The sequence below is a fragment of the Bicyclus anynana genome, unplaced genomic scaffold, assembly GCF_947172395.1.
Source record: "Bicyclus anynana unplaced genomic scaffold, ilBicAnyn1.1 scaffold_40, whole genome shotgun sequence".
Lineage (NCBI taxonomy): Eukaryota > Metazoa > Arthropoda > Insecta > Lepidoptera > Nymphalidae > Bicyclus > Bicyclus anynana.
In genome coordinates, this window is record NW_026441289.1 from 1 (window position 1) to 53,496 (window position 53,496).

At 36.3% G+C, this 53,496-nt stretch overlaps 1 protein-coding gene across 1 annotated transcript; it reads right to left on the minus strand.

Annotated features, from left to right (window-relative positions):
• Nucleotides 1-22,626: 22,626 nt before the first annotated feature.
• On the minus strand, nucleotides 22,627-53,016 carry LOC128199845 (uncharacterized). The gene is made up of 7 exons (XM_052891024.1): nucleotides 52,871-53,016; nucleotides 50,714-50,819; nucleotides 48,667-48,858; nucleotides 25,655-25,798; nucleotides 25,005-25,193; nucleotides 24,201-24,330; nucleotides 22,627-23,211 (listed from the first exon to the last, which is right to left on the minus strand). The coding sequence occupies exons 1-7, from the start codon at nucleotides 53,014-53,016 to the stop codon at nucleotides 23,183-23,185; spliced, it is 936 nt and encodes a 311-aa protein (XP_052746984.1). The 3' UTR covers nucleotides 22,627-23,182.
• Nucleotides 53,017-53,496: the final 480 nt, after the last annotated feature.

The following is a 53,496-nucleotide window of genomic DNA, read 5'->3' on the forward strand; positions in this document are numbered from 1 at the left end:
GTCGGTTAGTGAATGCACTCTATAATCTGTTTATAACGAGATGCAACGTGAAGCGAGCTCGTCTTTGTGATAATAAACAACTCTATTATCTGAATGGTTACTCCTTCTCACTTTGTTTGTTAATGAAGTCGCTTTTGTCGTACAAATATACTTAATAGTCGGTTTAATATTGTATTCAGGGTTCTTTACTTAAGAAGATGGGTGTACTCTTCTTTATAGAAGATCCCTAAGACAGTTATGGACCTGCCAATGCATAAGTTTAAGCAACTTGTTAAAAAACATTTACCTAACAGAGGTAACTACACGATTGATAAGTTCCTTAATGATAACGATGCTTGGAGGCCATTAGATCAGCTTCACACAGGAAGTAAAACTAAAAGTTTAAATGATGTTAACAATTGTAAATTATTGTTATATAGTATGATTTTTATCACTTTGATGTCAGTCAGTCTTTCAGTATCTCAGTACTGCAATTTATAAATTACTAGCGGACGAACTGATTCGTGAAGAACTGAATTCCACCATTTTCCTGGTTGAAAATACCTAGGTGTTAATCCAGAGTCAATCACTGTTCTCAGCCAAATCGCTTAAGTAGCCGCAGAGCACGAGCAACAAATATACACACACACAAACTTTCGCCTTTTAAATATTAGTGCGATTAGTAGAAAGAAAAGTTTAACATTTCCCAGCTGATGAGAGAGCCACGTCGTCATGTGAGGTTTAAGTCCCGTCAATGGAAGGCAATGTATGAGGCATTGAGTTTGTTGTGTTTGATCTACAGGAACCTAGCCTAATTAATTCATTTGACTTTTTGTTTATTCCAGTGAAATAAAATCCCCCGCGATGACAACAATAGACCTCAAGTGGCTGACTTAAATTGACATTACTCCCCAAAGATCTACATATTATTTGCAATATATTTATGAAACTTTACAGTCCCATGTCACCAGTTGTTGAGAACTATTGAAACTTAAAGTGCAGTGTTGTGTATCTCGGGCGGACCATTTTGTTTGTCGTTTGAGTCCGCGGAGACTTGGTTCTGTGAAACTTTTGTTCAGTTTTACGAGAGATTAAATTATTATATACCTACGAGTAGGTAGGTACTTATCCATGAAGTATGATGGTAACTGCCTCTTTAGTAGACCGGCGCAGTGAAAGATAACCCGGCCTTCTGCATCCAACGCCGTGGGTTCTGTTCTCACAACTGTAATAAAATATAGCCTGTGTTTCTCGCTGATACTGTTGCTTTCCATTGGTGTGTAAATTATACAAATCATTCCTGTAGTTTGGAAACCTTTTAGCATCAAATAAACAAAACAAATTTCAACCATTTATAATATTAGCTTAGAAGTATGGTTAAGTTCAGGGTTCACGGCCGTCGAACTTTGTCATAATATAAAAATTTAACAATCTGTCATTTTATCGCGTCATCATATTCGAAAGCAACGTTTTTCTTCAGATTTGCTCGGATTTTACGACGAAACGTACGGACCGTAGATCATTCACCCTTACACTTAAGGGCTCGCCTAAGTTTTTTTTTATACTTATCATCATTATCATCCCATATTCGGCTCACTGCTGAGCTCGAGTCTCCTCTCAGAATGAGAGGTGTTAGGCCAATAGTCCACCACGGTGGCCCAATGCGGATTGGCAGACAGACACGCAGATAATTAAGAAAATTTTTTGGTATGCAGGTTTCCTCACGATGTTTTGGCTTTACCGTTTGAGACAAGTGATATTTAATTTCTTAAAATGCACTTAAGTGAAAAGTTGGAGGTGCATGCCCCGGACTTGAACCCACACCCTCCGGAATCGAAGGCAGAGGTCATATCCACTGGGCTATCAATTTGACAGCGTTTCTAGTATTTATAAAATTAGTTATCACGATCAATTTAATACATAATCTATACTAATATTATAAAGAGGTAAAGTTTGTAAGTTTGTAAGTTTGTCACATTTTTTAAATGGGGTAATCTTCGGAACTACTGGTCCGATTTTAAAAATTCTTTCACCAGTAGAATGCTACATTATCGGGGAGTGCTATAGGCTATATTTTATATTGGTATCATATATATTAGCCGAGTTATCACGGTTTTTGTCATACAGGTCGGACCGAAAATCCTCTTAGGCAGACTTATTCGCATGCGCTGCCTTAACCATTGTGTAAAATTGAAATTAATGTATGGAGGCTTTATGTATCTTTAAAAGTTCTACAAAAAAGTCCGCGACACCATATACCTATCTTCTATACATTAGCAGAAATAGTACCTTTTGTGTTTTAAAAATTATTAATTTTATATACTTAGGTTTGCGTCATTATTTATGCTACTTAACTTAAATCCTTATCAAAATAAATTATTTAATAATCACAAGGATGTTATGGAGATAAGATTTGCCCTTTATAGTATGTTAATTAGTTAAATAGTTTCGGAGATAATACAAAATTTCTAAAAGGCGGAATGCCGCTTATGTTTAAGCGCCAACCGCCAAATTAAGTTGAACCTTCCTCTATAGGTTTCTACGTATTTTATAGGGATCAGCATTTTTGGTTACTAAACTCTATGTAGGCGTTTTATCCATTTACCAATAGATGGCGTTGAGCAAAAATACCATATTTTTGTACGGCGCTAGGGAGATTTATGCCGACTACATGATGATCGAAATTGATTGTTCATACATTGGTGTTGGTAGTGAAAAATTTACTAAGATTTTGGCAAGTCGATGTTGATTGATAATGATTATGTTCTACTTCTAGGCCCGTCGTACCACGTAGGTAGTTAAAGTTAGCTAGGTACTGTTTGTCTGACTGACTCTGTCATCTGTCTATTTACGTATTTGCTTTTTAGATTTAGATTTAGAAATAGAGATTAGAGACATACTTTTTAACACGTTCAGTGCCACCGACTCGCCCGGAGAGTCCACGTAAATTTTATTCCAGCGCCGTAGACTCGCCTCGCGAGTTCAATGTTTTTGCAATTTTTTTTCAAAATGCATGTGTATTTTCTGCTTAAAATAATACTGAAGACTAAATATACACTAATCTAATGAATAACGTGGTGGGCCGGGTGTGCAGACCCAGTTTATAATCGAAAGAAAATAAACTATTCTGCAATGCCTTGAACTCGCTAGGCGAGTTCACTAACATAGATTCTCAAACTTTTATAAATGAAATATATAAAAGGTAGATACTTTTATTTTCATTTTACCAAAAGTCACATTCACTCGTAAAACAACGGCGGATTGTGTTACACAAATATTATAAATATAAAATATATATTATATAACAAATATACTAATATATATACCTACTTACCATGTTGTAACATGTTATGATTTATTACTTATGTCATCTTTGTTTATTTAAGTAGTAGTCCTTGACAGAGTTTTTAAAAATCCTCAGTGATGAGTGACTTACTCTGCCGTATATACAGAGGAAGCGCGTTTAGTAATGTTGTGGAACGAAATTATTTCACGAATAATTATATTTATTTATTTATTAAATTATAAAAATTGAATCCCATCAAAATAGGTTTAGCCAAATAAAAGATAATCTCGGAAAAACATACATACGTACTAGTTAAACTGAGAACCTCCTTATTTTTCAAATTTGGTTAAATTAATAAGTTACCTTCTACGCATTGTCGCTTTCTTGGTATCTCCTCCTCCATCTGAGTTAAATCATCGTCGTAAGCCTCCGTTTCTGGCACATGTAGCACTAAAAATATACCAGACACTATTTAATAAATTTCGAAAGTAATTAAAATGTAACTTTACTCAAAACATCTATACATATAATAAGAAAATCTGTTTATAAAAACAATATAAGATATCAACAATAATCAGTATTTGTAAGATTGAGAGCCACTGCATAAATTACGAAACAAACTTACCTTTTCGTTTATTTATAGTGTTTCTTGCCATTTTCTTTTTGTTAAATTACACCATATACTAGTTAATTGCTTTAAACACGTAACGTACACTGTCACGGCCACAAAAATAACAGAACATAGTTTTTACCCTAACGCAATGCCACTGAACTCGCGTGGCGAGTCGAATGATTCGTATCGCAGCGCCGGCGACTCACCTAGCGAGTCCAACGTAAAATGTAGGCGGCTCCCGAGAAAACATCGTGAAAATCGTAGCGGTAATGAAAGTGTTAATGTATAGTTTAGATACGTCGTACTTTCTTTGTTTAGGTTCAGGTAATCAGGTTTAAACTTTAAATTCAAATAAATAATTTGTAATTTTATTTTATTCGTTTCGTTTCGACTTTCGACTTTCGTCATACGTATTTGATATTTCGTGTAATTAGTTATTATTTCGTTTTATGGTATTATTTCGATTGTTGTGTATATAAATTAATTAAAACTTAGTAAGTGTAATTATAGTGTTTTGTGTTAACTTAATTTTGTAAAAGATATACATACGTAGTCTATACTAATATTATAAAGAGGTAAAGTTTGTAAGTTTGTCACATTTTTTAAATGGGGTAATCTTCGGAACTGCTGGTCCGATCGTAAAAATTCTTTCACCAGTAGAATGCTACATTATCGGGGAGTGCTATAGATTATATTTTATATTGGTATCATATATATTAGCCGAGTTATCACAGTTTTTGTCATACAGGTCGGACTGAAAATCCTCTTATACAGACTTATTCGCATGCGCTGCCTTAACTATTGTGTAAAATTGAAATTAATATATGGAGACTTTATGTATCTTTAAAAGTTCTACAAAAAAGTCCGCGACACCATATATCTATCTTCTATATATTAGCTGATATATAGAAGAAAAAAGGCCTTTTGTGTTTTAAAAATTATTAATTTTATATACTTAGGTTTACGTCATTATTTATACAACTAAACTTTAATCCTTATTAAAATAAATTATTTAATAATCACAAGGGTATTATGGAGATAAGATTTGCCCTTTACAGTATGTTAATTAGGTACTTAAATAGTTTCGGAGATAATACAAAATTTCTAAAAGACGCAGAAATTCCACTATATGACGCCCGGCGCTTTCATTTACGTAGTTCCCGTTCCCGTGTGAATATGGAGATCAAACATAGCCTTGGACACTAGCAAATAACGTAGCTTTCTATTGGTAAAACAATTTTCCAAATCGGTCCAGTAGATCCAGAGATTACCTCCTACAACCACACGAACTTTACCTCTTTATATTATTAGCATAGAAGTCTCTATTTCTCTTGGTCATACCACCACTCTCGAAGGACTGGACCGATTTTGCTAAGGGTAGGAGTAAGATAGAGAAGTTACAGGGTAGGTTAGGGTACGGGTAGGGAAGCGTAGGGGTAGTGTAGGGGTAGGGAAGCGTAGGGGTAGTGTAGGGGTAGGGTAGGTTTAGGGCCGGGTTTAGGGTAGTGGTAGGGTCGGGGTAGAGGTAGGGTAGTGGTAGGGTAGAGGTACGGGTAGGATAGGGAAGTGGCTGGGTAGGGGTAGGATAGGCGTGAGATAGGGGTACGGGTGGGATAGGGGTAGGAAAGGGATAGGGTACGGGGAGGGTACGGGTAGGATTGGGGTAGGGTATAGGTAAGGTAGGGGTAGGGTAGGGGTAGGGTTGGGGCAGTGGTAGGGTTGGGGTAGTGATAGGGTATGGTAGGGGTAGGGTAGGTTAGGTTAGGTTAGGGGGTAGTAGTAAAATTGACATCGAATTTTACGCAGACGAAGTCGCGGGCGTCCGCTAGTTGAAAATAACTTCAGAAGCGCCGCATGTAATAAAAATGTAAATGCGTTGTTCCAGAAATATATGACGCCTGGACCAGGTGTGGAACAGAAACAACTGGGTACGCTGGTTCAATAAAAAGAATTGACGCTTTATAAATCTAGTTGCTTCTTATATCAGTGATTCATCATCATTGTCAGCCGGTGGACGTCCACAGCTGGACATGGGCCTCTTGCATGGACTTCCAAACAAAACGGTCTCGAGCCGCCAGCATCCAGCGGCTCCCTGCAACCCGCTCGATGTCTTCGGTCCACCTAGCGGGGGTCGACCAACACTGCGCTTTCCGGTGCGGGGCCGCCATTCCAGCACCTCGGGATAAAGTATCTGTGATTAAGAACATATTAAAATGAACATCAAATCAACTGAGAAATGTCATCTACTGTATGATATCCACGAAGGGTTGTCAGTAGGCATTGTATGATATTTGTTACATAGAATCTCAATTTCGTAGGTATATTATGTAAACTAACATAGGCACGCCAATTTCAATGAATCACCCCGCTGAACTAATGATGTAGTTTTTTAATTTCCCGATAACTACATAGTGCTAATGCGAGTAGGTACCTAATTCGATATTATAATATTCATTTTGTAATTTAAGATTTATTGTTGTAATTATTATTTCTGATTACTCTTTTAGCCGATTGGAGAGATGTAATGAAAGACTTGGTTTGTATCGAATTGTATCGAATGTATTCAATGTATTCAGTCGCCGGCGCGGCATATTTATATAACGCTGATTTACTTAAGATTACGACGATTGGAGGACCACACCATCTGCACTACTGTGCGTTCCTAGTTTTGTAAGATTGATTGTGTAAATATAAGTAATACATTTTTGACTGAATACATTCAATACATTCGATACAATTCGATACAAACCAAGTCTTTCATTACATCTCTTTAATCGGCTAAACTCTAAAAACGAATTGGGAAACTGTAATGTTTCTCTGGTCATATTTCGTGTATATAAATAAATAAATAAATAAATAATGACCAGAACCAACGGTAAATGCACCCAAGGGAGTATAATACCACTTTTACAATTTTAGGCTGTGGATTAGCACTAAAAATTTCTTGGATCAAATAAAAGCTCAGTGTTTCATATACTTACGGCTAGTTTTTTTATCGCAAGTAACGTCATAAATCTAAGTCTTCTTTACTACTTACTACTTTTACTGTTACTTTAGCATTACATGAAGAAACTGGCTGTTAGACCAGAATTCGATGACACGTGTGCTAATCACTGTACAGGCGAGGTTCTTAAGTTTAGTGGTAGAGCACAATCTTTTCTATGTTAGCAAATATTTACATAATGATTTGTTTTATTTTAGTATGCAGCTTCGTTCGATATTGACTCAACGCCAACAAAAGACTGCGCTAAAGGCGACAGGGGCAGTGTCCTCATTCCTTCATTGTGATAAATGGCAATTGGCATTATTATTAAAAAGTGTCTTCATTATCTTAATGATACAAGCAATAAAAGTGTTACAAACCATTTGTTCAGTTCATACCCTAGACACCAAAGGGGAAAGTATATAAAAAAGTGGACCAACAAACCTCCTGGCAACATACAGAATCGTAATATGCATGCATTAGTCCAGGTCTGGCTGGTGAGAGGCTTCGGCTGTGGCTAGTTAACACACTACCGGCAAAGACGTACCGCCAAGCGATTTAGCGTTCCGGCACGATGTTGTGTAGAAACCGAAAGGGGTGTGGATTTTCATCCTCCTCCTACCAAGTTAGCCCGCTTCCATCTTAGATTGCATCATCACCTATCATCAGGTGGTTAGCCTATAAATATAATAATAATAATAATCATTATTCAAAACGATGATATGATGTTATAATTTTTCCAAAAGAAGAAAAAATAAATGTCTATCTATCCCATTTGTATTATTTTATTTGTAATAATTAATAATTCCTAATAAAAATGATCATAGAAATGCTTAGAGAACAGTTAAAACTAGTAGGAAAACAGTATGTATAAGCATATATACGTAAATTTAAGCTCATTTTATAGGTATGGGTGTATATTATAATCGGTGTAGATAGGACTGTGCTCAAAAGGTGGCGTTAAACGAAGATGGCATCTGAGGACTCTATACTCTGTATTCTATGTACTCTATGGCTTTAAGTAAGCCCGTTTAATCTTGGGCGAGCGGAACGCGGAAGAAACGCTAGGGCGGGCGCGTGCGCGAGACTTGGGCGGGGTTTGATTTCCGCCTTAGAAGTTCCACCAATTGAAATTGAACTGTAACCAAGTGTTTTTAGGGTCGCAATTGACACGAGGTGGTGGTTTGTGTGGGGGTGGAGGTGTGCGAACCGCCTTATGAAGTTTGATGATGAATTTGATTAAAATTGGTTAAGTAGTAGAGTCTATCGAAGACAAATAACTTCACGCGTAAGTGATATTATATTAAGATACAGCAAGCAAGATAAGAGCTTACTAGGTACCCTTCTCAAGGCAATAACTTCCTCTCCTCCTCAAATCTTTCAGTAAAGGATTTTGAGAGGATTCTAAGAGACTAAGGAAAATATTAAAATGTAAGACCATATATTTTCAGTACTCCCTCTACCTTCTGGTGCTCCCGCGCTCGCTGCACGGCATCCTGGAGAACAGCTTCACGGAGCGGATCGTGCGACTGTACCGAGACGACCCTGACCTGCAGAACTTCATCGCCTTCACACAGAAAGACGTTTATAGTTATGGTGCTTTTTAAGCTAGCTAGTTGAAATTACCTTCCTGATGATATTCTTAGAATAGGAATGCAACTATTGCTACTGCTTTAAAATTTTGATACAATAGTTATTTATTAATTTAGTTCTTTATCTTAATTACATACAATCATACAAGTAATATGATTTTCTATTTATTATAGGTACATATATATTTTATACATTAAGTAATAAATACATTTCACATTAGAAATTCATATAGAAATCACACTATATATATCTTCTCAGTTTACAAGCACTTTTAAAACGACAGTTGATTATTTGTTAAAATTCTACCACCGGTTCGGTTTATAAATCTTTAGTGGCATATTTAATCGTACAAGATCTTTGACTTGTATGACTTTCTATACAAAGAATACTACAATCCGTTTGATGCCATGTATCCGATAGGTACGGTGCGGTTCTGGGCGCCTACCATAAAAAAGAACGATATTTTCGATGGCACTATTGGTCGACAATTTGTCATATTCTATTTACAATAATAGTAGTAGTAGTAAGTAGGCCTACTAATTACGTAATCGCAGTAGTTTTTTAATCACCAACTAAGTTTTTTCAAAATTGTATACAGTACGTGCCCAGGTTTTCATGATAGGTTCACGAGCTGCGGTTGGCAAACAGCAAACAATGAATTGCATGTTTAAATTGCGAGAGTTAAAAACAAAGTCTGTTTGACGGGGAGGAAAAAGTTACTAAACAGTGGCTGTAGCCATGGGCACGTCAATTCTCTTTCTACAAACGCTAACGTTTCGAAAATTAAAAAATATAAAATTTAAAATTTTTAAACCCCCGAAAGTCATGAATTTATAAATTACACACTCGATCAAGTCTTCAATATTCTTTTTCAGTGCGGTTTTATTTAAGACCTCACTCGAGTATATTTGCAGACATTCGGTTATTCTTCCCCCCCTTTCAACCCCCAGAACTAAAAGAATGGTTCTTAGCATATCTTCTCATGGAAAACCGTTTAATTATGTGGCTTGCATCTCTAGAAGCAGTACAATTCGATAACGATGTTTTGTATAACTAGCAATTGCGACTTTCGAATTCACCTCTATCTCTCTGTCTAACACTTTATTATAGAAAGAGAAAGATAGAGGTGAATTCTAAACTCACACTACAACATCGTAACAGAATAGCCTTCTTCAGAGGGCCTAGTGGCAGTTTGATACTGTAACTATCGCGTTAACGTAAACGCGAATTTCTAAGGAAGTGAAACAGCGCCATCTAGTGGCACTACTGCACAAATGATTCAATTTCATATAAATTCGCGTTTACGTCAACGCGATAGTCATCATCATCATCATCCTCATTAATTTCCATTTATTGCTCTGATTTTCCTTGTTTCCACTATCATCGACATTTAGCTTTCGTATTTTATTTTTCTTTTGTGTTTTCATATGTCACTTTATATTATGCAATAAAGACTTCATCTATTTATCTATCTATCTACCTTGTCCGAGCCTTGTTCAAAAGCTCCTAAGTAAGAGCCACAAAGTTCAATCGTAATTATACAAAATGGCCCCTATAGTGAATTTAACTATTGTTGTAAAACACCAACAAACATAATGTTGTTTTTTTTTAAGCTTTTAAGCGCGTCGTAGCTTTTAGCCGTGAAAAGACTTTAGCGTCCAAGTTTAATTTGGAAATGCACATTTATTTAGGTAAGCGGACAAGAAAATTGTCTACAACTTTGTAGATATTATCCAAAAGCTTTTTTGTTTCATACGTACAAAACTTATTAACTACGATTTTAGAATAAGAGTACCTTTATAGTAAGAGTATTATAGTACAATAACGACTTTTTTAATGAAATGAATATTGGACAGGTATGTTTTTAAAAATTATATAAGTTTATTGCTAAACTTATATTTATTACCAGCAATTAACATATTTTTTGTTTTCATTTGAGCCGTTATTAATACTAAAAATAATCTACTAAAGGGATTTTCAATGGAATATACTTAAAAAATATATTAGATTGTACGTATGTAACTATTAATATCGTCTTACTGTGCCCTTGTTAAATTTGACATTTTTTTATTAGGTAACTTAAAGTACTTAATATATTCATTAACTTAGTACCAGTATACCTAGAATGTTAATTTCACTATATAACACGAGGAAAACACATTGCACGTCTTGTGTTTATTATAAATTCGTAAGTGTACACAAAATGTACTAATGTCTGGTGCTGTAAGTAGAAAGTTTCAAACTTAAGATGACTGGAGCACAGTAAATACCGACTGGACTGACAGACTTTCTGTATATCTACCTATAGCTTCGCATAAACGAGGTAATCTTTTTAAAGTTGAAATTTTGCGGGGGACCGTGAAAAGCCGCCACTACTTTGATGTTAGCAAATATTTTAGGAAAAGGGAAGAGTTTTAACAAACTTGGAACGATTTTATTAAAAGTGAATTCATGGGATTTTTGCGACACTGGCATTTTGGCTTTTATATTTAGCTACACTACAGCTTTGATTACAGCTTCTCAAGCAACAGCTTACAATCAAGAAGTGATGATTAAATATCATAGATAAGTAAACCTATAAAAAAATCCTAATATACTGTGTATTGAATTTTTCTTAAATAAGCGGCTAATGTTTCTGTTTGTCGCCCATAGCTTATTAGTTGCTACCGTAAATGTATAAATAGGGAAGAAATAAAAAAAAAATCTCCAACCTTATTAAACCCCAAAGGGTAGGAAGACAGGGTATGATTGATTGTTTATCCAAAAAATGTAATGTAAAACCTCGCATAACTCTATAGTGTACTCTGATTATCGATAGTTCTTTTTATATTGGCTACTATATTTACATATTTAGGCATTTTTTCTCTTACACATTTAGAAATATCGTTAGAAATAAAACATCACCTTCTTTCTAAATATTGGTATATATTTTCAAAAATATCGTATTACATGACCTGCATTATCTATTTACAAAAATAAAAACGAAGTTACATAAAAAAAAAATATATTATCATTTTTATAGTTACTACAACGTTCCAATTGATTGGGTATAAAACATTAAATTAAATAGTAAATAGAGGGATTGGCGAAGACACACTGCATACCCTTAGTATTTAATTTTATGTATTTACATGATAAAAGCATGCAAGCATACATATTTGAAATAGTCAAGCACTGAATCCCTAACGTAAGCAAAAATGAACATTACTCCCTTGTGTTAAAAGACTTTTTCGACTGCATTTCAACATCACGCAATTTTTTTTAAGTACTTGTTAACTAAAATTAGCATTAGCGTAAAATAAGCTTTCATTTGACATAATATGATGAGGGTTGTTTTATATTTAGCTATTTTTTAGTCAAAATCGAGCCTGGGGTGCTCCGCCGGTGAATCGAAATACATTAATACATAAACTACGTACACTTACCAAAAAGATGAATAGACGCGCTTCTTGCGTAGTGAAAGAAAACTTAGTTAAGGTCGTTTATCACACTATAACTTGAGTTTTATAGTCCCCGGGATCCCGTTAAAGTATTAGAATAAAGTTATGAGAAGGTTTAAATAAGTTTTTCCGTTGACCGTTCATTTCTGTTTTTTTTGCACCCACACTTTTCGTTTTCACAGATTCACACACCATTTTAAATGTCAAAACACAGAGCCTAACCAATATAAAAATTGAGAGGAATCATAAACTACATAGACAAAATAATAATGATATAGATATAAATATGTGTGTTAAAACTAAACATTCTCCCCCCCCGAGAAAGGCTAAACAGCCTTTATCTAAATTAATTGATTGGAAGTCTACAAATTTTAACCACTGGGCGCACCAATGACCCTGTGGCTGTTAGAAGCTTTACAACCCGCACAATCCCATCTTTTCCCGGTATTAATTCTTGTATCCTTCCAAGCTTCCACTTAAGTGGAGATAAGTTTTCGTCCTTGATTAAAACCAGGTGTCCTAGATTAGGCGGATCAGTAGTTGAGGTCCACTTAAGCCTCATTTGTAATGTATGTAGGTATTCCTCACTCCACCTTATCCAAAACCTCTGCGACATTGCAGTAATTAATTGGTATCGGGTCAATCTAGAATCCGGCATGTGATGCCATTCATACTCCGGAACTGCCAAAAGCGGACGACCAATAAGAAAATGGGCCGGGGTTAGAACATCTAAATTGTCCGGGTCGTTAGTTAAAGGGCATAAGGGTCTCGAATTCAACACTGCCTCTATTCTTGCAACTAACGTTGAAAACTCTTCATTAGTTAGAGTTTGCTCCCCTACTACCCGTTTAAGTAAGGTTTTGGCAGATTTAACAGCGGCTTCGAACAACCCACCAAAATGAGAAGCTGCAGGAGGATTAAATTGCCAAGAAACTCCAGAATGACCTACTTGATGAATTAAAGTATTTTGGACATCCTTCATGCGTAAAAACCGTTGAACTTCATCGAGATGACGACTACTACCTACATAATTCGTTCCGCAGTCCGAGCGGACGCAGGATGGCAAACCACGTCTAGCCGCAAAACGGGCAAAAGCCGACAAAAAACCTTCGGTCGATAAGTCCCCCACAATTTCTAAATGTATGGCTTTAGTAGCCGAACAAACAAAAACGCATAAATATGATTTTACCACCTTTGCTTTCCGTAATTTAGAAACCTTGATTGCAAAAGGACCAGCAAAATCAGTTTGTACAGTATGGAACAATCCTGTAGCATTTATCCGATCCGAAGGTAGATCTGACATAATAGGTTCTTCCACTTTAGCTTTACTCCTAAAACATTTAATGCACTTGAATAAGTGACTCCTAATAACTTGACGAGCCGACATTATCCAAAACTGTTTTTGCAATATCGCTTGCAACGCAGTTGCTCCTATATGACAATATAATTTGTGATAATGCACAATAATTAAGGAAGTTAATACATGTGATTTTGGTAACAACAAAGGATGCTTTGCTTCATAGGGCAAACTGGATCGCTCCAGTCGACCACCGACTCGTAATAATCCGGACTTGTCCATAAAAGGTTTTAATCTATTCAAACCAGTGGAACAAGTTTGGTTTTTGTTTATTAAAGCTATGTCCTTTGCAAACGCTTCCGACTGCACCAAGCGAATCAACCTTTCTAATGCATCATTACGTTCCTTAACGGTAATGGGACCCGAAAATCTTTTTAATGGATTTTGGCAATTATGCGCAAAGCGTATACAAAAGGCAACTACCATGATTAAAGTGGAAAAAGAGCTATATCGAGAAATGAATGAAATGTCGGATACAAAAGCTACATTGGAAGCAGAAGTTATATATTGTTTGCGTAAACCAGGAACCACCGATTTGTTTACAATATTAGCAGGCCATTCATCCATATTGGCTGCCAACCATTTAGGACCCCACCACAAGTGATGAGATTCTAGTTCATGCCCCTTACAACCACGGCTAGCAATATCAGCGGGGTTCATTTCAGTGGGAACGTATCTATAATTTATTATTAAACCACTATTTTGAATTTGGGACACTCGGTTGCCTTCAAAAACTTGAAGCCGATGAGGTGGAATTTTAAGCCATGAAAGAACAATGCTGCTATCACACCAACCGAAAATATCATGTATGGTCACCCTACCCTGGATACAATTTAAAACATATTTTAACAATTTAACCATCAACGCTACACCAGACAATTCCAACTTAGGTATACTGAGTTTAGTTTTAATAGGCGCCACCTTGGTTTTGGCCATCATTAACCCAATTTTGACCTGTCCGTATTTATCAACTGATCTAATATACACTGATGCTCCAAACGCCTTCTCAGAAGCATCAGCGAACCCATGTAATGAACAGTGTATAAGATTTTCTGTCAACACAAATCTTGGAATTTGAATGGCTTCCACAGAAGACAAGTTGTTGACAATCAAATTCCATTCCTTTAAAATATCTGCTGGTGGATGTTCGTCCCAAGATAATCTCTGCATCCAAATCTGTTGCATTAAAATTTTTCCTTGTAATATAACCGGGGCTATCCAACCCATGGGATCAAACATGCGAGCTAACACAGACAGTATAGCTCGTTTTGTCCATTCCTTTCCTCCGTCCACTCCACTTTTATAACTAAAACTATCCGCTACCGGATTCCATTGAACTCCTAAAATTTTTATAAACCCAGGACCATCCGCGTGAAACACATGGGGTCTCTCCTGGTGTTCCTCAGGAATGTCCTCTAACAATAATTTCTCATTTGACATCCATTTGCGCAACTCAAACCCACCTAATGAAAGAATGTGTACCAGATCATTTTTTAATTGTTGAGCAGATTGAATATCTGAGGCACCAGCCAAAATGTCATCCATATATACCGAAGTCTTAAGGACCTGAGCAGCTTCACCAAGAACTACCTTGTCTTTGGTTGAGCAGGACTCATCATCAGCCAGTTGACGTAAAGTTTTTATAGCCAAGTACGGACTACATTTCATACCATAAGTAACTGTTGTTAATGCGAAGAGTTGCAAAGGCAGTTCAGGTGTATCTCTCCAATATATAAGTTGGTACCTTTGATCTTCAGGATGAATGTTAATCATACGGTACATCATCCGGATGTCCGTAGAAAAGGCAATTTTATGAAGTCTAAACCGACAAATAATCTGCATGACGTCATGCTGCAATTTTGAACCTGCATGGAGGCAATCATTAAGAGAATATCCTGATGATGTTGCAAGGCTTGCGTCAAAAACTACCCTTATTTTATCTGAACCTGTTTTAACAATTCCATGATGTGGTATTATGTAGTGAGGACTATCCAAATTTCCAGTAAAAGGTACCATGTGACCCATTTTCTGGTATTCCTGCATAAACTCAACATATTTATCTCTTAACACATGATCTGACTGTAATCTTTTCTCCATGGAATAAAACCTTCGGAGACTCTGGTTTTGAGAACTTCCCAACTCAGGTTTATTTGATAAAAAAGGCAAACGCAACACATATCTTCCTGTTTCATCTCTTTGATGAGTTGTTTCATAAATTAAGTTGCACTCCCTATCCTTGGGATCCTCCAACATGTTTGGTATATCTTCTATTTCCCAGAACTTTTCTAATAAAGCATCTGTATTAATAAAATATGTCTGCACTCTTGATTTGCTTTCTTTAGTATCCTGGATGGGCCCTTGTAAAATGTATCCAAATATGGTGTTCATAGCCCATGGTAAACCAGCAGGTCTTATAATTTCACCTCCTAATAGAATATCTCCGAGGAGATCAGCTCCTATGAGCATTTCAATTTTATTACTTGTATTAAATTGATTATCTGCCAATTTAATACCCTTATAACAATCTAACAAGTGGCTAGGTAGTGATGAACTAGGCAAATCATCTGCTATTTTATTCAATACCAACCCCATAGTAACTAACACTGGGTTGTTGATATGACATGGGGAAATCTTCAATGTGACATAACCTTACATCCAGCCAATATATTGCCACCGACCCCTGTAATATCAATATCAGCAGATCTATGAATGCGCAAACCTAAACGAGCCATGCACCTTTCAGTAATAAAAGTACTTTGGCTACCACTGTCCAACAAGGCCCGAACCTCCTGATTTTTTCCATATTTTATCCATCACATGCACTATGGCTGTAGACAACAAAACCCTGCGCCTGGTGTAAACCGAACCTACATGTAAAGAATTAGACACCTCAGGCTTCCTTTCACTTGAACAATTAAATTTTGACCCACCCTGGACCATCTCCGGTTGAGTTGAATAACTGCAGTAGGACCGCTCCCTACTGACCCCTCGTCCAAGTGAATTAATGAATTATGTTTTTTAGAGCTACACTTTCCACAAGTTAGTTTTATTCTACAATCATTAATATTATGTTTATGGAAGCAACGGAAACATAACCTTTTTTCAATTACAAACCGTTTCCGGGCTGCTACATCCCATTTATTAAATTTTTCACATTATTTAAATAATGTGACCCATTACAACAAACACACAAAAAGGACTGTTTTTCAGTTTGACTATTAGAATATGAAATATGTACCTTAGTGGATTTGAACTTTTGTGAGATTCAGTTGTTTCCAAAATCTGAACCTCCTTTGTTAAGAAATAATAAAATTTTCAAAGGTAGGCAAGTCTTCATTACAACCAAATTTATCTTCAAACTGTCTCTTCATAGAATTATCAATTTTATTTAAATTTATGTATAGAAGCAAATAGGACCACTCTGAAACTGGAAATTTTAATTTTTCTAAACCTTTAGTGGTCTCAATTAACAAATTTAAAAATGATTTAAGTGACCCAATATTTTTACCCGGATGAGGTGCCGATAACAATGTTTGAAGCAATCTATCTGCTTGCAATCTCTTATTTCCATATCTAGCTTTTAAAATTTCTAATAATATACTGTAATTTTCCCCTACCATTGACAGGTGTTGTACCAAACTCCTGGCCTCCCCACTAAGAGCCCACTTAGATAAAATATCTTTGGGTATCTGATAACCCACCATTATTACCCACCATAGCCTCAAATAAGTCCATGAAATGGCTATACTCTTCTATTTTGCCGCTGAAAACTGGTAACTGAATTTTTGGAAGAATTATATTATTTTTTGAATTTGTTTGTGTGTCTGTTGAACAACTAGCCTTTGGCAGCTCCGAAGACTGATACACCTCTGCATACTTAGCCTTAGCCACATAATAGTAATTATTTACTTGTTTAAACTTATTCATATGTTCCTCATAATCAAAATCTGTACCCGAATCCGATGCCAATTGTACATGCAACTCCTGAAAATCTTGAAATATTGTTTCCAAATCCGAACACCTGGTCTTTAAACAAGACTTTGTTTGACTCTGACTCTAATAAATCCTGAGCAAGTGTATAAATACACTCAATATTTGAAACAGCCATCTCATAGCGCACCTTGGTCATCACTTTTTTACCCATGATAACACTTTTAATTAAATTTTAATGCCAAAGTAAAATGAGCTTTTCCGATGCTCTTAAGAAAAATGAGCTTTTCCGATGCTCTTTTACATGTGAAAGAAACTATTGTGTCCCAGTGTATAAGTTATGTAGATTTTACCAATATGTAATATAATAGACTACATCCATACATAAAAGGGGGTTTATAAACTAAATTCCATATGAGTAAACATATACCTGTAACTATAATATAATTGTGTGCAGTAATTTATGTAAATTTTTGAATTTTAACGTCCGAATGACAAAGTAATTTTTGTATGGCGAACCACGCCCGAACACGATTTGACAAGTTTGTTACCGAAATTTCGATAACAATCGCGACTCGAAGGACCAATGTTTTATATTTAGCTATTTTTTAGTCAAAATCGAGCCTGGGGTGCTCCGCCGGTGAATCGAAATACATTAATACATAAACTACGTACACTTACCAAAAAGATGAATAGACGCGCTTCTTGCGTAGTGAAAGAAAACTTAGTTAAGGTCGTTTATCACACTATAACTTGAGTTTTATAGTCCCCGGGATCCCGTTAAAGTATTAGAATAAAGTTATGAGAAGGTTTAAATAAGTTTTTCCGTTGACCGTTCATTTCTGTTTTTTTTGCACCCACACTTTTCGTTTTCACAGATTCACACACCATTTTAAATGTCAAAACACAGAGCCTAACCAATATAAAAATTGAGAGGAATCATAAACTACATAGACAAAATAATAATGATATAGATATAAATATGTGTGTTAAAACTAAACAAGGGTATATAAATAACTTTACTTAATTGTTTATATCTGGCAACCCCACAGTTGCAGTGTTAAACTGAGCAATATTTACTTTTACAATTATTTTGGGTATCTTAACTAGTGTACATTTTTTTTTTTATTGTAATTAAATAAATAAAACAAAATAATCATTTAACACTATCCTGCAGCAATTTAATTATGCAACCCATGCGCAATGTGAGAACATGAATAAAGATGACAGTGATAACAGATAAGGGTATATATTCTCATGCCGGATGTCGTAGTACTAGTCTTTCCGTCAGTTTCACCGGTCCGGCAAATCTCTCGGTCTGGTATAGTGGGAACCCGCCCTAGGAGTAATAATACCATTGTTCGATACTAAGTTTGAAGCCTTTGTACAATCCAGCGGATTACGATGGAAGTAATTTAATATAGCAGCTGTTTGGAATAGGCATTGTCTTACGTTGAAACATATTCTGTAGATTTGGGGCTCCTTTGTGTGACGATGGTAAACAAATTTTTATAATGAGATGCAATCGATGTTGATGGAACGTGACGACGTTGGAACGATCAAAGAAGTATTTCTCATATTATTTGAAATTTTGCAAAAATAGAACAAAATATTCTTTTTTGTATACATTCGTGTCTTTTGATGAAGCATTATCGCTTATTTGTCAGCATTAAGTAACAATAAATAGTAGTAATATTCAGCAGTACAATCGTAACAATATTATCTATGCAGAAAATATTTTTGAACAGAAAAGGGGGGAATAAACCGGTTTTTATCCCCTCGGTTCATTGTTTTATATATTCACCATCGACTACTAAAATGCAGACTTTTGAAAGAAAAATCCAATTACTTACCAAATAACGTACCTAACCCAAATCTGAATCTGAGACTTTTAAAAAAACATTGTTAACTAATTAATTTACATATTTTTGCTGACTGAATTACGAGTACAGTACCAGTATAATGGGTAAATGCCTAATGTGTTTAATTTTTAAAAGTCTCGCGTCTAGCGCCTGTGTTGTATGGGGATATTGAGGCTTCAAATATGGTTATAATGTTAGACCTATCTGGTTCAGTTTATTGTAACGTCGTGGATTTTAATTTTGGTGGTCAAATTGGAACCTCTAGGTTTGTTTCGAAAGGCAGCGACATCGATGAATGTCGTAGAGATTACGAGGTTCGCTGCTAGATGGCGCTTATATTAAAGTGCTCAGACAAATAAATATGGACAAGTAGTTGGAGCTTTATAATCTGTATATAGACTTAATATATGGTTAGAGGTATTCCACAAGTAACAAAAGGTATGGAATCCGAAACCGACTTTAAAAACAAATGTCACATATTATCTGTGCAATTTGTTGGTTGTATTCTGGAAGAAAGATGAATCGGTAACTTTATAGCTTTGCTATTGGTGAGGTTTTTTTTATGAAGAAGGTCCCGTTATCTTCTCGTTATATACTCGGGCACGTTCGAGTTTCTTCTTTGGCTGGCTGAAATTTGGAGACATGTAGTTGACTTTCCAAACATTAAATTTACTTAGAGTCAGTGATGTAAGATACTTGGTAAGACTCGAATTTATATTTGGTTAGCATTCGTGATTATCGAATTTTGTTGTGCTAAAGAGACAAATTCTTGCAGTTCCGGTCAACCATAAAATTTCCCGTGAGATGTTAAGATGGCTACCTACTGGGAACTAGGGCGGGATATCCTTTAAGGTACTCGGTTGAAATTGTTTTTTTTTTCTTTGTCCGGCGTAGGTCAAACTTTAGTGACATGTGCTAACCTCCGTATTTGTTACAGGATGGGAATGTAATATATTCTGAATTTAACCTAACCTATATCCGTGACCTAATGTAATCACACTTCTTCTTGGTACAACCACGTTATTATGTAGAAACGTAAATTGGTTGTAAACATTTGAAACGCCGGTTCTGAAACCTTTGGTCATTCTTGGAACATTTTTTTTGGAACCTGAATTGACTATTACATTTAATCATTTGCACGCGTCGAGTAGCATGCTGTTAGCGGCGTAAATCTTGGAGGTTCGCTGGCCGCCAGACAAAATGGCGGACGGATGAATGCAACGGCAAGGTCAGCGACCGCGTGGTGTCAGCTTCCATCATAAACGTCAGGCCTATTCTTTCTTTTGTTAAATGGAGTCATGCTAAAACTTCTATTTTTATATATTGTTTTTTTTAAATGATGCGTTACATTAATTGTTGGTGGTGATTCGGATAAACCGTTCAGATTACAATAAGATTTAGATATGATGATTGTTTATGTTGAGATAACTAGACCTCTTTCGTGAGTGTTTAAAATGCAACGTGTTTGTTGTCCCTTTAGTATAAACGTGTGTAATTGCTAAGCGAACTTAAATGGAATCATCCTCGTGGATTTGGCTGGTAGCGATGTGGATTCATAACTTCTAGTGCGTTGTTCGACGGACCCACTTTAAATACCTAGCCGTGGCAGTGGTTTGGTCAACAAAAATCCAAACGCTATATCGACACCATCAAATCCCCAAGGATTGGTATAATAAAACAAATATTTGAGATAACAAACAAAGTAACTTAACATTTAGGAATCCTGGTTTTTTTTATGTAATTTAACCCATTAATATTTTTGTCCTTTTAGGGTTTCTCAAGGGTTTAGCATTACTTTTATATTGTAAAAAAAAGGGTTCATCTAAAAATATAGAAGCCAAATACCGGTGACCGGTTACTGTAAAAGTGTTTTTTTTTGTTTACTTAACCCCGCATCCTCCTACGGGTATAGATCCGAAAGCCAGAATCTCGGTGGCAACATTTGAGATTCTGGTCTACAAGCTGTATGTTTGGCTGGTGACGCACTAGGAATTTCATCCAAATCGTTTCACAAAAACCGGTCCAAACTAAAGGCTTGCATTATAATGCCTTGGTTTTCGACAAAGACTAACATGCTTCGATCCCCAGGTCAATTGAGGATTTTAAATTATCTAAATTGCCGCAGATATGGCCCCACCGGACCGTCGGAGATGTGTGAAATATAAACTTGTGCAAGTAAGCCCGCTACCATCTCATGGTTCGAGAGCTGGTCGACTTTTTAGGTAGGTATTTTGAGCAAAGCCTCTCCTACAATACCGCAACCCGGAACTGGAGATCAGGATGAGGAGTAGTGGAAATTAAATCTGAAATTTTATTTTTATACCTTTGTGTGTGTGTTTGTTATATTTGGCGGGAATAAGATTTTAAACATACACACATTTTAATTTTTATAAATGATAGAATTTTTATCAATTTTATTAATCTCTAAGATTAATAAAATAAGATTCTCTAAGGAATCTCTAAGATTAATAAAATACTATAACGTACGCGATGAATATGAGAATAATGAATAAGTTTGCAGTTAAGATTAATTTACGGGTACGTGTACTTATTTTTCGCGGGTGACACCGCGGGACGCAGCTAGTCTCAAATAGTGCCAAGTTTCATTTTATTTTAAACAGTAGTTACATTGTGAACCGGTCAACAAAAAACATGGACAGACAATCAGACAGACAAAAAATTAAAAAGAAATATGTTTTGGCTTTAGCTTTTATTACAATACTAGCGGACGCCCGCGACTTCGTCTGCGTGAAATTCGTTGTAAACTTTCAACTACCACTACCCTATCCCTACCCTACCCTACCCCTATCTTTATTTATTCCCCCCCCCCCCCCAACCCCTGCGAGTCGCGTCGAGCGCGGCAACCGTTAGGTACACAAAAATAAGCCATATAGCATGAATTAGTATTCACGCGCGATGGCTTAGCGTATTTCTTGTATAACTTTGGTGTTTCTTTACCGATTTTTATGATTCTTTTTTTATTGAATAGGTAATAATGTAAACTTTTTTAGTTAGGGATGAGTGATGAGTGTTATAAACATAAGAGTAGACAAATATAATTAGAAAGCTCCAAACTGCTAAGCTATCGGGAGTTACACGTGTTATTGTGAGTCAACCATAAAAAATAGACATATATATGCTGTTGTGTTTTTATAGATAATTTTAAGAAGAACATTTCCGTCATACATGATTTCTATGTAGCTTTAACCATTAAGGCTGTACACGCGACGGAAGCTTAAAAAATTGAGTAACTTCTCCCGTTTTCTCAACACTTCTCTTCACTGCTCTGCTCCTATTAATCGTAGCGTAATGAAAAGTATACTATAACCTGCCCAGGAGTGTGTAGAATAATTGTACCAAGTTTCGTTAAAATCCGTCCAGTAGTTTTTGTTTCTATAAAGAACATACAGACAGACAGACAGACAGACAGACAGACAGACAGACAGACAAAAATTTTACTGATTGCATTTTTGGCATCAGTATCGATCACTAATCACCCCCTGATAGTTATTTTGGAAATATATTTCATGTACAGAATTGACCTCTCTACAGATTTATTATAAGTATAGATAATCAAACCAAATCAAATCAAAAATCATTTATTTCAAGTAGGCTCAGTTTACAAGCAGTTTTGACACGTCAGTTGACTATTTGTAAAGATTCTACCACCGGTTCGGAAGGCAGGTTCTGCTGAGAAGATTCTTTTGAAAAAGTCATACAGTATTATAATTTACAATTGATAACAATTAAATTACAATTTCTTATAGTTTTATTTCCTGTGTGAAGGTGGAAGCTGATCCAATGGCCTCCAAGCGCTTTTATCTTTAAGGAACTCATCAATGTTGTAGTAACCTCGACTAAGTAAATGTTTTTTAACACATTGCTTAAAGCTATGCATTGGCAGGTCCATCACAATCTTGGGGATCTTGTTATAGAAGAGTACACCCAAACCTACAAAAGATTCTTTTACTCTTTGGAGACGATTTATACAAGAGGCGCGTGTTCAGCAGTGGTTGTTCATCGGCTGACGATGATAGTATCTCACCTCGAGCGCTGTGAGCACGTCTCGCGGCGGACACTTGTCAGCAAGGGTGTCCGGCGCACACAGTAGCGCTTCGGAGAACTTAAGAAGCATTGCTTCAACGGCACACGTGTGTAGCGGCAAGTCCTAAAACGTGCGATTTTCTTTGATTTTAAGCAGCATAAAAAATGCAACTATTTAAAAAATTATTGAACCGATTTCTCCTCGACAACCAGATGGAATTCCAACATCATGGGTTTCACTCGCGTGGTTCCCGTTCCAGTAGGAGGAGTACGGGGATAATATAGCCTATAGCCTTCCTCGATAAATGGGCTATCTAACACTGAAAGAATTTTTCAAATCGGACCAGTAGTTCCTGAGATTAGCGCGTTCAATCAATCAATCAAACAAACAAACAAACAAACAAACTCTTCAGCTTTATAATATTAGTATAGATACACAAATACAAGCTGAAACACAAAAAACGATTGCTGAAACATCCCAATTCACTAGCCTCCGGGCTATCAACTGTGGAAAGAGTCAAGCGATTCAAGCGAGCTGATGTGCTCGACTCTGTGCAGACTTGAAGACAATGGTCTTCCTGTCTGGTAAAGCCACCACCAAGTACCTTCACCAAATCTGCTTCTAGCCTGTCGACTGATTGCAGATACATATAACAAAAAACAAAGAAAAAAAAAGTGTGTCAGCTCCGACGCACAAATGGAGTTTACTCTTCCAGATCAACTATCTAAATACACTATGTACGTCTCAATATCTGCGCCTGACCAGAGATAGGTGCGCAACCGAGGAGCAGCAGGCCGCGGCGTGCGCTATCAAAAATTCACGGTGAAAGGTGCGCAGTATAGGTTGCGCACAAAAACGTAACGCTGTCATTCGTTCATCGAATTTTACTGTCCATATTTTTTTCATACTATACATAAAAATAGATTCTTAAGGAGTAAACCCCATAAAACATGGTGTAAAAGGTAAGTTGTTAAGCGCGTAAGCGCTCGTGACATATCTATAGTATAAAGTCTTTGCTTTTTAGCCATTTCACTTATATCAAAATTAAAAAAAAATAATTCAAAATTCATTTATTTCAAGTAGGCTCAGTTTATCTAAGTGTGTGTACTTACCCTCTCTCATGGCGTAGTCGAGGATCTCCTTCAGTTCCTGCCAGTCGACCTCGCCGTCGGAACCGGCCAGTCGGGTGAAGAAGTCTCGCACTGGATCCGCTGGTTCGGGGTTCGGTGCTATGTCCTTTACCTGAATTATAATATTTATTTATGTAATTAATTTCGTTATTTCTGTTTTAGATAAAAACGAGTGTACTTGAGACTGAAGTAAAATTTATTTAAAAAAAAAATAGCAATATAAATACATCGACACTAATAGAAACAAACAAGCCCAATAACATATAGTATATAGGTATAGTCGCCTATACAGCATACCCTATGTACGTCTCAATACACTCACAGCTAAATTAGAAAGTTGCGCACTAAAGGTGCGCACCAAAAACGTGACACTTTTTCGTTAGTTCAGTTGGTTTTACCCCTCGGATTTTTCTCATACCGGGCGCCTTATATATAAAAAATCGATTCTTAAGGAGTAAACTCCAAAAAAAACTTGAACCTCTCTCGCTTCTATGTCATACGTCACACTTCAGTCAGAGAAGACACGAGACAAACCGCATAAATGAGTCCTCAATTAACGTGCCACTTGAAACTCTAACGTTTCTCGGTCACATCCCACTCAAGTAAACAAAAACGTAAACGGAATTAGATTTAATCTCGGCGTACCTGCATTTTTGTGGCCAAAAAAAAATTTTGTAGCACGGTTTACCCGTGATAATAAACACTACCAAACGACCTGTTAAGAATTGATAGCTTTGTGAAATGGGAGTAAAAAAATAAATTTTCAGTACAAGTGCGTAAACAAACCTCGTCACCCACAATGCTGTGCAGCACATCTGTGACGCAGCGCAGCACGTCAGCGAACACCAGGTCGCAGCACTCCGCCACCACCGCGTCCCTGCCGTCCTCATCGTCGAACATATCGCGCCACAGCCGAAGCCACCCAGCGCCGGGGACCGCGCGGACTGATTCGGCGATCAGGAACTTTACTGTACACTGGAAAATGTATGCAGTGGCTTGCACAGGGTTCATAATTAAGTCACTACAAACAGCGCCGGGGACCCAGACAGACTCGGCGATAAAACAAAATACAATTTAAGGTTTTCTACCGATTTGCGTAGTGGGTCACCACAAAAAAAAAAATGACCTTTCGTAAACAAACTTTCATTATTTGTTCGTAAAATGAACTAAAAAGTTACTGGTACTAGCTAGTATTATAGTACTCGTCAAGATGAACAAAACGGGCCCAAACTCGATGTGGTTGCATCGTTTAAATACGGAGTTCCTCTGGTAACCTTCCAGCTTCATCATCAGACCCTGGTTACCATGTAGTATCAAAGTACTCGTCAAGGCTAATTAAATGAGACCAAACTCGATAGGGTTGTCTCGTTTAATTAAAGTGTTCCTATGGCCACCTTCCATTGGACCAACGAACAGCGAACGAACGCTACACTTACAGATCTCAGCTCCGCATCGGCTCTCGACAGGGAGTGCACCACGACCTCCTTCCTCTTGTTGGCGGGGAAGCGCTCGTAACACAAGATGGCCGCCTGCAGCACGCACTCACTGAACGGCACTCTGGCGTGTATACACCAACATACCTGCAAGAACACTTACAGACTTAATTTTCTATACAGTGGGTGCTGTAAAATAGGCTATGGCGAATGTAATGCTACATTTACATGCTTGCCAAGACTTGGCAGACGTCCACCGACCAGCTCTAACGCTTTGCCGACGTTTGGACGCCATTTATGGTCTTATTAATTACAGTATGGTATTCGTTTCCTTTGGCACAGGCGTAGGCGTGAGAGGCCACCACTGCCAAATACTTCCAAGTGTTTTATAACCTGGTATTTAGTCCTAGTATGTATATGTAATAAGTATATAGTTTTAGTTACATACATAATACATATTACTATTAAGATTAACATTATAAATAACGAGCGGACCCGGTCAAGGTTCGCTTTGACTTAAGTGTGCTTCTTCCCTATCCCTAACCTACACTAACCTGCTCCTACCCCTACCCTAACCCTACTCTACCCCTACCCTACCCCTACCCTAATCCTATCCTACACCTGCCCTACCCCTACCCTACCCTACTCTATTCTACCCCTACTCTACCCCCACCGTACTTCTGAATTCATTTATTACAAAAAATGTGATAAATGACAACCGATTTTGTGCAAACTTCACTGCCATCTACTAAATAGTCCGAACAAAGCCTAAACATTTGGTTTGGATAGGTGAGCCCGGTCTTGAATTCTAAAATTACAACGAAAAGTGGCATTGATTTTTATACCTATGTAAATTATTTCTCTTGGAAAAAAATCTTAGAAATGGTTTTCGGAAATAGAAACTTTAATTAACACAAAATATTAGGGGAATGTCCATTCCCGGCCCAGACCTTTCGTCCCCGCCCCCCACTTTACATAAAACTAAAAAATACTTGATAATTTTTGTTTAATAATGAATAAATTACTTTATCCATAGCGGTTTGCTATAACTTTCCCCAAAAAATAAGTTTCACAACGATATTTGACAATATTATAGTTGTTGTATGACATTTTTGAAGACACGAACATGAACAGTGTTGCCAGCTAAGTGATTTATTTGGTTTAATCAATATTTTAACCGAATAATAATAATCGATCTTTTTCTACAACAAAATCACCTGGAAAAGCAAAAGTTGTAATAGATTATAATGTTTTTGATTATAATATCTGCCTCACTCTTTAAAAACCATTGCATAGTCGACATTATAAAAAGTTTCTTGATATCAAAGTACCTATTATATTTTTCGCAATAACCAACCACTAAGAACTCAACTGATTTTTTTAGTTTAATCGATATTTAAATGGATAATAATAATAATCGAGCATAACATTAAGAACCTAGGATCACTGCGTAGAAACATTACCAACTACGCCATTTAAATACTATCTATACTAATATTATAAAGCTGGAGAGTTTGTTTGTTTGTTTTTGATTGAACGCGCTAATCTCAGGCACTACTGGTCCGATTTGAAAAATTCTTTCAGTGTTAGATAACCCATTTATTGAGGAAGGCTATAAGCTATATATTATCTCCGCATTCCTACGGGAACGGGAACCACGCGGGTAAACCGCGCGGCGTCAGCTAGTATAATATATAATATGAGTAGTAGCGCAAGCCCGTAACTTCGGCGCGTGCAATGCGGCTTTTTTATACAATTTTTCCATACTCTATATAAGCTCTATATAAGCTACACGATCGGCCAACGCGCAAGCTACAGCTATACTAAGCTGATATAAATAAGTAGTCAAAGTGGTCTTAATAGTTGATATTCAATCCCTTCTTCCGATAACTTTTTCCTTTCATCCGATCTAACTAAATCAAATTCTATATATTTCTATGTATGTATAAATAGTATACATATTGTAGATAATATATAATGTTTACATAATACATTGACATAAAATTGCAGGCGTCCGCAATTTTGTCCGGGCGAAAACGCAATATCATGACAAACTACTTGTATAAACCTTCTTCTTGAATCACTTTATTTATTATTGAAAACCAATAAAAACCATTGCGTCGTGTAAAAGATGGTGAAAACAATGACGTGTTATTCTAGTAATAAAATTATTCAATTAGAAATCGATACGAAGTTATTCGATTTTTCGTGTTTCGTATGGCAACATCGATTTGACTTTTGGACAGATAATCTGTTGATGTCAATAATTGTCAATGTCATTCTCATTTTATTAATTAGATAATGTCATTGAATTAATTTACTGATTTTGTCTGTTTTCTGTTTACCTTCAGTATTTTTTGAACCGAATTATAATTTTTCAAACCACAGCTATAATATAAATAAAACTTGCACGAAGTTAAATTCGAAATTCGAATAATGTTGACCCTGAACCGGAAAAATTGCAAGTTTATTTCAGCTCTCAGATGTAAATACAAGAGGACATTTACGCTGCATTAATCAATGTTAATATCAATATTAAAATTATTATAGTTGGGATCAATTGTCAATAAAATGTCACGAAAATACGAATACATTCTGTTTGAAACATGCTCGTAAACAAGTACACAGCAGGTGCAGGCAGCATAAATAATGTTTGATCCATTTTTAATGTGAAAAACGATTATTATTCATAAGAAATAATATGTATAACTTTAATAATTTTTGTCATGTTATTGTGTCAAGTCACAACAGAGTGTAGTTTCCCATATAAGTGTTGAAGTGTCGCTCAGTGTATTTTTATGACTAACCAATATTGCTGTATTAAAAAGTACATTTACTGTGTAATTACTGGCGTAGAAGGCATAACATCTAGTCAGATGTAGGACAGCACATAGGTTTTCTTGCATTGTTGATGGTTTGTTCAAGCAATATTTAGTGCATAGAAGTATTATAGTATATTTATCCTACTTTCCTGATTAATATTAAATGTGAACTGTGAGTTTGTATGTCAGTTTGCTACATTTTCACACCCTAAACCAATTTTAAAACAGTAATAAATTGTGCATACTAGAGAATTATCTTAATTCTCAGTGTGTGTGAAGTCTGCCAATCCGCATTGGGCCAGTGTGGTGGACTATTGGCCTAACCCCTATCATTCTGAGAGGAGACTCGAGCTCAGTAGTGAGCCGAATATAGGTTGATGATGACGACGAATAAATTGTGGAATAACATAACATTATTAAATCCACTAAGTAAACCAATTTTAAAACTCTGATTAAATTATTTGCTGGATTTTCATATTTTATTACTATTTCAGTTATCCAGAGTCATCCCAAGTTTGTCAAAATTGCTGGAAAACGACTGATAAAGCAGCATCTTGCTCAACTGAAGAACGGAAAATAATTATGTAATAGCGACAAACACTCCAAATCAATGTTGTTTTCCTCGCTGTAATACATTTGTAAATTCATTTATTTACAGTGCTTGTAAACTAAGCCTTGGTTTTGCAAACGAGCACTTTTGAAATAATAAGGTTGACTATTTGTCCATCTCCAGACAGACAGACAGACCTCATCACCAGATAGGAAGACAAGTTCTGCTGAGGAGAGTCAGCAAGAAACTCAACAGTCACTCTTTTTTAGAAAAGTAATACAATATTATAATTTACAATTGTTAACATCATTACAATAATTTCTTATAGTAGAAGCTGATCCAATGGCCTCCAAGTAGTCGCGTGCACTTCATACATGCATTAAAGTACTGCATATCCTAAGAGTTGTCTTCATTAGTAAATACAGATTTTTCCACTTTGCTTAATTTTATTACTAGTGCATACCCTGATCGACAACCATATGCACGCCACTGCCTGGTTGGTTGGTTGTTTCATTTATTGATTTATTTGTTAAGCTTGTTGGTTACATAAAACAATAAATCTATTCATGTACAGCTTTAATGTTACTTCATCTCCGGTGTACTTTTTGAGCAGTGAGAGTGATAAAATAAAATAATTTTTTTTAATGTCTAGCAAACTTTTATTAAAAAAATTATTTAACCAAATCCTTATTTATACATCATATTATCATCTCTATACTCGAAATTTACTTAGATGACTTTTTTACACAACAATAATGGCCGACTATGAATCAAAGACAATCAGTAGGGTTGAGAAGTGTTACAAATAGTACCTGCTTCCCGCCTATTTCGTATAGATAAGTGTCGCCGCCTAGCGTATAGTAGCGTCATTTCATTTCATACTTTTATGACTTCCGGTTATTATAGTTAAATTTAATTAAGTAACAATGATTATCAATCCGAACAGTGGAGAGGTTATTATTAATTATTGATATAAATATAATTATTTATTTTACATGATATAAATTCATCATTGGTTATTTTACTCTTGACAACTATGACGTCACGTTATGATTTAGTTTGTATTTAATTTCTCAACTTTGTGTTTCGATATTTTAATATTAATTTACGATCGCTATAAATATCTTTTGATTATTAATGTATTTTAGATAGAATTATAACGTTTGGTTTGTATAATAATACTCCGGAACTATTATTAAAACGTACTTGTATTGTTAACATATTCGTGCTACCAACAGGTGACACTAACTTTGCAAATATTATAAAATAGAGGGTTGTTTAGCAGATTCATTGATATACTACCATCAGCGTGTAATATTAACATTATAGCGGAAGCTATGCTGAAATTGTTATCGAATAAAGGAGACGGGAACTTCTGGGCCCAAGTTGTAATAGGTTGAAAGATAGCTTAAAAAATCCGTTATTTTTTTCTACTAAATCATTTAAAAAATCAGCTCAATTCACAATCAGGAAGATGAGAAATGTAAAAAATAAGATAAGATCAAAAATAAAATAGGTAATCGATAATTTTAATCGATTTGTATGCATATCAATTTTATATAAAAATATAGAAGAGGCTAATGGAGATATAAATATAGTAAGAATATTAAAAACTATTTAGTTCAATTAAATTAATCTACTGTGAATCAAGAGATATAAGTAATAAATAGAAATCTAAAAATCGATTCTCATTTACAAAATCGTTTCACGAGTTGATTACGACTCTATTTTTATCTATGTTGACAGTGACATGACACTGACAGCAGTCCCGGCGACCGGCGTCCGGCGTATGCGTTTAAAAAACTTTGTTAATACTTTAATTGTTTACACGTTTGACTTTGGCTCCTTAGTTTGGATTTATTTGCCGGCTTATCGATTGGAAATCGACATCATGGATCTTTGTGTGAACTGTGGCATAGAAAAGAAAAAGGAAAAAGCAACAACTAGTTGTAATACCACAGGCAGACGAGTCTTGAATGACGAAATGATTCTCTTAGTGATTCGTCGATGGCGTACACCGCAGCCTGTAAGTACTCGCGTATTTATTAGCTAACTGGCATCTATCAATTTAACCTATAGTTTTCCTTACAATGTTTACCATCAATGATTGATAACATTTAAATAGTAAAATCAGCTAAGTAACATCATTGCCCTACATTCTACTGCTGCACACAGGCCTCCCCTTTAGGAGACGGATTTACAGTGTAGGCCCACGACAAAGCAGGTTACAGGTGGGGCCAAGTATAGAGTAAACAGAATTTGTTGATATAAACAATTTTTTCATTAAACAACTGGACCGTTATTTTAAGCCTAATAACAAATGAGAGAGACACCCGTGTTTCTGTCCCTTTCTTTCTCTGTTTCTACCTTCTATTGCCTTCTCTTTCACACATTCCACCACCACCAGCAGAGGTCGCCTTGTCTTTAGTAGGCGCTTTTTGAATCATTGACGTCGTTGTTTCCGTCCCGTCAACACAGTCCTAAGGACTGGTAGCTAATTGTACAAGTGACAAGACCTGTGAGTGTTTTAAATATTATAACGAATACTTAATTTTGCTAAAACTTTGTTAAAAGTGTTTGCGTCTACCATTATTAAGGTATGTAAAAATGATTTGAGGTGTACAAGTGTTAGTACAAGTGCTATGGTATGTAAAGTTATTTTTTCTATTACTCACCATAAAGTTCATATTTTTTATGCATGATATAGATGAAAGTATTATTTCATTAAATAACTTCTTCAGAATATTTGATTCGATTATGAATCAAATTGCAATATTGTTAACGGCGATGCCGTTCGAAAGTAATTTATCTTTGTTTTTATATTTCTACCTTCTTTGATCGACTTAGAAAGTTTATATTTTTAGATTGATGGTTTTGAACGTATGTTCGACCTACCGTTATAATTTTATTGTTCTTTCTACGGAAAAATATTAATTTAACCTGTTGGTTTTTGTACAACTTACTATAACGTTAACAAATATTATAATACATTTTAAGGTAGGTACCTACAACTACTAAGTCGTAATGGAAAATCTAGAGAATACCAAAGGTATTTTGGAATCACGTTGTTCTAATACAAATAAAGTGCTGAACTGAGCAGTTCCAGTTCAAATTGGGGCCAATAAACACTATTGCTCCGCTACTAGTGAACATATTAGTGATCATTCTAGTGAACATGAACCGAAAACTACTGTAAATCCTAATGTTCTAAAATACTCTTACAATTTTCTGAAAGAAGATTTGCAAATTGACGATATTAATCAGCGTAACGTCCGCTATTCTTGTGTATAGAATTTTTTCAGTTCAGGATTTACTGATTTGGAGGCAAACAAAGAGGTAAAGCGGTATGACACCTCACACTCTGGGCAATGTAGAGTAAGCATTTTGTAGCCTTAAACTTTATTTTGAATAATCAATTGGAATTGGATCTACGAAGATTTTTGACGTGAGTCAAAGACAATTTAGAAACTATTGATATCAAATGATGCTCTTTAGCTGGTCTGCGGCCACAGAGCGGAACTGAATGAACTCGGAATATAGTCTATTTTATATTTTATTAAGCACTAGCTTCCCACTAATAGTCTTCGTAATGGGATAGCACCATCATGCCAAAACTTATTCGAGTCTGAAAAAATTACAGTCACTCTTGAAAAAGCGGGGGGGGGGAGTAAGAAAAGCCCGCGTGAAATGGATCGTGTTTCTGCACCGCAGACCGATCAATATTTATCTTTTTCTTCCTAAAAGAAATGTTACTGTTCACGGACCTTCAAAAACGTGACAGCCATATGCTGAGTCAAAAACCTGATGTGACGCAATCGCATGTTCCAAGACCCAATTCGAGAAAGGAATTCGGCGGCAAACCTTACCATGAGATGCTTACGGCAATACGCACTGCGCTCTCCCTCATCCCACCGGGATAGGAGAGGTAAAACTAGTGGATATTGACTCACCGAGTCGATTCCGTACCGGTCAGCTGATCCTGAATCTTGACCGATGAAAACAAATAGGTGTACCAGATCACATATTAACGGGATCGCATACCTTTTCTGATATAGCAACTTCTTCATCTACTCAATATTTACAAAAGCATACAAGCTACGCCTCTTGGAATTTAAGCTATCGTAAGTGGTATTCATATTGATTTATGATGAAACACGGCTGAAACTTGCGGCCCTATTCGATCTGTTTGTATCGTGCCGCGTTGCAAGAACCAGCTCATGAGCCCCCGTATGGCTTCGAAACTAGTCAGGTATACTACGACGTAGTATGACGTGAGTTTTAGCCGTGTTACATAATAAATTCATAAGCTACGTCTCCTTCAAGAAAGATGAGCAAAGCTATAGAAAAGATGAAGTTGGAAGGGGTTTTGACGACGGTTCCGCCGTCTCAAAGCTGATTATCACCGATGTACTTTGTGCCAAAAGAAAACATAAGTTTTAGACCCATACACAATCTGGAAGCCTGAAATTGAAACATCTATGCTTCTTTATTCTGACTAATCAGTAAGCAGAAAATACCCCAATTCATACGACGTATGATTGGATATTCAAAATACACTTAAAACAAGGCGTAATTTCTTTCACGTGCCAATAGACGGTTTTTACGGTTTCTGTACCAGCAACAACAACTACTGCAAATGAACTGCTACCTACCTACTGCAAATGAACTGCTGACTATTCGGGCTTAGTTCGGTGTCGAAATTTTTCACGTCGGTGACAAATTGAATTGAAAATGTCCTACGTAATCACATAGGCTTATGAGTGCTTGTTTATTTAGACGATTATCTGATCGTCAACCAACGTCACCAAGTTCTAGAGAGTCATGCTATGCTCTCAGTAAACATATTAAAACATCTGGGCTGGAAAACTAATTATACAAAACCCATTCCACAATGCAGTCAGATACTGGAGTACCTAGATTATGGAGTTCCCGGCTAAACCATAAAGATATGCACGAAAATAGAAGGAATGGCAGCCAGATTATAGACAAGACGAAAATCGTTCTAAAGGATCTACAAAGCTCAGCGGGAATGTTGAACTTTGCAAATTTTATCATTCCTCGCAAGAGGTTAAATTTACGCCAGATTCATCGAATCTGAATCAACCATACAACAAGGAAAATCGTACTATCACCCCAACCAGTTCTTACGGAACTGCAATGAGGGCTTGTACACAAGGATCCATGATCAATCCAATTGCCTCCTCCTACCCATTATAATATGGTTACCGAGGCGTCATATCTTACGTGGGGCGCACATGTAGACAAATTACGTCTGTTGAGAAATGACAAATTACATTGGGCTAAGTTGAAAAGTAATCTTCATTGTAGTCAAAAGGAATTTCTTGCAGTAGGTACTAAAAGTTTTACAAATGCAAGGTCTGAGCCCGACTTTTGTAGTTTGGCAACCAAACTGCGGTATCATATTTACGGAACGAAGGACGAACTAGTTCCCAGATACTGCTGAACCTTACTACCTTCCGGATCTGCTGAAATTACACAAAATACATCTTACAGTTCATCATATATTCGTACCAAGAGTTTACAACGAGGAAGCAGATCACTTGTCTCGCCTGAGTGGAATTCCAAAATGGCACTCGCTTCCTCAAGCAGCCATTCTAATTTTTCCAAATGGGGACCTGAGCATTCCCAAGTACTGTTTGCGTCTCGGAACGCTTGTGTAATTCCCAGTTATCGCTCTCTGGACTATCACGCAGAGTAGCCAATGACGTGTTTCCACCTCAATTTCTAATGCCCAAGGTTCTGTCGCACCTAAACATGTGCGGAGGCATATTTTAATAATAGCCCCGAGGTAATCAATAGTATATTAGAGGCCAGAACTGAAGAACAGATCTATGGTATCTTCCTGGACCCACAGGACCTTCAAATCTACTTTAAGCTGATGTAATGTGTCGAAGATTCTGGAAATCTGGAATTGTGGGTGTGAATTGGATATTAGTTATAATATATTAACGGTCCATTTGATGTTGGTCCTCACTGGAGTCACTTCAGCCAACCGAGCTCACTCAAGAAGCTTAGCAGGCCGCCCAGGTCGCAGAACGCCTAATGAAGTATTGCTGGGGAGCGAATGTGTGCTGCTCGTTGTTCAGATATACCTAAGCATAGTATCGGTGTTTCTTCTAGAACCGGAAGGTGTTTATTTAGTGAGCAGTGCCCTGTCATTAGCTCCGTGACTGTTGTAACTTTACTACGGTTAAGTTTAAGTTGTTTTATCGTCAAACGATTAACAACCTATATTCGGCTCACTGTTGAGCACGAGTCTCCTCTCAGCACCTAGAACCGGAAGGTGTTTATTTAGTGAGCAGTGCCATGTAACTAGCTCCGTGACTGTTGCAACTTTACTACGGTTAAGTTTAAGTTGTTTTATCGTCAAACGATTAACAACCTATATTCGGCTAACTGTTGAGCACGAGTCTCCTCTCAGCACCTAGAACCGGAAGGTGTTTATTTAGTGAGCAGTGCCATGTAACTAGCTCCGTGACTGTTGCAACTTTACTACGGTTAAGTTTAAGTTGTTTTATCGTCAAACGATTAACAACCTATATTCGGCTCACTGTTGAGCACGAGTTTCCTCTCAGAATTAGAGGGATTAAGCTATAAAGACACATAACTGAACGGTTAGAGGTACATGCCTATACCAGATTCCAACCATTAGCCGTCCAAATCGAAGACAGAGCTCATGCAGGCCTATCACGGCATACTAACCTATGAATCAGCAATTTCTAGTCTATACGATCCGCAATTATTTGACCACCCTTAGTGGCCACCTTTTAGTAAAGCGTATGTTGAATTATATTGCAATAGCAAATCCTAAGATTTCTAAAGCACCAATTTGGGACGTTGATCCCCTTGTCAAGCACATGTCAAGATAATATAATTATATTGCATCTATTTGCTACTATGTACGTCGTGTACATGACTGGACTCTGCCAAAAGCAAATGAAAACTGCTGTAACATAACACCCAATCACTTAACCTTATGACCTCTTTTTGGGGTCAAGAACAGATTCACCCGATGTTCGGCAGTCTGACTGGTAAGCTTGCTTAGATAGAAGGAAACTAGAAATTTGCTAGAGCGTGTTCATAAGTATATGTGGTCCGGCGTAGGCCGCTTCTCGAATTGTCAAAGCGATTGGATTAAGAATATGTTAAAGGAGTCAGGAGTAATGCTTCACCTAGCAGTATTTAAGCTGCAGTTACAACTCCCTACTACACAAAATTAATTCTAGAATCAACTCAATACTCGACTATTTACTCATTATTTTATTTAGCAAAACAACTAATCAAAGGTAGACTTACGTATCTACCCGTCAGTGACGGCTACACAGTTGATCCAGTCAATGGTTAAATGGTTAATTGATACTTTGATACTATGATGATATTACATTCCATTACCTCGAATTTGGCATTCGATAAGCATCTTTGCGAATAAAATTACTTGTACAATTTCTTTAAATATGTAGTTCAGTATTGGCTACTATTAAATATTAAAAATAAACTGTAAGTTGGTTTACAATATATCAGTGTGACAAAATCTTAATCACATTGACGTCATCACCACCACCAGGCGATAACAAACACGTCTCTCATTTGTTATTAGGCTTAAAATAACGGTCCAGTTGTTTAATGTGAACGTTTTACCTGAAAATAAAACGGTTATTAAACATACTTACCTTATTTTAAGCCTAATAATTGAAACACTGCCTGGTGATTTCTATAAACGACGTAATGATTCAAAAAGCGCCTACTAAAGACAAGGCGACCTCTGCTGGTGGTGGTGGAATGTGTGAAAGAGAAGGCAATAGAAGGTAGAAACAGAGAAAGAAAGGGACAGAAACACGGGTGTCTCTCTCATTTGTTATTAGGCTTAAAATAAGGTAAGTATGTTTAATAACCGTTTTATTTTCAGGTAAAACGTTCACAATATTTCAGGTAAACAACAGTGACTATATTTGCTAAGCTTGCTGGAACAAACATCAGCTATTGATCAACCAAGACAATTTGGCCACCGTAATGTTTGCCTCCGCTGTGGTCGCTCTGTTGCATCACAAGTCACTCATCTGCTTCCTACAGGCTCATCTTGTGAACTGAGAATTTATAATGCCATAGAAGAATGTATTATGCCTCAAACTGTAAGTTAAACCAATGTACATTGTTATTTATGATTTTGAAATGATAATATTGCATGTTTGTGACAGCCTCATTGTTTAGTTAGTTATATATCAGTCTATAGCCTTCCTCGATAAATGGGCTAACATTGAAAGAATTTTTCAAATCAGACCAGTAGTTCCTGAGATTAGCACGTTCAATCAAACTCTTCAGCTTTATAATATTAATATAGAAGAGTGTAGTATGAATACTATAATGAAGGTGATGTATGTTTGTTGTAGATAAAACAAGGAAGCCACATCTGCCATAATTGTTGGGTGGCTGCAGACAGGGCTGCTGTCCATATAGTCTCAGGCCCATCAACTTCTTCCCGAGTTCTAACTGAACCTCCTGCTAGCCAGCCTGGAGAAGATAGAAACAACCAACCAGAACCTACTATTGTATTACCAGGATATATGAGAGCTGTTCCTCTTTTTAAAGTATTATGTTCCTGAGAATAATCGTCTATGTGATATTCATTTAGTTATTGAAGGCTGGGATGTAATGATAATTTGAATGTTTTTCCCCAGCTAACCCACAGTGAACTAATTCTCATACCATTAGGTATCAAATTGTTTCAAAAATGTTGTTTGCTTTGTTAAAAAGCAGGCACGTTCATATTATGGAGAGAATGTAAGGGGTAACAATGGTTATTTAATAGAAGTGTGCAGGGAGGTCAGCAGTAGCCTACTTCGAGAGCTGTCGGCTTCAAATAGCTCATGGCTACTTTGGGGATGCATACAGTCTAGACATATTAGTCGAAAAACTTATTTTGTTTATGTTTTTGTTGACAGCTCTTGCAGAGGTAGAGAAGCAATATTGAATGATTATTTCAATTGCATTGTAGGCAAAAGGGCTTTAGGCTTCTGCGCACATGTTATGTCAATAATATGGTACCTTAGTCGGGCTAGGTACCAAGAAAATATAGTACCCCCTGCACAATTCTTAGATGATATATTAATTATAATTGAAAATGAATAAAAATCAACTAAATAAAGTGTTTTATTTTATCACTCTTTACCCTTGAGCCTTACTTACCTTACCCTCATTATTCGGCTCACTGCTGAGCTCGAGTCTACTCTCAGAATGAGAGGGGTTAGGCAAATAGTCCATCATGCTGGCCCAAAGCGTATTGGCAGACTTCACACACACAGAGAATTAAGAAAACTCTCTGGAATACAGGTTTCCTCATGGTGTTTTTCTTTCACCGTTAAGACCTTACCCTACTTACCATGATCTCATCAGTCATTTGAATTCTATCTTATCATTCATCCAATTCGAAAAGTAACAATATAGTAACAATGGTCTAAGTTTAATAATAAAATCAAACACTTGAAAAATTAGCTATTCATTATGTAGGTAATATCAGCTGTTATCTTAAATAACCTCACTTTTACTAAATCTCGTATATCTCTAATTCCAGATTGTCAAATTCTATAATATTTTCAGTGAAAGTTTAATAATATCTAAGCTATTCATTGACACTTATTTCATCCTTTTACATTCGTGGCCCAAATTGTATGAAAGAGTTTCAATCTCCTTTGTGTACAGTGGAAATATTATTTTACTTCTCCCACCTTCTGTAACATCTCAGAAGTGGGATAAAACTGTTGGGATCCTACGCTACGGGTCTCGGCAAGAAGAAGAATCGAAGAAAGCAAAAACGGAAATTTTTTTTTTCTTCTTCTACACCACGCCCTTACCAAGAAATCAACTACATGTGACGCACAGAATTGGAACTCAAAGAAGTTTGTAATCAAGCTTCGTCTACAATACCCTGATGAACGCTGGTAAAAAGACTTCGAAGACTACAATATCGTCATACAAGCGTGTCCGGATACAGCATTCTACGACTAGTCGACTTTGTTGAAAAATTTGATGTCATGTCGGTAAAAGCAAAGGATTAAGGAAGACTTCGAGAAGTGCAACATTATTGGAGAAGACGTTTTATCGTGTATCATCAAAATCCTTCTGGTGGAGCTACGTTCAAATGCCTTCCAGCCTCAAAACGTCTGATTAACTCTTTGGGTTTTCATCTGAACAAGAAAGAAGCAACTAAGAAGACAGAAGCATCGTCAATGCGGCAGCGAACGTGTAGAAAGCTTGCAGTGTATGGCGCCTCTCCTACGCTTCAGCCCTCTGGACTGGGGCCCTGCTACATCTGCGGGAACACGAGCCTCTAGTCGCCGCGCCGCCGCGCCGCCGCGCCGAGCCATTTGCTGGGTTGCTGCGACATCGTAAACTCCGCGGCAGCAAACACATACGGTCCAGGTTAGTCCAGCTATGTATACTTTTATATCGTTAACTTTTTTTTGCGCTTATACAAACGCCTCGCCATTGGTGTGCCGCGTGCATATAAAATTACATAATACATCGGTACGACAAGTAAATTGAGTATACTGCCAGAAAAATAGTAAAAATCGCCCATTGTTATGAAAAGTTTTGAAGGTGCTCACTAGTAAATATTAGAGTGGAGTAGTAGGTATAGGTTACATATGTCTATGTGACGAGACATGCAGGTATATGGATAAAGTACTCGTGATGTGTTCAAGTAGTGATACGTGAAAGTTAAAGTTTGTAATGATTATTATACTGTTATACATTTTATAGAAGGCAGTAAATGATCAAGTTGCTGGTACAACTAGTCACTGATTCAAATACCTATTAGTAATCTTGTCCTGTACAAAAGTCTTGCAGTCGTATAATAGTTTCTAGCAAGAAAACTGTTTATAACCTTAGTTGATTTATTTTAAATGTATGACTTCTTACCAAAGCTACATTTTATTGATTTGTTTGAGTAATAATAAAAAGTAAACAGGCATTTTGTACAAAGTTCTGTTTAGCTAATTGGGTAAATTATAGCTCTCCTTGGCGAAGTTGACAAGTGAATAGAGCTCTTTCACAAACAGTAAAAAAAACAGCATATAATATATCAAATATTAGAAAAAACCTTTTTATGTTTAGATCCATCCAACTGCCAAGTAAAAATAAATAATATCCCGTTCATAACGCCATGTTACCTAAAACAACCAAATTAACATACACCAATATCAAAAGAGTCTCGTAAAGTATTCCATAAAAGTGTTAAATAACCGCGGGCAAAGAAAGATTGTTTAATATTATTGATTGAATTACTTGTACGGTAGGTTGCACAATTAGCTATTAAATGTTATTGCTTATTATATCACCCTACAAAATACTCCCATATTAAACTGTTCATGAAATATAACAACTTATCGTAACTAATCATAATTATAGTATTAGTTCAGAATTCAGTTTATCCAGTTTTTATTACAGTCAGACAGGACATCTCAAAGCATTTAAAATTAGAAAAATTAAATACTTGATATTACTTGGTGTTGACGTTTATGACAGTAAAGCGTTTACAGAGTTCATTAATAGCGCTATAGTAAATTAGAATCAGTAGGTACTAGCCAAGACGTGATAATTAGGTATGCCTATCGCGTACTTTATTGAAGTAACTTCTGAAGAAGAGTTCTATCATATAATTCGAGGATTTAGCTGATGTAGATTTGATAAATAATAAAATCTGCTCTTAGGGTTTGTCTGTACTTATCAATTGCTCAATGGGCTATTTTAGTTCTAATATAATTTATTACCTCGTTTACTCCTAGCTTAAGGGTGGCTAGCTATTCAGGATTCAGGAAAGAAAGAAAATTGACAATTCAAGCTGGCTCTCTAATTAGAATACAGTGGTATACGGCTAACTCTAACTGAACAGAGTCGTCTTCTTTTCGCGATGAGAAATGATAAGCATTATACCCTGAACATAAGAGCCCTTAATCACAATTCAACATTTAGTTTAGGTTAAGTAACACACCAAAGTTACCGCATCTTACTGTAGCTCAGGGCCATCTAGTTTCAAATTCAATACGAAAATTACAACTTTCATCGCACCTATACACAAAACTATTATATTAGTTAAAATAACTGCTTAAATAAGAAAACTATACTGAGACCGATTAATTAAGCTAAAACTTAACATTTAGTAGTAGTTGCAAAAATATCATATTTAAGTACTTAATACCACAGGTTTTAAATAAGTGAAAAAAATATAAAGATTTACTTTTTCTTATATTAAAAAAATACATGCAGTATTGTGTACCATGCGCTTATGGAAAGTTATCGTATGCCTAAAGTTAAAGGGAGTTCTAATTATTTATTTGAATACTATATGTGTCTACATCATTAAGGGGCCTTTTGTAAATACTAGGGAACCATTTACACTATGGTGCTAACTGTATCAATTGATTATTCTTACAAAATATGTTTTAGTCAGGGTATTCCTGTTACAATTTTCAGTTCACTATATACTATCAAAAGATTAAAAGTTAATGGGTAAATAAATAATATAATTTGGATTAGCTTTACATATAAAATTATCATAATATGATTAGTTGCTATAATCCTCCAAAATAGTTTGACCGGTTCTGATTAAGTTTTATATGTAGATAATATTAGGTAGGTCCGAGAAAAGGTTGTTATACATTTTTGATACCCTTAAACGATAAGGGTGATTAGTAGTAAAACTTCTAAAGCAAAGCAACATTGGTTGGGTCAGCTAGTTACTTTATAATAATGGAGTAAAGCTTCCACTATCCGTAATTTAACAGTTTGTTGAAGAATGGTAAATCAGGGTTATATTGAATGCTATAGAACTTTATGTATGCTAATGGCCAGGTGTGTGTAAATTTAAACGATCACAGATGGCTCGAGTAAATAGTAGTTATTATGTCCGATAGTGGAAAAACGTGAGACGATACACTTTTCTATTTCACACGAGGAATTAATACTCCTTATTCCAGTAAGCTCATCATAATGTTCAGTCATAAAAATGTTTGAATGTCAGTTTGTCCAACCCGCGAACTACAGCCACCTAATGTAGGTACAAGAGCAAGACCTACACAATAAACGGAACAATAGCTATATCAACAAAAATATGTCTGTAATGAAAATGGTGTTTCGTACCCACATATTATTATTATAGATATACATAGAATTACTGATTTTGGAAACATATGTTTTTTGGGAAAACTACAATATAAATGTACTTATATACTAAAATCTAATCATAAGAGATTTCTAAAGCGTAACATGAGATAGGTCGGTACGTATAAAATTTGTACTATAATGTGTGGGGGCTAAGACCTTATGGGATGCAGTTTACAGATTCAATTAATTTAATTCAAAGTTCGTCTATTGATAGAATGTGGTAGTGAATAAGTACAGATATTAAATTATATTCTTGTAATATTAACAAGATTAATAGTTCTACGTATTTGCAGATTGTTCTGGTAGATAGGGAGGAAAATGAAGTTACAGATGTCCTCATATACGGTAGTCGAGAATTAACATTGATTTTCACAGTTCTAAATAAAAAAAAACGCACAATTGAAACAATATTATTGTAAGATTCTCTCTATGTGACTTATGCATAAGTGGCGATATATGTGATTCGGTTCCTGTCTTATGTGGCACTCGTCAGTGATTCACTCCTATGCGACTCACGTCTGTCTATATCTATATATTCGACTATGGCTTACCTTTTACTATATGTCTGTATGATATACGACTTTGTGACCTAAGTCTGTGTGACCTGCGTCTGTGTGACCTGTGTCTGTGTGACCTGCGTCTGTGTGACCTGCGTCTGTGTGACCTGCGTCTGTGTGACCTACGTCTGTGTGACCTGCGTCTGTGTGACCTGCGTCTGTGTGACATGGGTCTGTGTGACACACGTTTTTGTCTGTGTGAAATACCTAAGTATTTGTGTGCTTACCTAAATTGAACGAACGAATTCCAAACGAAAAGTAGATTTAAACCCACGTCTTACTAGACACGGGCATAAGTTAGTTATTTCTGCATATCGTCTCAAAAGAGTAAAAAAAAAATCGTTTGTAGGTTTGGGTGTACTCTTCTATAACAAGATCCCCAAAACTGTGATGGACCTGCCAATGCATAGCTTTAAGCAATGTGTTAAAAAACATTTACTTAGTCGAGGTTACTACAACATTGATGAGTTCCTATAAAGATAAAAGCGCTTGGAGGCCATTGGGTCAGCTTCCACTTCACACAGGAAATAAAACTATAAGAAATTGTAATTGTTATCAATTGTAAATTATAATACTCTATGACTTTTTCAAAAGAGCAACTGTAGAGTTTCTTGCCGGTATCTTCTCAGCAGAACCTGCCTTCCGAACCGGTGGTAGAATCTTTACAAATAGTCTACTGTCGTGTCAAAAGTGCTTGTAAACTGAGCCTACTTGAAATAAATGATTTTAGATTTTGATTTTGATTTTGGTCCGAGTTATTTTGATTAATCAAGTTATCTTAGTGATTCATATTTATTGAAGTCGGAATGACCTAGTAACTAATATGCAGATAAAATTCAAATATGTGATTTTATAGTAAAATAAGTATTTCCAGATTAGGTACCTGTCTGGAAGTACTAATAGCGATGTTTTTGTTTTATCATAATTTCTGAATTTCTTTCATATAGATAGCACAATATACTTATTGTTTGGGTTTGAAGTCTAAGTGACCCATGAACATAATTACCAGAAACGAATTAGGCTTTATGATAGCACTTCGATTATGTATATTGATCAAAACCTTGTCAGTTTCAAATTACTGCTGGATTCTGTTCTTTCCAGATAACTGATGGTGCAGTGGGAGATACCAGAGTGTTACCAGAACGCCGTGGGACACGGCTTCTTCAGGATGGCCGAATGTTACAAATAGTACCTGCTTCCCGCCTATTTCGTATAGATAAGTGTCGCCGCCTAGCGTATAGTAGCGTCATTTCATTTCATACTTTTATGACTTCCGGTTATTATAGTTAAATTTAATTAAGTAACAATGATTATCAATCCGAACAGTGGAGAGGTTATTATTAATTATTGATATAAATATAATTATTTATTTTACATGATATAAATTCATCATTGGTTATTTTACTCTTGACAACTATGACGTCACGTTATGATTTAGTTTGTATTTAATTTCTCAACTTTGTGTTTCGATATTTTAATATTAATTTACGATCGCTATAAATATCTTTTGATTATTAATGTATTTTAGATAGAATTATAACGTTTGGTTTGTATAATAATACTCCGGAACTATTATTAAAACGTACTTGTATTGTTAACATATTCGTGCTACCAACAGTAGACACTAACTTTGCAAATATTATAAAATAGAGGGTTGTTTAGCAGATTCATTGATATACTACCATCAGCGTGTAATATTAACATTATAGCGGAAGCTATGCTGAAATTGTTATCGAATAAATTTGTGTACAGTGGAAATACTATTTTAATTCTCCCACCTTCTGTAACAGAAGTTAACGGCGGGCATCGGAACGATATCAAGTAGGTATCGTTATAACTGAAATACCTAAACTAAAACATCCGTTACTATACTACGTTATCTTAAAAGGGAACGTATAGTAACGTTTGTCGGTTGTGTGCATTTTAAGTAATTAAATATCACGTGTCACAAACGGTGAACGGTGCACGGTTTATGCCTATGGGTACGCGTGGTTAAGAAATGGGGTAATCTTTTTTTATTATTATTATAAATATACTTAAACAATACACATCACTATCTAGCCCCAAAGTAAGCATACAGAGTAGCTTGTGTTATGGGTGCTAAGATAGTTGATATTATAGTATTAATATACAATTATATACTACATATAAATACTTATATACACTCATGCTCATCACACAAATATTTTCCAATTGTGGGAATCGAACCCACAGCCGTGGATGCAAAAAGCAGGGTCACTACCCACTGCACCACGCGGCCGTCTCTTTCTTTAATCTTTTGGGGACGTACTAACGTCCAAGATTTGCTTATACTTCAAAAAAGTGTGCACGTATCCACGTACATACTGGGTGTAAGGGACATGATACCGAAAACTGCGTGAAGAGGTTAAATTTAGTTTCCACAACGATATTTTAAATAACAATTATGTGGGAAATGAGAAAATTCAGATTTTGAAAATTTTGAGCACGCAATGTACAGCTAACAATGCGATAACAACGCTCCGCAATCTACTGTGTACGTACGAGTAGGTACGTACGCATCGACAGCAAATCGGCTGGCTACACTTACCTATCTAATACCTATTTTTTATACTTTACAAGTTTTTAACTAGGTACAGGTAATTAACTTACTTCAGGTTGTTTCTCGTTTACGAGACGTTCTGTCGTCATAGTAGGTACAATATTCATGAGTACTGAATTGATTTGATCTAAGCATTTCAAGACTTCTCAGTCAACACACACAAACACACACAATACAAACGACACAATTGTATGAGTATTCGTTACAGAAAATCACTACTAACATAACGTAGAACATACACAAAGGTTTTTGAATTTTGGTTTGTTTGTCAACAGACCGCCGAACACGAACTAAAGAAAAAATAGCGTAGCGTCTAGCGAAAGGACCTAAAGTTTCAATATTTTGAAAATACCTATTAACCACGCCGCGCGGCTTAGGTTAGAGAGAGATAGCAATTATTTTCCTCGGCACCGGCGGCGGTCGGCAATACAACGTCGCGCAGTTTGTTTGTGACTTTGTATAGATAGATACCTATTAGTCGTGACCTGCCTATTTGACCTCTTGGAAAACAGCTGATCGCGCGCATTTTGCAAATTAAATTTACATTGCTAGTTTTTGTTAAAATCTTGATTTGACGATTTTTATTAAAAATCGTATTGAGATAATGTTATCCATACCAGTGTTTGAATAATGCTACTATTCGTAAGATATCTTTTACGCTATAGAATAACGTGAGCATATGTATTGTATAACATTTTTATTAAAAAACTATTTTTTAAAATAAAATGATTATAAAATATTTCATTTTCCCCATCTTTAAACTAACAACATATCAATTATTAAAGAATCATTCATTATCATTTATCGATAAGTTAACGCTCGATGTTATTTACCCATCCTTGCTTTTCATAGACAATCTAGCGTTACGAAATGTCAAATTGCCGTAATCGTAGTTAAGCTGTGCAAATTAATCTCGTTGTGATTTTGTTTTTCAGAAAATAAATGTGAATAAGTCGTAAATTCGGTGTAGTTTTTGGTGTAATTCGTACTGTATGCGTATAATAAAGGATTTAGACACTTTGTTCTTTAGAAATTACGTATAACGTAAGTGAAATATGTGATTTTAGTGACAAGACGGGTTTGTTTTGGTGATAAGACTTCTAAGAAAATTTTCGGTATATATACTTTTATGGGGGGGCGTAACTGGGTTTCTTGGGCCAAAGTTGTATGGGCTGGTGGACATTCCCCTTTATGAACGCCAAATAAATGTCAATCATTACATAAACAGTATTTGACAGGATGGACAACAAATGTATGACAGGTACTAAACAATGTAACATTTATGGAAAACTTAGATACATATGGAAAATTATTCATCTTTCATAATTATTTATTTAATTGTCGAGTTTTTTTTGTTTTTAAAATATATTCTGCTATTCTTGGCGGAGACAAATCCAACGAATCAAAAACCATGAAAATCGGTCCAGCAGGTCTCGAGTTATAAGTGTTGTAACAAACACGACTTTTTTATCTTATCTTATATATATAAAGTAAGATAACAACTTAACGGAATTAACGGATACTAAATCAAAACGATAGTATCCGTGTCAAAAATAATTGTGCGATATTTAAATTCAACTTAAAAATATTTAATTTTAGAACTTATAGGTATTGGTTAACAATTCTTGAAGCGCGATATAAAATGATGCAGCGCCATCTGTTGGCAGCTTTGTGTTTCATTTAATTCATGCACGGGTATAGGATGACAATTCTTGAAGCGCGATATAAAATGATGCAGCGCCATCTGTTGGCAGCTTTGTGTTTCATTTAACACATGCACGAGTATAGGATGACAATTCTTGAAGCGCGATATAAAATGATGCAGCGCCATCTGTTGGCAGCTTTGTGTTTCATTTAACACATGCACGGGTATAGGATGACAATTCTTGAAGCGCGATATAAAATGATGCAGCGCCATCTGTTGGCAGCTTTGTGTTTCATTTAACACATGCACGAGTATAGGATGACAATTCTTGAAGCGCGATATAAAATGATGCAGCGCCATCTGTTGGCAGCTTTGTGTTTCATTTAACACATGCACGGGTATAGGATGACAATTCTTGAAGCGCGATATAAAATGATGCAGCGCCATCTGTTGGCAGCTTTGTGTTTCATTTAACACATGCACGGGTATAGGATGACAATTCTTGAAGCGCGATATAAAATGATGCAGCGCCATCTGTTAGCAGCTTTGTGTTTCATTTGACACAACTGTGCGTTTTTTTACTTTTAAGAAGAGTTGTGTTTTTCACGTGTATCTTGTATGTATGTTTGTATTTGTATGTATATTCTTTATTACCTCATATCTTCCAAAGCACTGAACGGATTTACACAATTAAGATATCGTTAGATTTGTCTTAATAACCGAAGTGTTCATAGATAGGTGAAGTTAAAAAAAAACTAACAAAACGACTGTGAGACGTGATTTTCTTTTTCCTATATTGCAACGAGTATTAATTTCAAGGGCTCATTGTGAAGATTTAAATATGGTATACAATGGCCATTTAAAAAAATACAGTGTGTTATAGGAAATACCGTCCGGCCTTTAAGGGTGTACTTAGGTATCGTGTATACATTATTTTTATGCAGTCCTTATTTTTAAAGAAATACATTTTTATCCCTGCACGAAATTAACATAAAAAAATTATTAAATTATATAAATTATAAAAACTTACATGGCAAACAAAAGTTGAGATAGGTTAATTATTAGTAGGCATTACTACAAAATAAAAACGCCGCCATCTATGTTTTGTGCTGCGTTTACACGTTTCTATTCAAAGCGGTATTGAATGGGCAAGTAAACACACAAGTACGTACAACAAGGTGATGGGATCGTCAAGGTGCTTTATCATCTTGTGCTATGTACAAGTAAGCATGCGTGCTTGCATAACTTTTTTGTTTTTTCCCATCAAATATATGTTATTAGGCTAAATTATTGAAATTAATATTTTAATTGTAAAAATTTTGCATACTGTAATCAGTTGAATGTATAGGTGACTCAATAATTTTAAGACCAAAACATGTACCACATTTTAGCAAATAAATGATTTCATAGATTGATTAATTGATTAGAAATTCGCGTTTACGTTAACGCGATAGTAACAGTATCAAACAACCACTAGGCCCTCTGTGCGCCTAGTGAGAGTTTTCGATGTCTTCATACTGTTACTATCGCGTTGACGTAAACGCAAATTTATATGGAATTGAAACAGTAGTGCCAATAGACGGCGCTGTTCCAATTCCTCAGAAATTCGCGTTTACGTCAACGCGATAGTAACAGTATCAAACTGCCACTAGGCCCTCTGTACAACACCAAAGGCACTCACCGCCTCGCACGTGTCCATGTCCACGTGCCCGCAGCGCACGCGGTGCTGCAGCGCGCGCTCGTCCGCGTGCTCGGCGTGCTCGGCGTGCTCGGTAGCGTCAGTAGCGTCCGCGCCCGTGCCCGCCAGCGCACGCACGCGCAGCGCCGTGTACTGCTCGTAGAAGCGCGGCGACACTTCCGAATCTAGAATTTTCTGGAACAAAGTTACATACAGATTAAAAATAATAAGCAGATCATAGACAAGAATACGGAGACGGGCTATTAAAAAAATTATAACATCAAGAGTAAGAAGGCGCGATTGGGAAATTATTAAGGTGTGAGCAGGACGAGACTTAACCCCTTATTGCATGAATTATGAAGGAGATGGAAATAAAATATTTTTTTTATGAAAATACATTTTATGTACCTTAAACAATAATACGTCATAATTAGAATTGTTTTATATGTTATTTTAGAACTCGTCGAACAATATCTGTTCATAAATGGCTTCGTATGCATTTACTCCAAAATTAATTTAGGTTTAATGTTTGGTTGGTATTCAGATTTAGTCTGAAGAATGATCGTTATCACTTAAAATCACCAGGAATAAAGTACTTATGCTTAGATGATCCATAAAAGCAAGAAGAATTTATACGTATCTGTAAAGAAAATAAAGCTAGCTCTAATGCATACGAAGCCATATATGACCAATAAATATGCGTGCTCTAAAAACTAAAGAAAACGGAAAAAATTGAAGAAAGCCTATTTATTTCTTATTCATAATTATTAAAACAGCTCCTCTGAAAAATTTCAGATTTTTAACTAACCGCTTTAATGTATTTTTTTCAATTATAAAATTCATACGCCACTTAAACTTTTGTCCACGCAGTACAAATACTTCAATAAATTGACAACTAATTTTTGACGTAGATTAACAAAAATACATACCATTACAAAAAGAGTAAAAGGTAGATTAAAAAAATCTGATTTTAATATACGCTTCGTATGCGGTAAGGGGTTAAATGTTTAGTCCCCATTATCGTATGGGTTTTCTGTGTCTGCCTTCAATGTTATTGGAGACACTTTTTTTTTGTTTCGAGTTTTGCTTGAAAAAACTTGAAGTTTTGAGAGTTTTGCTCTATAACGATTAGAGACAATATTATTTAGTAGCGTACAGTGTGCCTAGTGGGAGTTTTCAACATTTTCATACTGTTACTATCGCGTTGACGTAAACGCAAATTTACATGGAATTAAAACTGTTGTGCAGTAGTGCGGACTATATGGCATGTTTTGTCTCGCACTGTATACGCTAGCACCGACTATAATATATAATATAGAATATATATGGTACTTGCCTCCACGGATCAGATGGAGCGTACGGAACACGACGGTGTCGTAGCCGCTCAAAATACAAAATACAAAACAAATATATTTTCGAGTTAATACGACACGAAATGTCGCATGAGTAATTTTCAATATTATTCAAGAAAAGTTTCTTCTTGATGAAAAAAAAATGCGTGCGTACTGTGTACACATGTCAGAAGTGAAACTTCTTTGGCGAACTAATTTATAAATGTTGTTTATATTTATACAAATCTAGAACTTCAGATTTCCGAGATTAGGAATTTAATTGTCATTAAAATATAAAAAGTGTTTAAATTTAAATTTAATTTTTTCAATTTATTTCTTTAATATTTACATTGCGCAATTTCTCTCTATCGTTCGATCTTTCTCACTATAGCTCTCTCCCACCTCTCCCTCCATAGCACTGTGCGTGACACGACGTTCGCTCTGTCTCACTTTTTCTCTCAATCTTTCTCACTTGCTCCCTACTCTCACTCCACGGCTAGATGCTTCATGCTACGTTCGCCCTTTCTCACTCTCTCTCAATCGGTCTCGATCGCTCTCTCTCTCTTTTTCAACACTTCCGTTGCATACCTCGTTACATCTGTAAAAATTTTACCCTCATGCGCCTAAAGAAGTTTCACTTCAAAAATGATGGAACTTTCGATGTCGCTGAGTGACGTCACAAAAGCTCGTCTTCATTGAGAACCAGCTGCAATGAATACCTGGAAAGCCTCAGGAGTGAGCGCTTCGCCCGCCGCGCCGTACAGCGCGAGGATGGTGGGCCGCGCGTCGCCCGCCACGCGCTCGCCGCCAGCGACTGCAGCGCCGCTGGAACAATACCAATGGGGATGATGACTAGGTTGAATATATTGATTTTTATGATACATTCAGGTAAATAAGGTCAATGTTAACTCATTTATACATAAAAAGCAAAGATTGTCTGGATATTTACAAAATAAATCTATACTAATATTATAAAGAGGTAAAGTTTGTAAGTTTGTAAGTTTGTCACATTTTTTAAATGAGGTAATCTTCGGAACTACTGGTCCGATTTTAAAAATTCTTTCACCAGTAGAATGCTACATTATCGGGGAGTGCTATAGGTTATATTTTATATTGGTATCATATATATTAGCCGAGTTATCACAGTTTTTGTCATACAGGTCGGACTGAAAATCCTCTTATACAGACTTATTCGCATGCGCTGCCTTAACTATTGTGTAAAATTGAAATTAATATATGGAGACTTTATGTATCTTTAAAAGTTCTACAAAAAAGTCCGCGACATCATATATCTATCTTCTATATATTAGCTGATATATAGAAGAAAAAAGGCCTTTTGTGTTTTAAAAATTATTAATTTTATATACTTAGGTTTACGTCATTATTTATACAACTAAACTTTAATCCTTATTAAAATAAATTATTTAATAATCACAAGGGTATTATGGAGATAAGATTTGCCCTTTACAGTATGTTAATTACTTAAATAGTTTCGGAGATAATACAAAATTTCTAAAAGACGCAGAAATTCCACTATATGACGCCCGGCGCTTTCATTTACGTAGTTCCCGTTCCCGTGTGAATATGGGGATCAAACATAGCCTTGGACACTCGCAAATAACGTAGCTTTCTATTGGTAAAACAATTTTCCAAATCGGTCCAGTAGATCCAGAGATTACCTCCTACAACCACACGAACTTTACCTCTTTATATTATTAGCATAGAAGTCTCTATTTCTCTTGGTCATACCACCACTCTCGAAGGACTGGACCGATTTTGCTAAGGGTAGGAGTAAGATAGAGAAGTTACAGGGTAGGTTAGGGTACGGGTAGGGAAGCGTAGGGGTAGTGTAGGGGTAGGGTAGGTTTAGGGCCGGGTTTAGGGTAGTGGTAGGGTCGGGGTAGAGGTAGGGTAGTGGTAGGGTAGAGGTACGGGTAGGATAGGGAAGTGGCAGGGTAGGGGTAGGATAGGCGTGAGATAGGGGTACGGGTGGGATAGGGGTAGGAAAGGGATAGGAAAGGGATACGGGGAGGGTACGGGTAGGATTGGGGTAGGGTATAGGTAAGGTAGGGGTAGGGTAGGGGTAGGGTCGGGGCAGTGGTAGGGTTGGGGTAGTGATAGGGTAGGGGTATGGTAGGGGTAGGGTAGGTTAGGTTAGGTTAGGGGGGTAGTAGTAAAATTGACATCGAATTTTACGCAGACGAAGTCGCGGGCGTCCGCTAGTAAGATTATAAAATTTCAAAATCTATTAAAAATCTTTTATCGTAATTAGATGAAAATGTGACATTTTTCAATATTTTTGAACTATAAACATAAACGTACAAATAACAAAGATCTAAATTTTGTTTGAACGCCCATACAAATCTAACGATCTACCGAACCACCGACGTCATTAATTCGTACCATTTTGTATGGGGTGTTTTTCAGGAATCCGGCAGCGCCGCAAACCCTTTAAATCCCTGTAGCTCCGAAAGTAATGATCGCAGATACCCTGTTACTTTTACAAAAACGCTTACCTATTAGCATACCCCTAGTTTATGTACAATTTAAAAAACTGTCATAATTCCTGGAAATAGTAGTCTGAAACGGATATGACGTCGCTCGATCTCGTGTTGGCTCGTGCGGACACTAGCTGGCGCGACTTGTTTCCGAAAAGAGTAGGGAGTTAGAGAGGGGTAGCAATCGGTTGGCGGGAACGACTTGCGATATAAGGTGCTCGTCACCTGCACCCACACGTACACCTATTTAGTCAGTCGATCTGAAAGAGTAATAAACTCCATTCGTGCGACGGAGCTGACACACACGTTTTTTTTTTAATTGTATTAATTTCATAGTTCAAAGTATAAATAAATGGTGGATGAAATGAAGGCAATTACCCGCCTCGCACTTGGGGTGGTCGAGGAGCTGCTCGTACAGCACGCTCAGCTCGCGCGAGGGCAGCTCGGCGCCGAAGTGCGTGCGCAGCCCGCGCACGCCGTCCAATATGGCCTTCCTCACTGTCACCTGCAACATCATTTACCATTCCGACCGAAAATTCCATTGTTAGTTAATTAGTTAATTAGCCGGGAGCCAAGTCCAGCAGGAGAAGGGGGAGTATTGGTTTACCGTAAAAGACGTCTATAACCCTACTGGAATCGGTTGCAAGTCCGAGATCCGCTAATGGCTGACTCCTTGCTATATGATAGTTAATCTTGGTTTACATCTGATAGTATCAGCGCTGTACTTGATCTATATTGTAGGTAAAGTGTAGAACTGTATTAGTAAGTTAAACACTAAGTTACTTTGTGTATCTGCCATCCTTGACACGTAAAGCTTAGAACCTACTCTGAGGCTGCGGCTTCTCCGTTATCGAAATTGAAACTTAGTCACTCTCCGTTATCAGAAGTGGAATTTAGTCGCATCTCCGTCGTATACAATATACATATAATGACAATTATATCACATAATGTGATAGTAAAAGGCTCGCTTGCGTTTCTATAAATAAAATATAATTTTTATTTCA

Coding starts and splice junctions, on each gene's coding strand:
- LOC128199845 (XM_052891024.1), bottom strand. CDS start 53,016: ATGGTAAATGATGTTGCAGGTGACAGTGAGGAAGGCCATATTGGACGG. Junction 50,820..52,870: donor CCACCCCAAGTGCGAGGCGG/GTAATTGCCTTC, acceptor GTATTGTTCCAG/CGGCGCTGCAGTCGCTGGCG. Junction 23,212..24,200: donor CGACTACGCCATGAGAGAGG/GTAAGTACACAC, acceptor CGCACGTTTTAG/GACTTGCCGCTACACACGTG.